This window comes from Poromitra crassiceps, assembly GCF_964638095.1.
Source record: "Poromitra crassiceps genome assembly, chromosome: 21".
NCBI lineage: Eukaryota > Metazoa > Chordata > Actinopteri > Beryciformes > Melamphaidae > Poromitra > Poromitra crassiceps.
This window is the reverse complement of record NC_139638.1, coordinates 25,430,314-25,502,197: the sequence shown is the minus strand read 5'-3', so window position 1 is coordinate 25,502,197 and position 71,884 is coordinate 25,430,314. Positions and strand designations below refer to the sequence as shown.

The 71,884-nt window shown below is 45.1% G+C and overlaps 1 protein-coding gene and 2 pseudogenes across 4 annotated transcripts; all 3 read right to left on the bottom strand.

The window, feature by feature from the left end:
• Positions 1-12,456: 12,456 nt before the first annotated feature.
• ass1 (argininosuccinate synthase 1) lies at positions 12,457-48,078 on the bottom strand. Of its 2 annotated transcripts, none has more exons than XM_083657604.1 (15): positions 47,961-48,078; positions 46,846-46,990; positions 43,364-43,432; positions 42,392-42,580; positions 41,635-41,691; positions 41,460-41,534; positions 40,622-40,692; positions 40,432-40,462; positions 32,274-32,364; positions 25,967-26,051; positions 24,777-24,841; positions 21,101-21,232; positions 17,910-18,066; positions 13,748-13,813; positions 12,457-12,907 (listed from the first exon to the last, which is right to left on the bottom strand). In XM_083657604.1, exons 2-15 carry the CDS (start codon positions 46,945-46,947, stop codon positions 12,844-12,846), a joined length of 1,254 nt encoding a protein of 417 aa, XP_083513730.1. In that variant the 5' UTR covers positions 46,948-46,990; positions 47,961-48,078; the 3' UTR covers positions 12,457-12,843. The 2 variants fall into 2 exon arrangements, with proteins under 2 accessions (XP_083513730.1, XP_083513731.1); XM_083657605.1 differs by having other exon boundaries at positions 46,846-46,985; positions 47,961-48,060.
• Positions 48,079-51,376: 3,298 nt separating this feature from the next.
• On the bottom strand, positions 51,377-51,948 carry LOC310795356 (gap junction beta-3 protein pseudogene; annotated as a pseudogene). The gene is made up of 2 exons: positions 51,847-51,948; positions 51,377-51,460 (listed from the first exon to the last, which is right to left on the bottom strand). The product of its transcript is annotated as a gap junction beta-3 protein pseudogene (transcript).
• A 12,661-nt stretch (positions 51,949-64,609) lies between these two features.
• On the bottom strand, positions 64,610-66,062 carry LOC310795355 (serine incorporator 1 pseudogene; annotated as a pseudogene). Its single transcript has one exon. The product of its transcript is annotated as a serine incorporator 1 pseudogene (transcript).
• Between the last annotated feature and the right edge of the window lie 5,822 nt (positions 66,063-71,884).

The window sequence follows — 71,884 nt, the reverse complement described above, 5'->3', positions numbered from 1 at the left end:
GTGGAATACATGCCCAGCTGGACCGGTCTTTCCTTTGGGCGAGCGTGGAGAAGTGGAACATCACTATTGGCACGCTTCTCTCCCTTTTAACTCCAGATTTCTTTTATATACCTCCTCCCGTCTCCCCTGGCTCCAAAGCACGGGCCACATGAAACTGTAATTGCTTCATAATTGGCCACGGTTCTGCTATGGACGCACATTTCTAAAGGCAGGATGCCCAACAGGGGATACGGTTTCATCCAGAGACCTCTTAGGTATCCGAGCCACGCAGCTTTCATTCGAAAACACAATTGTGTTTGTCTGTGGAGAGAGAGAGAGAGGCAGCGACTCAATGTTAGTGACACAAATACAGTGGAATCTGCTTATAGTGATCAGGGGTTATAGTGATCAACCGCTTAATATTGATCAAAAAGTTTGGTCCTGAATCATTCCTATACACATGCTGTTTAAATAATTCGCTTATAGTGATCAATACTATAATACAGTGATCATTTTTGGCCATGTCCCACTTGGGAACAATAAAAAAAAAAAAAAAAATGCACTATTTTTTTTCTTTTTTTTACTTACAAACTGCCAAAAATGAGCCGACGAGATACAGCAGCGATACTCGGTGCATGTCTGTCTGTATATGGAGAGATTGTGGCATTTCTGTCTGTGGAGAGATGGCAGTGTCTCTGTCTACACGAGAATGCTGTGTTTGAAACAGCTGGAGGCTTAACTTACTGTATGGATTTTTAAAGTCAACAACATTCCTTTACTTTATATGTACTGCATTCATGCAATACATATACAAATGTCAATTAGATGGTAATCTGCATGAGAAATAAAGAAAAAGAAAAAAAATCTGTTATAATGATCATCCGCTTATAGTGATCAATTTGACCCGTCGCAAGGTGAGAGGAGTGCACTGTATATTAGCCTGTTGTGTACTTCCAGATTGATCTAAATGTGTGTTTTTCTGTAAATCTGTCATTCAGAAAGGTAAATATCAAAAGTAAATGTGTAAATCAGCAGGTTGCTAACTTGGTTTGAAACCCTTTCTGTGAAATGAACACAAAGATAAAGATCCTTCTCCCAAGTATGATACAGAAGACTGAGGAAAAGGTAAAAAAAAAAAAAAAAAAAAAAAAAAACGTTGACTGCGATAAACAGTTTGACAGTTTGGAGATGCAGTAGTAGCATCATGGCAGGTGAAAGTTGACCATAAAGGACAAATAAATTTAAGAAAAAAAAATCTCAGACAGGTAGAATCCTGCCTTGAAACAGGAGGTTGACGGAGGAGAAAACAGACCAGCTTTGTGTAGGAGACACGTCTTGTTTTTTCTCCTCTCTTCACAGTTCCCTCCCTCCTCCTCCTCCATCAGAAGGCACTTTGCTTTGCCTCAGCTCTGTATCTGTATTTTAAATGACTCAATTACACGGGACCCCGCAGTGAAAATTACGGATGTTTTCCACTATTTCTCTCTACTGGGACACCATGACCCCTCCCTGGCTCCAATAACCCCCCCTCTCTTTCCCCCCTCCCTCCCCCCTTCCCCCTGGCCTCTCTCTCCCCACCTGTCCTCCTCTCCCACAGTCGCCCGGTGGGCTTGGCAAACGCTCGCTCTACAGTGTGTATCTGCGACTGAGAGGAAATAATAGCTAAATGGTTGTGTGTGTGTGTGAGCTGACAAAGAGTGTTTTTGCAGGTAATTCTTCAGCTGTCACTGCCGAACAAGCCATCGCAACAGTTCTTTTTTTAAATCACATGAGGCGCCGGGTCAAATCCAAACACCAGGTATGACAGAAATAAAAGCGTATCAGAACAAAGGCAGAGTTTTGGGAGATTATAGTCTGTTTTATTCATCCAAAGCAAACAGTGTTGTGGTTCCTTTTAAGCACTTTAGAGCCACAGCTTAGCGCGTACCATCTTTGATGGACTCACTCAGGCCATCCTCATGGTGCAAAATGGAAAGAAACGCTCAAGCCAAGATGGACCTTCTTTTGGTGTGACACTGAAAGTCACATGACGCAGAACAACATGGCTTCCTCACCTCTCTCTCTCTCACACACACACACACACACACACACACACACACACACACACACACACACACACACACACACACACACACACACACACACACACACACACACACACACACACACACACACACACACAGAGAGGAGGCCACAGATCTTCAATAGTGACACCAGACGCACTTCATTTATTGCCATCTAGTGGCTATTGGAATCCACACTGAAGGCACACATGGCACAAAACGACCGCTGAAATATATTTGACAGAATTAAGACTTGAGCTATGTCATTTTGTCAGTGTCTTTGGGTTAGATGTCTGACTGTCATTGATTGTGTTTCATGTTTGTTTCCTGTGCTCTTGACGAAATGTGATATTGCAAGTTGCTTTGGACAAAGGCGTCTGCTAAATCAGTGGTTCTCAAATGGGGGTCCGGGGACCCCCAGGGGTCCGTGGGACTTTGCAAGGGGGTCCGCGAAACCCTTTTTGTGTGTGCAAAAGCTTCATAAGGAAAATGTGTTATGCTTTAAATCTAAAATGGTTCATGGATTACATTCTAATCTAACAAACCTATCAATTTAAAAGTCAAGCACGTTACGGTGGAAACAATTAAGCTTAGCCCAAAATCACAAATCAGAATGAGGGGGTCCCCGGTATATTTTCCATCTTGTAAGGGGGCCTTGGCTGAAAAACATTTGAGAACCTCTGTGCTAAATGACACAATGTAATGTAAATGTAATGTATTTAATATTTTATACAAATGAAAGCAGAGGCAGAGCATATACTTGCTGCTAGGCCCTGTGATGCAGACCAAATAAACAAACCCAACCCAAAAGGCCTCTATCTAGGCTATACCCTCTGGTGCAGTTCACACATCAGTCGGGGAAAAAACCATATTATTGCATCACTATCCATCATAACACACAGCATAACGAGCAAATAACCAGCGCCATTAAACATTTAGACCATGGGAGGGATCCGTTAAGGGGCGAGGCAGACCGAGCTACCATGGAGAGCCACCTTGAGCCTGATGGGGCCCCTGGTCCATTCAGCACCACCATAGCAGAGCAACAGATCGAAGGACATAATGAGAGTGTGCCAGCAAACAGAGCCCACCAGTAGGCTCCTGGGAGAGCAGACAGGGGGGGGAGAAGGTTTGGAGGCTTGGCCGGGGCAAGAGCCAAGTCCCTGGCAACGAGAGAAGGAGATAAACCTATTGATTTGAGATAAACATGCTGCATTACTACTGCCCCCGGGGATCCGCGAAGTGGAGGAGGGTGTGACGGTGGAGGTGGTTTTGTGATGCAGCTGGTTATGGGAGAGACTGCGGAAGAAAAGAAGACTTCCTAAACAAAGGCATAAGAAATTGGACTTTGAGTAGGTCGAAAGGGCCTGTGATAATGTTTGCAAAACACATATACAGTATCCAGTGTTGGGGGTAACTCATTACAAAAGTAACATATTACATGTAATATATTACTTTTAGCAGTAACTCACTAATATAACTTATTACTTATAGGATTTCAGTAATATTATACCAGTTACTTTGTCAAGTAACTCAAGTTACAAATGGAGTTACATTTTATTCAATCAAAGCGCATATTAAAAAATCAATCAAATCCTAATCAAACTGTGTGTTTTTATACAAATAACCACTATAGATGACAATAACAAAGGAAAAGAATAACATTTAGAATTTTGGATTGTTTACACTGACTTCAAGAGGGTTGAAATTATTTTTCAGGATGGTTCCGGGGCAGCAATGTCATTCTGCTGCTGCTGTTGTTTTGGTGAAAGTAATGCAAAAGTAGTGTAATAAGTAACGAGTTACTCTACACAGACAGTAATATTGTAAAGTAACTTATTACTTTTAAATGAAAGTAACTAGTAATATGTAGTAAATTACATTTTGAAAGTAACTTGCCCAACACTGACAGTATCACAGAATAACTGGGATGTACAAGTGGGCTCCCCAGCATTGTATACTGAAGCAACTTGTATATCAGGCTCAACAGGTCAGAACAGCTGGGCCCAGAGAGTCAAGGATCTCTCCACAGACCAGACTGACATCCTTGTTTACTCAAGGCAACGTGGATCTGGCCTCACAAGTACCAGCAGCCATATATAGCTCACACAGGAACACTGCCGACTACGCCAAATGGCCCTGAAGCAGATTTGAGTAAATGTGGGTCTGGACTATGCGGTGAGTCTCTTGGTATCAAAGGATATCGATACCCCGTGGGAGAATTTATGGAGGATATGCGAGTAGAAAAGAAATAGAGAAACGGCTGAACTTCAGTTGAACCGATGGGCTGTTTGATGATGTGATGTAGCCTAGTAGAATATAAATGCAGTGAACTGTACAGCTTCACATACATTTCCTATAAGAAAACAGACCTAGATCCCACAAATGTACAGCAAATAATGATTTGAGTATCAGGATTGAGTCGAGATTTTACAATAAATATTTGTATCACAAATTTAACAACATATTTCCTATTTCACTAATGACCAAGACAAACACCAGAAAGGACCGACGTTTATACTTGTGTGATTTACAAAAGGTTCTTTTTAAATTTTAACGATGGAAAATATCAAAAAGTTAGCATTCAACTTTCAACCCAGTAATACTGTACTAATATTCTACCCAGGGATTAGATCAATGGTAATAGGTAACTTAATCTGGCATTGTAAAAGGTTATCGATTACCGTTAAACCCCACAGAGACGAGAGACTTGGGTCTAGTCAGTGTTAGTGCTAGTTGTTGAACTACATATTGCTGTAACCGGAGACAGGGAAGTCTTCACACTCATTAACCCTTTTAGATGCAGCAGGCAAAATATTTCTATTTTTCCATCAATATTTCATCACTGGCTCAGGCCAAACAAAGCTGGGGGCTTTGACCGTAATGGCCCCCCATCTGTCTATAGATCTTAAGGACATCACCGTATGGGTGTCCTTTGACACCAGAAAATAGGCTTCGACATCAAGGAGCAAATCTCACACAAACACACACAACACACACACACACACACACACACACACACACACACACGCAAAACACACACACACACACACACACACACACACACACACACACACACACACACACACACGCAAAACACACACACACACACACACACACACACACACACACTCCATGGATGTTAGCGAGCCTGGAAGGCAAAGTGTATTCCACTTGATTCTGATGGCTCCTCACAGATGGCCGTGTGATGCTCGAGCATCAAGTTTCAATGGAGTATGTATGGATGGTCATTTTATCTATAGAGAGCCAAAGTGAAACGTCACTTCCTGCTTCAGCACTGTACCAGAGATTTTCACCGTCCTACCGGTAATACATATAACTAGTACACTAAGGCGATCAGTATCTTGGCCAGTGGTAAATCTCTCACCGTCTCTCAGCTTTGAGAATGACCTCACCGTCTCTTCCAGGGTCCATTATCTTTCTGCACAAACCTCGGGGGACAGTTCCATTAACCCCTCACCGACTAAGTAAAGCAGCATTCACTGTAATCGGAAAGAACAAAGAAAAAGCAATCTTAATATTTTGCTGCATTGACAGTTTATTCCCATTTTTGCTAAGTGCTCCTCATACAGGCACAGCCACCTGGTGCTGCTGGTGCTAATGACAAAAACAGGAGAGCGAGTAAAAACTAAAAATCTTTTAATTCCCCTAGACAGAAATAGGAGCAAGTACGTGGACAGAGAGCATCCTCTGAGCTGAGGTGTTGATGTGTGAAGAGGCTCTGGGAACCTCTGGAGGTCAGACCTGGCTCTGTCCATGCAGCCCGCTGTGTAGAGTACCTGCTGCCCGGGGAACCGTGGAGACAGGTGAAGGCCAGGCCCGGCTCCCAGGGTGAGCACCAGACACAGGGGGGGGGACTGACGTTACAATAGGGCCTCCATACGGCTCCTTGGGCTTGGGTTACACACAAAATATAATGAAGGGGAACCACTTCGGCTTCTAATTGATGGTAATTGACTCCCCCCCCCCCCTCGCGGTCATTGTTCCTGTCTATTGTATGGCCACCCGTTTAAGAGAGGAGAGGTCAGCGAACACGGGACAGACAGGTAGACAAGGAGCAGGGATTGAATGACTGTGACATGTTCTGATGGGTCCGAGACAAGAGCCACTCTGATGCGCTTTGTTCCGTTATGTCCTTCTTTCCCAAATGAATATTGTGACGTCAAAGTCCAATTTTGGTGATTTTAACTTAATAGCCCCATATGTTCCGCTGTTCTCTGAGATCCACTCTGAATCAGCGTCACACAGCATTCCATGAGGAAATTGGGGGGGGGGTCGAGCGTTCAAAACGCTCTCCTACCCGTCTTGCTGACGTCCGATCGCAGATCCGAAGATATGATAATCTCCCTACGGAAGCCAGTAGTATAGGCGGGGGTGTTAAAATGGTATTCCTGCCTGAAACAACGGTTTAAAAGCAGTCTTTCGACAGCCTGTGCTGAATTTACAGCAGGGTGTGTTTGATCTTACTATCATGGTGCACCGCTTGCACGTGCCGAGCAAACAACATTGCAGAGTGATATGCACACAGATATGGCATCACAGTGATCAAATCCAGCGCACCTGGGAAGCAAAACATGTCATGAAATATGGAAACTCCCAAGGTTCCTGTCGGCACTGGGACGCTTCTCCTCTCCTAAATTCGGGCACAGGCTTGTTTCACGAAGGAATATCATTTTAACACCCCCGCCTATACTACTGGCTTCCATAGGGAGATTATTATATCTTTGGATCTGCGATCGGACGTCGGAGACGGGTAGGTGAGCGTTTTAAACGCTCCACCCCCCCAATTTCCTTATGGAATACTGTGTGATGCTGAATCAGGGTGGATCATCTCAGAGGAACAGAGAACAGCGGAACATATGGAGCTATTACTAGTGCAGTGCACTGTCAAACTAGATGACGGTTTTGAAGTCATTCATCTAGTTTGACAGTTATTGAGAGTTGATTTGAGTTAATGAGTTATTCATTTGAGTTAGTGTGGACCAGTGATGTCACTGGTCCACACTTTAACACTCAATAACTGTCAAATTAAATGACAGACTTCAAAACCGTTTACAGTTTTCTGATATACTACTGATGTTCTAATGATCCAAAGCTGGTTGAAAATGGGCGGAGTGTTCCTTTAATATTGACATGTCCAAAATGCACCGACACCAACAGTGCAGTGTGACTTTAAAGAAAGGATCCAATAATTTCTACTGGAAAGTTCTGAGTTCTGACCCAAAACTGCATGCAAACAGAAATTAAGGTTAAAATAAATTGATTTATTGTAAGCTAAAACACAAGTTAAACACAAGTTTACTCTAAAATGTGCAATTTTATCTAGAAAAAAAAATCATTTACTGGGCACTGAACTATAGATCTCACATGAGGCTATAGATATGCATTTTTTTTGAAGACCAGTCAGTATCTGGTGATAAAACTGCAAATTTTTAGTGTGGCCTTTTATTGTGAGCAGCCCAAGGCACACCTGTGCAATAATCAAGCTGTTTCATCAGCATCTTCATATGTCACCTGTGAGGTGGATGGATTATGTTGGGCAAAGGAGAAGTGCTCACTAACACGGATTTCAACACATTTGTGAACATTTGAGGGAAATAAGCATTTTGTGTGCATAGAAAGTCTTCTACCTTTGATCTCAACTCGTGAAAAATGGGAGCAAAATCAAAAGTGTTGCATTTATATTTTTGTTCAGTGTCTATTGAAAACGCATAAAACAAATGTTTGTCATTTTCTTGTTGAATTTAGAGAGACTATCGATATAAAGTGGTTGAGTAAAAGGAGAGAATACGTACGGCCTGAACCGTCTTAAACAAAGATCCACACCTTCAGAACCAGAACTTTCACTATTTCCCACATCATCATCAGTTTGGAGGCTTCTTGTCGCCAGCGGCCCTCGGCTCTCTGTCTCAAGAGGTCACAGCAGCCCTGAACAATAGCCTCCTTTGTGCGCGCGCTGTAAGAGAGTGACAAGGACTTGAAGGTTTCTTCCAACTGGGGCTCCCGAGCGAGGAGCACGGTCACACCGGAGCGTCCATTAGGGCTCCATCCTGTGACGCCGCTGACTTTCATGTAGCACTATTGTTACACTGCTCTCCCCAGAGAGGCGCACACAGAGTGGGTAATGAGGGGTAATTGGCGCGGGGTCGAGGATGATTAATTCCCTTGGTCAGGTGTCAGCCAGTTTTCATACCTGGCTGACTGGGTAGACAGGTAGGAGGGGGGCGGGGCGGAAGAGTGGCTGGAATATGAGATGCGTTTAGGTGAGCGGGGTGGAGGATGTGTATATCCAGGCGCGCGCGCACGCACACACACACACACACACACACACACACACACACACACTTTGATTGAAGAGGTCCGCATTTAAAGATCCCCTCCATGGTTTATATAAATAACTGTACTTTGAATAATAATTAAGTTTCTGATGTGTTTTTTCCAAACGAAAAGTCCAATTATCTTGTTCAAATCCTTGAAAGACAACTTTGAAAATGTTTTTCATCCTCACTAAAAATTTTGCCTAACTTTTGGAGTGTTATTTAGCCACCTTGCTGACAAGCTAGCTTGACATTGGTACCAATCGATGGTAGGTCGTAGGTCACCAGAAACTTCACTCTGGCTTTAAAACTGGGCCTCAGAAAGCCAATTTTCACAATTGTGATATTTACCGAATATTGCGATATTTCCGAAAAACGGCCCAAGCCAGAGCCTACTCCTCAGAGTTAATGTGTATTATGTAAAAACTGTTGTGTGTAAAAAAAAAAAGAGGAAGAAAAAAAGTGAATATTTTCTGGTTTCTTTACTCCTCTATGACAGTAAACTGAATATCTTTGGGTTGTGGTCCTGTAGACAAAACAAGGACGTCATCTTGGGCTTTGGGAAACACTGACCAACATCCATTTTCTAGACCAAACAACTAATCGATTAATCGCGAAAATAATCAACAGATTAATCGATAATGAAAATAATCGTTAGCTGCAGAACCTACCAGGATCACATCTGTCCAGAAAGCTGAGAGGTCACCTCAAGTGATCCTCCCCCCACCCACCAACCACTGAAGCTATATAGAGATTGATAGCTGTCTCCATCACCTCCTACCTCCCCTTCAGCTTGACTGACTCCTCTGAATACCTCTCCCTCCATCGCTTCATTCCAGCCGGGCAATTTTGGCCGCTGATTATCTTGCAACCTGTATGTGAACGGCAGCCGTAAATGCAGGGGGGCTGGCTGGTAATTGGCCGGGCAAAGACTGAGACGCCTGCCGCGTAATTGAGCGGGGGCCGAGGGGCTCTCGCAGGACTGAAAGGGTCTGAGGAGCCCTCAGTGCCCATTAGACCTGGCAGGGGGTCTCCTCTGCGCTCACGACGAAGCCCGTGGACTTCACCACCCAGCAGGGGGTCTCCTCCTGGGACCTCAGAGCGAGAGTGACACCTTTCAGTGGTGGAGGCAGGGGAGGGAGACGCACAGCAAGACACGGGGTGAGCTGCAGAGTCCTGCAGATTGTCAAAGGGTGACAGTGATATCGTTCAGAGCACGGGGGTGGGGGGGAGGGGACAAAATGGCTGAAACATCTCACAATATATGAATGTCAAGTGTACCTAAACCTCTCTCCTTTCAATTGAAATGCTGTTGTACAAATCCTGACGTCTGTAGTGGCATTTGGAGGAGGAGGAGGAGGAAAGCCGCAGTTTCTTTGAGGCCCGAAATGGTTTGAAATCGCATCAGACATCGCATGAAGGTTCGTCGTCGTTTAGATCTGGTCATTGACAACCTTTCGTTTCCTGTCTTCTTGGGGGACATTGTGATCTCAGATTGTGACTGTCCTGTAAGACGGCCTCATCTTCCTTTGGCGTCATTCAACCATGCAATGGAATCATCAGACCTACTGACTCTCACAAGATGGCTGCCCATACCATCACAGATCAGATCAGCATGTTTAACAGTTGGCAGTGGTCATTGGTCAAAGGAATCCATTGCTTTTCTCCAAATGTAAACCTAGGTGAACAATGACTCATCAGACGATTTGACTTTGTAGGGGTTCAGGTTTTGTGCTCCATACACCCAGAGGGGGTCCTAGGCATCTGGAGGCTCCAGGCCAAGCCACGAAGGAGGCCCCTACCGGTGGCGCCCCGAAGGGGCGCCGCCGGCGGGGTCCCTTCCGGCGGGGCCCGGGAAAAAATTTGACCTTTTTTGGACGTATTTTTGCCATATTTAGAGGCTGTTTGAAGTTACATCCCCCCACAGATTCAATGGGCATGACCCTCTGCATCCTCTCTCATTCTCTTTGTGAATCTTGTAATCTTTATATCTTTGTCACTTGTCATCTTTATATCTTTATCTTTGTCACTTGTAATCTTCATAATCATATCTTTATCTTTGTCATCTTTATATCTTTATCACTTGTAATCTTCATAATCATATCTTTATCTTTGTCACTTGTCATCTTTATACAGTAAACCAAATATAGATCACTCATTCAACTCAACATCAATCTACAAATAAACATCAATGTGTAAATAATAAGTAAACAATAAGGCACTCCCACAATACAAAGAAACATCAATAACTCAAATGAAGGCACTATCAGTGGACAGCGAACGGGCACTGCAATTTAGCATGAACAAGGAGCCACATGGCGGACGAATCCACCGCATGTAGAACACAGTATAAACGTCATTCCACACAGACAACAACAAATAATAACACTCACTTGTTCCTTGGACTAGAGATGTCAACGGTTAACCGTTAATCGATTAACCGTCGCTAACGTCGTTGTTCGGTTATTGCTGTCGGTCTATCAGTTAATATTTAAAAAAAAAAAAAAAAAAAAAAAAAATCTGCGAGGCCCTCTAGTGGACGGGGCTCCAGGCGGCTGCCTGTTCGGCCTGGTTCAAGGACCGCCTCTGCATACACCGGGTGATGCATCTGTGCTCATGAGCCGTTTGCAGCCCTGCAATAAATACCAGCTGTGTGGAGCTTGAGATGGTTTCACAGAGATGTTGGTTCAATTAAACGATTGTTTTTGGGCTTTAGTTTTGTGCTCAGTAACCATCCTGATGCTGTTAAATGTCTTGCAACTACTGTCCCTGTTGTCTGTGTGGTTTCTCTGCAGTTTGTTGCCCCCGTTGGTTGCCTTTGAAAAATCTCCCAAAAGTGGTTGTGATGGTCAGGCCTCTTTTAAAGCCGACACAGTTAGTGTCAGTTTAGTTAGCGGTAGTTCTGATATTAAATGTTAAAATTAAAATATTTATAAAACATGGATTTTCTTTTCCTCTATATTATTTAATGTAATGTAAAGCATTTAAGCATGAGGTGCTATATTTCTTTATATTACGTTCTTTTTGCCAATAAACTCTTAAAAAAAAGTGTAATAATGCACACAGCACATTTAGTCTTCGTCTCAAAATGCCTCTCCCTCCTCTCTCCATTCCTCCCACTCATGTCTCTCCCTCCATCCTCCTCTCTACATCCCTCCCCCTCATGTCTCTCCCTCCATCCTCCTCTCCATTCCTCCCCCTCATGTCTCTCCCTCCATCCTCCTCTCTCCATCCCTCCCCCTCATGTCTCTCCATCCCTCCCCCTCATGGCCCCATGTCGAGCAGGGGAATATACATACATATGTGTCCAATTGGCTTTCCTTCCACCTGACTTGTGCCATTTGAGCTCAGAAATAGCCTCATCACTTCTGCTCCGCTGGCTATCAGCGAGCTACCAGGTTGACTTTAGCCTGTGCCAAAGTCCTGCAATGCTCCCAGCTTCATCTACATAATTATTATAAATATGATACCATGCCCAAAGGGTTAAACAGCCAGGCATTAATAAATAGACAGGCTCTCGGTGCCAAAACGCGTCAACTATTAATCACCATCGCACTCAGATTCACAGATTAACGCGTGTTACGATAGAGACGCTGCATGAAATAGGCCACGGCCATCACGGGGGAAAGCTCTCCGTTGACTTCCACACACCAGCGTCATTTTCCTTGAATTAAACATAGCTAAAAGCTGTTGTGTGGTGGGGCTGCGCAGATGACAAATGTAAAAAAATCTCCAATTAATTTTTTTTTGTACTCCCGAGCAAAACAAGGAAGCCATTGAGAATTGGCGAGAAGAAGAATGTGGATCTAGCAGTCAAGGACGTAAGTTGGAGTGTTCATCTTCCGTATATATGATCTTTGTGTGCATCACGCAACCATGCACGCGACATGGGAGAACGCCAGGATTGGATTTGGGGGAGTTTGTTTCCCCCCGTTTTGGGCGTGCTTTCTGAATGACGACGCGCTCCGCAGTGTCTCTATGCTTTCTGCCTCATGTCCTTTCCCTATAATTAATTCTGTCAACAAATACAGTAAAAGAAAACAGCCGAGAAAGCAAAATACAATTTAGTATTTTATTATTATTATTCATTATTATTAACTAAAACATTTACCCATTATTGTTAAGTATTGAACTATTTATGCACATAGAGAAGCAGAAAAATCGTGGAATATAACAGACTTGGGGATACATACTCCTACGACGATGCCCATGCAAAACATATGTAAAGATCATCAGTACATCAAGTCGATTTTTGGTGAACCGTCATCTTGTTTGTCTTCAGGTTTCATATCTTTTGTCCTTGGTATCTCCTTGGCAGGAGTTGAAACGTTAAGGCCTTACAGCGGGAGTCTGGTACTAGTGTGTTTAGGTGCGTGAAACTAACCGAAGACGATAAGGCAAGAGGTAGACATTCAATAATGGGGGCTAGAGCTGCTGCTTGAGACGGGAGGGAGCGGAGAAGTTCACTTCAGCTCACTTCCCTTCTTGGTGCTGGATAACCCCTGCAGGCGGTGATGCTCTCGTAGCCTGTGGAGGAGAAACACGAGGGGGAGAAGAATCAAAGGAGGGAAGACATCAAAGATAGGTAAGTAACTTCATTTGGATCGTCTTGCCTACTGAGAGCATTTTGTAACATTTCTACAGCTTATTAGTTGACGTTCAACAATTCAACTGTTTAACACATGTTCAACAGATTATATAGAGTCTATGTGACAATTTGTGAACACACCAACCTACATATTACACTACAGTAGGTGCAGGTGTGTTGAACGAGAAGCAAACTGAATCGGTTTGTTGAATCTCAACTAATAAGCTGTTAAAACAATATCTTCAGACAAAGCCTAGTCTCGCTGGCCAGCCTCCCCTCCCGGCGCAGGTCTCCATTGTGGAATTGCGATGGGCGGCGCTTGGCGGCAGTGCCCTTGGAAAATAGTTTCCAACAATCCAACTTGCCGTTTTCAGCGTGTAGCAACGAGTTAGCGTGTAGGTTTCTGCCGTTAGCCTGCTAGCTAGTTAGCGTTGTTGTTTTCACTGAGGCGGCAGGGCACTATTTACAGCGACACACAGGGAGGAGGGAGCGGAAGCCGCTCTGATTGACATGGTCGGAGCCAATGACAGAGCTTGCGGACATCCGGCAGCGACTGAAACGGTCGCTCCGATGGGAGAGCGGCTGTAGAACAGGGGACGGCTTATCCCAGTTGCCTGTTTCCGTCCCGCCAGACTCCTCTCACGGTAGGGAGGGGAGGGGCATCTGGTGCACGCAGACACAGATGACTGTCAGCTGCAGCAGCGCACCACGGCAGAGTTGTAGGCACTAATTGTAATTGTAATGGTCAAGCACACAGTAAAGGTCTGAGCTCCACTGACCTGACGGCGTTGATCTTGATGAATCCAGATGCATCGCATGGATCATAGTCTCCTTGTACATCCATGCTGCAGCGAGAAAAGGAGGCAACAAAGAGGTATGAGGATCAACAGAAAGAGGTATGAGGATCAACAGAAAGAGATATGAGGATCAACAGAAAGCTCATCGCTCACGTTTCTGCTTCGATGAGAACAAACAGGAACAAAAGCAAAACTATTGCAGTGTTTCCCCGTAATACAATTATTGAGGCGTTTGGTATCAGTACAGTAAATACAAGAGACACGGATCCTCATCAACTACAGGGATAATCGTATCGTTTATTATATTCCGCTCTTTGGAAATAATGTTTCAATCAATTTCTCTCTGAACGCTCTTCTTAGCAGCACCGTTTGTCCCTGAATAAGAGAGAATCAATAAACAGAGAATCAAAACACACCTGCGCACACACACACAACAGACACACAACACCACAAATAACCCATTTCAAAACAACCCAATCGTATCAACTCCAAGCTAAGTGGACGAAGAAGGATGACTTTGTAACCTGGTGTGTTTCGGTCTTCTCCTTTCAACCCCTTCTCAAAAGTAGTCGATCTATATCTCGCGCTGGTGCGCGCTCTCTCTCCATTGTGTACAACAGGCTGCTTGTGGAGCAGTCATCTCCACTCCCCTGTTCCCCCAATGTGTTTGAGGGGTCTGTGTAATTACAGCAGTTTCTACCTGCAGTGCTCCATACACTCCCTCCCTCCTCCCTCTCTACACCGCCGGCACCCGAATGCAAAAGGTCTGCACTCGTCCCTCAAAAGCACTTAGCAAACGCAGGAAATTGCCGACAAATGATAGAATAAACACTATGAAAAGAACTAAATCATCAACTCTCAATACGAGGCTCCCCTACCTGCCACCTCAACGCCATTATTATGAGTGAGTGGGCTTCAAAGAATGTCGCCGTGTGAGTCTGCGTGTGTGTGTTTGTGTGTGTGAGTCTGCGTCTGTGTGTGTGTGTGTGTGTGTGTGTGTCTGCGTGTGAGTCTGTGTGTGTGTGTGTGTGTGTGTGAGTCTGCGTGTGTGTGTGTGTGTGTGTGTGTGTGTGTGTGTGAGTCTGCGTGTGTGTGTGTTTGTGAGTCTGCGTGTGAGTCTGTGTGTGTGTGTGTGTGTGTGTGTCGTGTGTGTGAGTCTGCGTGTGAGTGTGCGTGTGTGTGAGTCTGCGTGTGAGTCTGCGTGTGTGTGAGTCTGCATGTGTGTGTGTGTGAGTCTGCGTGTGTGTGTGTGTGTGTGTGTGTGTGAGTCTGCGTGTGTGTGAGTCTGTGTGTGTGTGTGTGTGTGTGTGAGTCTGCGCGTGAGTCTGTGTGTGTGTGTGTGTGTGTGTGTGTGTGTGTGTGTGTGTGTGTGTGTGCAAGCATGTGATGTTTGGTGTGTGTGTGTGCACGTGTCGTGTAGGAGTGTATTTGCGTAGGAGAAGCCATGCCGTGTAATTGAGAGCAGAAGTGGCGGATAGCGAGTTGGGTGACATTTCTGTCTCAGGTGGGTGCGGTGACGCGCCACTGTGTTAATGACACCGTTTACTGGAGCCCAGGGAGAGGCCACGGGACGCCTGCAGAGGGGTTCACTTTCACTCCCACATCGGGGAGTGTGTGTGTGTGTGTGTGTGTGTCTGTGACTGTGGCAGCTCTTCTCAGGTGCGAGTATGAATGTGTATATATATTCTTTGAGACCGCTGCTTCTAGGTCGTCAGGTACAATGTGTACATCTACGCATGTACTGCGTATAACGGAATCGTGTTTGAGTGACACAAATCTCGCCAGAAATGGCTTTGGCTTGCTAGAATATAATCAACAATTTAAAAATATCATTGTTAACGTTCAAATAATATAAATAAATGCACAAGTAATATCATTTGGATGGAGAGCTTGTGAAAATGTGATGATCAAAACATCAAATTGGTAATACGGTAACTATATCCTACAATCAAAAATAAAATGGAGCCGATAGTACTTGGGATTTCAGAATATTGTGAATGCGAATGCGACAGATTAGTGATGGTTTGTTTGGGGGTTGATGCTGGACTTCTTTATGGGGGAACACTGGACCCATCTGTCTGTGGGCCCGAGGACTTTATGATGTAGCAACCAGAGATGGTGACAGTGACTTGAGACTTTGACTTGAGACTCCTCCTCAAAAGACTTGAGACCTGACTTGGACTCGAGATATTGGGACAATCTTTATTTTATTTTTTATTTTATTTTTTGGTGCATTAACATTAAGGAAATGTCTGATGAGCTGAATGTCATTCCCTCCCTGATGATCATGCGTAACCTTGCATCTGGTGCGTGTGGACACAGATGACTGTCAGCTGCAGCAGCACACCATGGCAGCACACCTGCAGATGATGTGCCATGTGTTACCTTTGGCTATAATGACTTCACACAACTTAAGGCCCAAACAAAAGAATCGTTAAATGCAACGTCTGTGGTATCAAAATAAAGGATGCTGGAGCCACCACATCAAATTTGATCAGGCACCTGAAAATGCACCTGGATAGTTCAGTCACTTGGTAATGTGAAAGTTATGTAAAAATGGCCGGGTAACTTAATCGTCTATCAGAAGATAGAACACTCATCCATAAGAGACGTGAGACTTGACCTCATGACCAAAGACTCGAGACTTGATTTGGATTCTAGCTCAAAGACTCGAGACTTGACTTGGACTTCTAAGTACTGTGTACAGAATATACAGTCAGCCAGATGATGTATTTTCTGTCTTTATTGCTTGACAAACTCGACTAGAGAGCTGAATGGCTGAATAACTGTGTTCCCTCGTCTCCCTCGTTCTGACCTGCTAACTAGCATGACGCCCTGTCGCTTTTAAAGCACAGAGAAATCACCTCTCTCCTCTGGCTGAAGACGCCATTAGCTCTCTGACTCGAGGGTACAAGCGGAGTGTGTGTGTGTGTGTGTGTGAGTGTGTGTGTGTGTGTGTGTGTGAGAGAGTGAGTGTGTGTGTGTGTGTGTGTGTGTGTGTGTGAGAGTGAGTGAGTGAGTGTGAGTGTGTGACTGAATGGGAGATGGAAGGGGAGATGGGGAGACATATGGGGCTTTAGTTTGGTCAGTGCTGAGCTTGCCCAGGGGGCACCAGGGGTCAAGCCTCCTGAACAAACCCACTGTTCCACAGCTAAGAGGCCATGATGGAGAGTGTGTGTGTGTGTGCGTGCGTGTGTGTGTGTGTGTGTGTGTGGGGGGGGGGGTTCCTGGAGGTTGCCCTCCAGGAACCGAGCTTGACACTTCTCTGATGTCTTTGTGAGGCAGGCTGGGTTTTAGTATGTCGGCGTGGAGGTCAGAAGAGGAGAGAGAGAGAGAGAGCAACAGAGCGACTGGCGAACATGAGGGATAGCTGGACTGCGCCCAGGGGCAGTCAAACGCTCGCACAGCTGTCGAGAAAAAACAAGCACAACCTCTGTCACACCAATACAGAGGCAGTAGTCTCGCTTGGCAGACTTCCCTCCCTTTCCGGGAGAGAGTCTGGCAGCGTAGATCTCCACTCTGGACTTGCGGGGGGGGGGGAATGCTCTGTTTGGCCAGGCTCCCTCCCTACAACAGGGGGGATCCAATCGTTTTCAGCGTCATTTCAGTGGGTGGAAGTAGCCAGTCACTCAGCCAATCAGCATTGGATCCAGTCAAATCCAAATCCACTCTGAAGAACGGCGAAAACATATTTTCCGCCGAGAAACCCTGCTGTTGCATACTCCTGTTCTTGTTCAATTGTTGTTATAGAGTCTGTTTCTGCAATAACTGCCCTTTTGACTGTTTAAACTCGATGAACCAGCGGCATTCCTGATTGGCCGGTTACGATGTCAACTACGAGGGAGGTCCCTGATTGGACCGTCCGCGTTATGGCAGCTGAAGGAGCCCACATCGGGGCAGAGGCCAGGCGGTCTTGCAGAATTACACAGAATGTGAGTTCACCTGACCGGATGGTTTACCAGGCTACCTGTCAGGGACCTGCCAAGGACCTGTCATGGACCTGCCATGGCCAAGGTGCCAATTGACGATTGCTGTATGTGTACATGCTAGTTTCTCACTCTCAAGTACACCCGCGCTTTTGCGCACACACATTAGCACGTACACACACACACACGTTTTATTCCCTCCACCTTGGTCTGCTTACCTGACCAGCTCCTCGTTGTAAAGGGACTTGGGAGACTCGCGTCCCAGGATGTAGACCTGGCCCTTGAAGACCGACAGCTGCACCTTGCCCTCCACATGCTCCTGGGAGTGGGCTATGCAGTGCCGCACAAAATCACACTCCGGACTGTACCAGAAACCTGCGGCGAGCGAGGAAGTGGGGAAGATATTAACTTGATACAAAGAGACAGTTTTTAGGTTTTACTTTATGTGCACAAAACATAACAAACGCAAATACAACCTACATCACTACTGGAAAAAATAGTACAGATTTTTTAAATTTATATTCTGAATGTAAAGGCTTTGTAACATTTTTTAAACTGCTATACAAATAGCTTAAAATGTGTTCATTGTACAATGGCGAACCATATAGGATGGGACAAGTGGAGCAAAATACACACTCCCCCTCCCCTAAATCCTCCATTAGGGGCGGGGTTCTAAATGGTAGGTGTGACGCCCACGCTCCTCCCCCTACCAGCACCCAAAACTCTCTCATCGCCCTGCTCTCCTTTCTGCTCCAGGTGAAGCTCAGACACCCCTTTCTCTTGTCCCGTTCGGGCGACCTGGCCTGTCACGTCTTTTGAGACAGATGGGCTAGGGTGTGTGTGTGTGTGTGTGTGTGTGTGTGTGTGTGTGTTAGGGGGTCAGGCACGCCCCACTCAGCAGGGGTCCGCTCCTCATCAATGGCTGACCTCCACCTCATCGTCTGGCCATGTTCAAAGACACAGTCCCTTCTTTCATTTGCCTCTCAATTGGCATAAGCGCGTCTCTGTACATTGTAGCTTTGTGTATCCACATTGTGGGTGTAGCGGTTGCTAATTTAATGTGCAATTTTAAGATGTGCACTTTTAAAATGTGCACTTTTAAAACGTGCACTTTTAAAATGTGCACTGTGACTGCGTTATCCTCTAGTTACTCCACCGGACATTCTATGGCACTAATGCGAGACCAGTGCAGGAGAGATGGGCTTCTAACATACACCACGCTGCTAGCTGTCTGTATTACACAGGTTTGTTGGCAGCTATCTGAAGAGCTTTTAATGATTTAAATCCACGATGAGTTTTAATCACCACCCCCCTCGTGAAGCCAGCGCCCCTGAGTGTGTATGTGTTTGTGTGTGTGTGTGTGTGTGTTTGCTTTCTCTTCTGTCTCTGTCTCTCTCTCTCTCTCTCTCCAACTCTTTCTTTCTCTGGAGGGTATAATTGAAGTGGCCTAGTAATCAGTCTCTAATGGCACTGATCCTATTATGTGGATGAAGGTGCAGCGGGACTGGAGACAGCAGGCGGGATTAAGACACCTGAGCCAGGGGGAGGCTCACACACATACATTACCAGTGTTGGGCAAGTTACTTTCAAAATGTAATATACTACATATTACTACCGGTAATTACTTTCACTTGAAAGTAATAAGTTGCTTTACAACATTACTGTCTGTGTAGAGTAGCTCATTATTTATTACACTACTTTTGCCAAAACAACAGCACTTAGCAGAATAACATCACCGCCCCGGAACCATCCCGAAAATTAATTTAAACCGTCTTGAAGTCAGTGTAAACCATCCAAAATTCTAAATGTTATCCTTTTCCTTTGTTATTGTAATCTATAGTGGCTATTTGCAAAAAACACAATTTGATTGGGAAATGATTGTATCTTTATTTAGATATGTGCTTTGATTTAAAAAAGTAACTCAATGTGTAACTTGTGTTATTTGACAAAGTAACTGGTATAATAATACTGAAATCCTATTAGTAATAAGTTATATTACTGAGTTACTGCTAAAAGTAATATATTACATATATCATTTTTGTGATGAGTTACCCCCAACACTGTACATTACACACACATGCACGCACGCGCGCACGGGCACAGGCGCACGCACAAGTACACACACACACACACCACGATGACGCATATAGCATGGTCACTGCTCACTTCTTTGTACATCTACATGGCGATGATGATTTTTGTGTCTTAAGTTAGACCGTGAGCACGATCACGGCCGTCGCAATTGATATGAGCTTTGTATGCAAATGTACTATTCCAGCATGTAATGTAAGTCAGCATAATAATAAGCAATAACCTGAAACACAAAGAGAAACGATCTACTAAAAATAATGCTTCTCTTAAGCTCCTCGGTAGCTTTGCAGCCCATACTGTATATTTGAAGGAAAACAAACTGAATTGATAATGTGCAGGGGACCGGACATTATCGAGAGGTGGTTTTTCACTCCCTCTCTCAAAAACTAATGCAAGGCAACATATGTACAGAATGAAAATATGGAATGCTTTGCCATCAGTCATTACATATTTACTAGTAAAATGTGTGTTTGTTTTTTATAAAGAGTTTAAAGAAATATCTAATGGTACAGAACACCAGCCTCTCTCCAAATAGAACATGTCTTGCTACATAATATCTGACTGTATGCTCATTCATTCATTCATGTGGAATTTTCTTGTCAATTTTTACGTTTTTGTTGTTCGTGGTATTATCATCACTACTGAGCTGTATCAACGGTTTGATTGACTTTTAGATTTAGCGTGGGTACTTTTTGTCATTGTTGTTTCATAGTTTTATTGTTGCAGTTTTTTTCTTTTCTTCTCTAGACTTGGATTTTAATATTGAATAAGATTTTTGTATTGTTTTGCATATGATGTAATGTTTACGTGTGGACCCCAGGAAGAGTAGTCACTACCTTGGTAGTGGCTAATGGGGAGCCAAATAAACAAATAAATTATGCACATATAAACACAAAACTGTTTTGCTTGCTATATCTAAATCTTGCTTAATATTTTGTTGGAGAAAATATTTTCTACATGCACTTAACTCTAAACTGAATTTGTTTATTGTGTGTTGCATCTATTTTATCTGCTCTGTTACACATGATATGTAAATGAGATGTATCTCAAGACACCCTCTGATCCAAACATGGATCAGAGGGTCTAATGCGACTATTTGGTCTGAATTGCTCATTGGACCAATCTGAAGGTGAGTTTTAGGTTTAGTTTATTTGCATAATCAATGATAAGGGCAGAGAAATACATATAGGAGACGTATAGGAAATGTCAATTCCAATGTCACTCATGTTTACGTTCTCAAGGATTGTCTTTTGATATGCATTTGAATAAGTGGAGTCACTCATTTAGATTTCATCCAGGTGTTTTATTTGAGCCTTACCATTGTAGAGGAGTTCAGAGAACTTGATACCCAGGCCCTGTTTGATCCTGCGTAGCTCTTTGTCCATGGTGAAGGCCTCGATGTCGAGATGGGCCTGGAACAGGATGGTGCCTCCTGGAGTCTCGTAGATCCCTGAGCAACAAACAAATGAACGAACATACACAAACAGAAACACACAGGAAACAGTGCGCTTTAGACACATTTCATGCACATGACATTGTCATATGTTCAAGTGAAACAAAGTTGTTAAGATTCCATAAAACCGACCACATAGAAAACTAAATCTGGTAACTGAAACCTCCAAAAGTGATGGTGACTTCAATATAGGGGGGGGGGGGTTCTTTATGAACAAGATTTATTTTGGTGTCTATTAATGCATTAATGCATGAAAATCGTCTTGCACAATATAATACATTTATGTTAATATTTTGTAGAAAGTTAAGGATGTAAGCTATCGTTAGGTTTGATGGAGGTGAAGATACTGCTCCTCCACCTGCCTGAATAACCTGTCAATTAAACAGGATAGGTTTGATATTTTGCATAGAAACTGATTAATAAATCGGTCAGGCGATGCAGGCACCTTCACTAGCCTGTATGTTTTCCACCATCTCAAATACATTTTATTCTAGCAGAGCTACAACAGATCTCATAAGTCTACCGCCTCTCGGAAATCCATTGACGGAAAAATTGAGTCCTTCAAGTCCTTGTAGAATATTTGGCAAAAATATGGCAGTAGCATAAATCGTCACCAACAAAAACCTTTCAAACTAGTCTTCCATAAAACCCTCAAATTGACCACCACCAACCAGTAGCACTGTCATCATCAGTGGCAATCCATTCAAACTAACCACCACAACCAGACAGATCTATTAGCCAGCAGCCATCCTCCACCTCCACACGGCCTGTCAGACAGGCCTTCACTGTGCTCACCCTCCCCACACATGGATGAGCCTATCCTGGGTAAATGACAGGGTAGGAGGCCCCTGCCAGCCTGCAGCCTGGACCAGGGCTCTGCCTACCCTGCAATTTACCCCCTCTGGACCTGGAGGGGAGGGGAGCGGGGACAAGATGAGGTAGATGACATGAGAAATGAAGCTGTCATTCAACTGTCAGCTGGAACAAAGGCAGGAGGAGGAGGGGGGGCATGCTGGAAGACAGATTAAAGAACAGAAATGGGAGCTTTGTCAATGGCATCCATTTTTGTGAGAGGTGGGTGACATTTTTCTTTCTTCCCCCCCAAGATGTGGATGCAGTTCACCCACCTTCAGTCAGCAGACGCTTCCTCACATCTAAAAATGTCACTGAAATGACAGTCAACCTTTTTGATTCATGCCATGCTACCAAATTGAACATCGATTGCACTTTTGATGGCCAAATTTCTCAAAGTGCTGTTCTCCCCTCCCCTCCCACCCCCTCCAGCGATTTAACAGACGAATGCTATTCAACCTCCTCCACTCTGGTAGGAACTGAGCTCAAATCAGTGAGACCCCCAAATAATCCTGCAAGGGTCCTGATCTGAAAAAGGAGAAGCACTTACTTGACCTGTGCTGGCTGGCCAAAACAGAGCTTAGCATTTTCTGCTAATCGTCTAAAGCCTCAAAAGGTGGCAACCTGAGCTAGTGAGGCTTGTGGCTCTTAGATGATCCAGGGCCACAGAGGGCACGGAGGGACATTTCCGCTGGCTCTATCAGATGAATCAGTTAAAACTGCCCTCCAACCCAATTCGGCTTAAGTGCACCAAAAGAGAGCTAGCTTAGCAGAGACAAGTGAACAATAAAAAGCTATCCGAGTAAGCTAAAACAGCGGCGGTTTAGTTAAGCTTAGAGATGCAACACCCCCAGTGGTTTGGAGGTATTAAATCACATCGGCTAGCTGTGCTAGAGGCCTGCAGCGGTTAAGCACAGGAATTAATTCTTCTTGAGCTGATCCCCCTCTGCCCCTCTGGGCGTTTTGTTACTTCCAATGCATGCAGGTAAAACGCAGGTAAATCAACTAAATAAACCCAAATAAACATCTGAAGGAGGAAGGTAAAATCAGCATAAATGTGATCGAGCATAAGACATTCAGTTTGTAATTCTTCGGTTTAACTGGGACTGTAAATTCATGTAAATTCCCTGCACATTTAATGCCTATTTAACTTAGCCTGTAAATTTCATGTACATTCAATGTAAACTCTTATTTAACTCCGACTGTAAATTCATGTAAATCCACTGCCTATTTAACGTCTATTTAACTCAGTCTGTAAATCTCATGTAAATCCAACGTAAATTCATATTTATCATCCACAGAACACTTCACCACTCATGTACATATTGTATATATTTACTCGATTTGATTGCAACTTTGCGATTGTCTTTAGTTATCTTCCTACTTCTTATCTCTGTATATTGATGTGACCGCTACGCCGCATACAGACACTAACACAAATTCCTCGTACTGTATGTAACTTGCATACTGTGACAATAAAAGTGATTCTGATTCTGACTGATTGTCAACATAAGTGGAAATTGATAGTGATTTAAGTTGAAGTTCAAATCTATGAAGTCCTGGAGTTTGCTGCGAGGGACCGACGACGAGGCTATTCTTCATAAAAGGATACAGCAATTTCCTATGGCCTTTGCTAAGTACACCTTAGCCAACGCCATCAGTGGTGGTCAGGTCAGAGGGCTGACGGAGCTGTGACAGGTGGGAAACGTCACTCGGGGGGCTGCTCAATGTTTTCTAGCACGTTGACAACAACATTCTCCAGAAACCATTTCCACCCAACGCCGCCTCCCTGACCCAACACACATAAATATGGCCCACCACCGACGCAAACAAAATATGACATGTCCCCAATCAGGCCCTCCCATCATCTATTGTGCTGACACTAACTGCCACTCCAAAGGAGACAAACACAAAACACACTCAATGGTAGTTAGTCAACCGCTTGGACACCGTGTGCTCCTCCTCTTCCTCCGGCTCCGGCAGAGAGAAAAAGCTCTGATCTTTTGTTCAGCCGACGGGAGAGGAAAGTGGTCTTCCCATTTTCCAATTTCTACCTGCCAAGTCGTGCCACAGCCACAGCCTGTTGGGCCACTCAATTTGCCAGTCAGTCATAGCACTATAAGGAGGTGTCATGGTGGGGGGGAGAAAGAAGTGTGTGTGACCAACACTAACAGGAGAGGACCATCCTGAGGAGTGTCTGAGTGCATGTGCGCGTACGTGAATTACTCTGTGTGTTCTGTATGCGTGTGCGGCGCTTGCATAAGTGGATGGAAGTAACTTTTATGCCTAAGCTGCCAGGTGAAGCACAGGAAAAACACCACCTTTGAGCAGGAGGCAGAAAAACACATCATGTTGTGTTTTTGTGCATGAACAATCTTTTGCCTTCCAGCCCACTTTTATGCAAGCGGGGGGGGGGAGAGCGCTGGGTACACTTAAAGCACTCATCCCAAATAACTGCAATTGCCTGAAAAACCTGCGATGCTGAAAGGAAGGCTTTTTTGAATGGATGTGAAATTAAAATATTGGGAGTTATTTCAGGGGAAGCACAAATATGTCGATCTCACTGCATTTATACATGCTTGTTTGGGGTTTGAGTACGGTAAGTCTGTCTGCATCGTTTAGAGTGAACGGGACTAAAATAAATACTATGTTTGTCACACTCGGGTTTCTCAACAAGTCGGTTCCTTACCTCTGGACTTCATGCCGATGAAACGGTTCTCCACAATGTCAATGCGGCCCACTCCGTGCTTTCCACTACGAGGAGAGGAGAGAGGCACACATTCATACAACAGTTTCACTGTTAACTAGTGTAGTCTGTATCAGAGGCCTCTGAGGTGTTACGGCACAACAACACACGTCACCGCATGTCCCCTCATGACCTTTTAGCACCACTGCTAAAGTCAGCATCAGTATCTGTGGTAAGTTCAGCCTTTCTTATCTCCTCTTCTCTTTTGCATGATCTTCGATAGGAAAGCTGAAAAACTATTTCATTTCACAAAGAAAGGACATTTCTTTAACTAGATCACCCCCCCCCCTTCTATCAGTTGGTCATGGCCAATTTTCCTCCTGTCTAAGCCGTCCTGGTCACTGCTTCACCCCCTCTGCCGATCTGAGGAGGGTGTAGACCAGTGATACTCAACTTGCGGCCCGTCTTTTTCTTTTTTTTACAGTGCACCTGAACGCAACATGCAAGATACCCGCTGAATAAGTGTCCAAATGTTCATGTCATTCTGGCCAATACTCCACTTCTGTTATAGCATTTCAGTCTGGAATATGGAATATCTTTCAATAATCTATGATTTAGCTGCTAAATTGTCAAATATGTATGTACTTAACCTAACTAACTATCCGGTGTGCACAACATTGTCAGACTAAACTCCGGCTGACACCCCAAAAACCTACAATCCACCACAGAAAATTGTATATTGTTTGTTTATTAACTGGCCCCTGGCCTTCTATCATTTCACGAAAGTGGCCCCCCGGGCAAAGCAAGTTGAGTATCCCTGGTGTAGACTGTGACATGCCTCCTCTGATACATGTGCAGCGCAGTCGCCAGCTGCTTCTTTTCACCTTACAGCGAGGAGTTTCACCGGCAGGAGGAACACGTTATTCCCCCCAAATTCCGGTCCACGCTGAACAGGTTGGTTGCAAGTAGTTGCAAGTTGCAACTAGTCTCGTCATGAATTTTTGGTCTAAACGGGGCTTGTAGCCCCGTTTACACCAAAGATTCACACTCTACTGATTCAGAACAGTTTCCGTACGGGGCCCGATATCGGGACATCGTTTACTGAGTGCAAAGCGGTATGTCCAATAAACGCAACAATACCGGCGTTAGCTGATCAACAGGTATCAGGACGAACCAGACAAAACTTAGCTTACCCTATCTCATTGAGGTATGAGAAGATCTCCAGTGGTGTGTCCTTGGAGGTGCCTTCCTTCAGATGGGCCACCTTGACAGGCACTCCTAAAGGGGAGGAGAGGCACAGTCAGTCGATCAGACTGCGACGATTCTAAGGCTTAGTTCACACCGGGGACCCAAGCCTTGCCTATGCCTTGCCTTTACCCACGCTTTTAAATAGGCGTCCGTTTTAGTCAACGAGGCTGTGTACACCGGCCGCCTGAGCGTGAACCCTGCGTGTACCCACGCCTTGCCTGTGCCTTGCCGATTTTATCGTTTAGGTGTGAGTTCTATTTTCAAGCCGACTAGGCAAGGAGGCTTCTTCTGTCAAGCCATGAAAGAAAAACGCGACAATATCCGTGGGAAATGGCAAAGTCAACTGAATTACTTGTTACTACACTACAACAGTGTTGAGCAGAGAGAGAGAGATTGACGGGTGGCTATCACGTGGGGCTTTCTCCCCGTCTGCAAACAAATATTCAGGAGAGAGAATAGCGACCGAAGAAGCAAGATGGACAATGTTGTTGTGCCAGCACATATTCTTGCAAGATTACCTCTCTAAAAAGTCCGACTATAGTCAGACCTGGTTATACATATCCAGCATCAATAGAACATTAAATATATCAGATTTATTTTACCCATGATAATTCGGGACCACACGTGAAAAAATACAGTCGGGAGAGAGGAGAGGCGCTTGTGACTCGGCTCCAGGTTCAGCGTGCAAAGGCGTGCGGTGTGATCGGTTCACGCCCAGCTCAAGGTCTGCAGGCGTAGGCGTGGGTTGAGGCAAGGCAAGGCGTAGGTTCTCTGTGTCTGTGTGAACGTAGCGTAACCTAGAAGGCAAATTACACGAGAGCGCAATCGTCTGCCAACAGCTAAACAATTCTCAAACCTGCCAAGCTGCAGCCTCTGTTATGGTTCATGTTTGTTTACCGATGGTCGTCCGGGTTTGATCTTCTGACAAAATAGCATGAGCAATGTCGCTTAAGCAGCGACTTTGGAAGTGCCAGATGTCAGACTTTGCCCACCAGCACACAAACGCACCATGAAAAATGATAATCTTCTAATGGCAGAAATACCTGCTCCATGGGTCAAGGGGTTATCTGTGGGTTAGAAAGTTAGGTTGCAAGCACACTCGAAAATATTTAAAAACTCACTGGGTGCAGGGCAAGCACGAGAATTGAAAAAGAGAAAAAGCCAGCACTCCAATTGTCTTTCTTGTTGATTTATTCACCTCATACACCTGGGCAGCAGCAACGAACGTTTCAGTCAAAGACCTTCCTCAGCGTTGTCAACGCTGAGGAAGGTCTTTGACTGAAACGTTCGTTGCTGCTGCCCAGGTGTATGAGGTGAATAAATCAACAAGAAAGACAATTGGAGTGCTGGCTTTTTCTCTTTTTCAGTTATCTGTGGGTTAGCATGCTAACAATCAGACTGACAGGAGTGAAACAATATCACACAGATGCTAGCACTTGGGACAAAACATAGATCCGGCACTTCTGAAATTGTACCAATAGTAGCCTATGCCCTCTAAATATGTTTTAAGACATATCCTCCATGGTTATTTGTGTCCTTTTAACCGTATTATGTTTTAGGACTTTTTGACTGTTTTATGTTTTTGTATGTTTTTAAATGTCAATTTTGATATGCTGCAAAATGAATTCAGCCCCAGTGGGGATGAATAAATATTACTCTACTCTACAACTACAGACCCCAATTTAAAATTCATTTAGTCTGTTATCCCAATCAACACTGTCTGTTTGCCCCTCTGATAACTAAAAACTGAATAAACATTAAAATTTTCTTTTTTAAATTTAGTCTGTGCCGATGCCCGACTACTTTGTCAAACGCCAGCTACAGCTGATCAGATCGGCTGACAGCCGCTTATTATCTCTGTCAGCCAAATCAATGGCGGTCAGCTAAAAGCGAACGACGTTTCCAACGGGACGCGGTGACAAGTGCTAATAAATTCAAAGGCTCGGCTCGTTTGAAGGCTGTGAAATTGTGGGCCGGCCCTTTTCTAATTGAATTACACACGCGGCTTTGCGTTAGCCGCACCCTTGCTAGCTTTCTACTGAGCTGTTTTTTTCAGTGTGTGTGTGTGTGCACGCGCTTGTGTTAGAGACACTAGTAGATACACCCATCTCTCCATCACCCTCTCTCTGACACCCACACACACTCACACACACGACGTATAAAAAACAAAAACACCCACGCTCACTCTGCACACTTCCTCTTCTAAAGCCACTTGAACCTAGTCCATATCAATCACTGTCATGGCCCTTGCTTATTCATGGCCTGAAATGAGCCACACGGGCCAAAGGTGGAGGAGAGGGAACAAACAGAGACGTGGTTGAAAAGGAGTGTGTGCGTTTGTGCGTGTGTGTGTGTGTGTGTGTGTTGGGGAGGCAATATAAACCTTTTGAAGACTAGACAAGGAGAGGAAACGAGAGGGAAAAAGATCTGCTGATAGTCACTCCTCCATCCATGCAGCATTCAACACCATTCAGCATACTTGCAGTTGGCCGGTCAAACGGCTTTGAGCAGAAAAGCGCCACCTCTGGACGCCTTTTCAGCCGCCACAAAAGCCGTTTGGAATGACACGTGAAGGAACTTGACAAATTTTTTCAGACAAGCGCTTTTGTCGCCCGCCCCCGTTCCCATATCGCGGGAATCTCACCCATGCGGATGGATGGCGCGCTATTAAAACGTGCGACCCCGGACCCCCCCCCCCCCCCCTCCCCCAAATACTTAATAATTAGATTAAAAGTTCAAATAAATTAAGTGCGTTTCTGAACGTGGGAGTGTAGGGGGGCCGGCTCTCTCTTTCTCTCGCTCTCTCCATCACGCGGGTTCCATCATTCACCGGGGGCTCTTTCTCTCCCCCGTGATCCCTCTTTCTTTCTTCAGTTTTCTCCTCCGCAGCCCTCGACAGTGCAGACAATAGGAGCGCAGACACAGTTGTAGGAAAAATTACTGCTTGAAATTTTTCCTCTCTGTGTCTTTTTCCTCTGGCCTTCTTTGGCGTGAAAGGAGGGAGGGATGAAATTAAAAAGAGGGGAGAGATGGGGGAACGGAGCGTTTGACGGGGGAAAAGGTTCCTGTCGTTAAATATTCTTTTTTAATCAGTGAGAAAAACGTCGGTGAGAAAAGGGCGGGCGATGAAAAGCCGGGGAGAGGGGAGTTTGAAATGAAACATTCTTGTGGAGCTGATCTTGCGCTGAGAGAGGGGAGGAGGAGTAGGCTCGGCCCTTTGTGTGGACAACTAAAACAGCTTTTGTCATCGGGCGGCGCTCAATAAAAGGCACAGAAAATATGTGTGAAAACGGAGCGCGGGCCTCGCGAAAAGAACCCGCCAAACTAGAACCCGGGCTTTACGACTGCATCAGTTGTTTTACAAAGGGCAGATCTCATCACCAGTCGTCAAGCCCACATCAACCTACGTGTTTTATAGTTAAAACATTTTCCTTGGGAAACTGGTAAAGCCACATCCGAAAAGGCATTCGAAAACAGATCTAGATTGACTACTGAATGGTATGTTATTTTAAAAAGGTACATTCAGCGATGTTTTTGTGTTAAAATAAGTGTTAAATGGCTCTATATTCTGACAGCGATCACTGAAATAGAGAGTTTGGTCAGTGACTTGAAACCCCCAACACATCTCTCTCCTGTAGTCCTGCAGGCAGGGCGGACGTATCTCCACAACCGTAACTCGTAGAGACTCAGGGATGGCGGCGTTGGATTCGGGGTGAAATAATACATAGTTCTTTATAGGATCTGGGCCCAGTTGCACAAAGCACCTTAGGTTAAGATTTCCCTTAGGATTTCCTAAGATGTTTCCTTAAGATGTCCATCAAATAGAATCGGCTGCACAAAAACACCCTTAAATCTTGTGCTTATGGTTTCCTTAAAATGTTTAACCTTATGGAGAAGATTTAAGGCTGTTTTGTGCAGCCGATTCTATTTTATGGACACCTTAACTCTGACCCTAAGGGATAATCTTAACCTAAGGTGCTTTGTGCAACTGGGCCCTGAACCTTCCGTTTCGCAGAAAATGTCAACTTCTCTCTGATTGGATAGTTTGAGCTCGGCGCCAATTTTTATTGAAATAAAAACAACATTCGTCCGCTTTAGCATTAGCATTAGCACACATACATTCCCATATCTTCTGCCAACCTTCTGTTAGCATTAGCATTAGCACACATACATTCCCATGATATCTTCTTCTGCCAAACCTTCTGAACTTCTTTGAAGTCACTATTCTGACTCATAAAGCCGTCAGTCAAGCCCCATGTGTGATCAGAGAGGCCAGTGTCTCTGTCACGCCATTGATGTTGGCCATCAGCCTCCACCAGCGAGCGGGAGCTGACATGGGACATCTGTGCCGTTTGCCCCGAGGCCTGGATGTTTCTCCACATTTTCTCTCTGTGCAAACATGTGACACTTGCCACCGTTTAGCCCGGCCCCTGTGGCAATATATCTAATGAGCGTATCTCTGCTCTGCCCCCCCCAACCCCAACCCCATCCCAGGGCTCGGTGTATTAGCTGGACTTAAAGCTTCCGGCCTGTGTGCGCGGCCCCAGGCCAAACATGGCCGCTTCGGACCCAGTGACGGTGCGAGGGGCTGTAAGTCTGGGTGGTCAGGGACCGGTGATAAAAGGGAGCAGAGAGCTGCTGCAGCCCCGGGGGCAAATGACCAGCAATGTTAAGTCTGATGAAGAGGCATGGCTGGTTGAGTGATGGGTGTCATTTCGAACCCTTACTGATGTATAGTTGCCATATTTTTCGGGGCAAATTGTACACAATATGTTACATGAGGGATTTTAATTTCAGTAAACCTGTTGCTGAGAATAAACAAACATAAACAAACACACTAGGGGTGGGAAGTTTCATCACGATACGATATATATATATATATATATATATATATATATATATTCTTTGGACAACGATACAATATTTGCTGATAACGTCTGCCACGATACGATTTTGATTAGATTCAATTCAATTGAGGGGCCTGCGATCGATAGGAGACAATAACATCATGCTCATTTAACACAATAATGCCTACCCCACACTACAGGATAATTTGCAAGATTATGGCCAAGATTCCCCCCTCCCGATTTTCTCGGGGGTGCTCCCGATTTGAAGCGCGTCGGGCAGATAATCTTCCCAAATGATCCTGTAGTGTGTGGGGTTCAAAGATTCACAATCGGGAAGACTGCCTCTTCCCGATTGTGAATCGGGCATATCTAACATGTTAGATATTTACAACCCGACAGGCGATTGCATCTTGAGCAGAGAGCCAGTAGTAGCTGCGTTTCCATTACAGTTTTTCGCAAAATAATCTGGTCCGCGTCCGCTCGCAGCCCCGCACAGAAACAAAGAACGAGGAAATTGTCATCGAGGTGAAATACCCGTGCGTCTTTGAACGGGACGGAAAACTAAATGCTATACTGCAAAGCATGTAGCCTACAACAAGCGCTTAGGTCTCAGCTTCCCGCATCGGCGAGTGTCCGCACGGAAAAGTGAGTCAAATCAGCAGACGCGCCCCTCCACAAGACACCTGTGCAGACGGTTTTCGCCTGGCCGTGCACAGTAGACCTACACCCCGAATGGACGCGGCTGTCCGCGCAAATATTAGTTAAACAAATCCTTTCAGTGCAAATGCATTATAAAAACAAAAAATAAAATTTGTTTAGAAAACGAAATGACACTACTACACCCGGTGCGCACACTGAATAGGCATTTTAAAAGTTAACGTCGAGCCCTGCTTCCAAGGTGAATCTTCGGCATAATCTTCTAGTGTGTGGGGTTGCGTTTGAACAGACGCGATTGTGTGTGTGTCCCAAGATTGAAATGTTAAAAAATCGGCTCTCTCTGTCCTGTAGTGTGTGGGCTCTCAAGATTTTTATAATCTTCAAGGATTTGAAAATCCTGTAGTGTGGGGTAGGCATAAGCTACATTTATATGATCAACTCACAAAAAGCAACTCAAATGAGTTGACTATTTCATTTCTGAGCTCTTCCAGACATTTAGATGAATAACAATCTATTCCTTTTGATAAAAAATAATGCTTGGACAAAAATGGTGACACAGACGTGCCATGACAATTTCAAAATAAAAGCCTATCTTTAAGATGACGACATGTGTCAATATTTTCCACTTTGCATCAATATTGGATCGTTGATCATTGAATCGATTGATCGATCTAAACACACGCATCGCCACACACCGAAAACACAGATGCAGATCGATGGAATCAAGCGTTGCAAGCGTGTCACACACCTTTCTTGAACTCGATCTCCAGTACATCGGGGGTGTTGGGAGCCTCTGCTGGGTTCTTGGTCATCAGGTACAGGTCAGCCGGAGCGTGGGTCTGAAAAAAAAAAAACACACACACAATCACAAGCCGCTCACGCCCTCCATTCCAAACACTTTATTGGCCCTGATGAATAAGCGGGACCCAGCCGAGACCTCATCAAAGAGCGGCGCGGCGAGATAACAGAGCGTGTTGTCTGAGGTGATTACAGACGACTCCCGACGCGACGGGCCCAAAGAAAAGAGAGGATGATGCGTGAAAAGAAGAAGGCTGAGAAAAAGCCATCAGGAGTTGAACCAAGACAAAAATCAATCTAGCATTTTTCTCCTCTATTTGGCTTCGTTTTCGCGGCGTGGCGCTGCCTGCACAGCAGGGGGCGGCGGGGAGAAGCGGGGGGGGGGGGGGGGGGAGAGCGAGAAAGGGCACGAGAAAGAAAATGGCTCACCTCCCTATGAATAGAGACCACTGGACAAGTCGAAACACACCTGATACGGTGACACAACCTATAGGACGAATCAGCGTGACGTCACTTGCCACCCAGAAATGCGGAACCCCGCGGCAGTTCATAGTATGAGTTGTGCCAAACAAACGTTAATATCTCAAAAACTATACATCACATCGCTTATATTTTGACATTCTGAGTGAGAGCAGAAGTAGCTCAAGAGTTTGTCGTATAATATTAGGCATGTCGTGTTAAAGTTGCGTGAACTGTCGCAGTTTTTAAAATGTAAACAGAGTTAGCCGGCGAGAGTCAGACACTCACGCCTCGCGCCACTTGGGCTCCATAGGGTTCCATTGCCTTTGCCACCCAGTGGCGCGGTTTGTTTTACCAAAATGCTGCTCGGCTGATCCCTCGTATAGGAGCTACTGGAAGTACTCAGTCATATTCTTTCCGACTATAAAAATCTCAGGGCTACCATTTCTAGCATGTGTCTTGGGTTTTCAAATGAAGAATTTTGCTTAATGGGCATCACACACAACAACAAAGACCCACAAAGCTGTCCACACCCAAAATCTACTGAAAGCTATATCCACTCCTCAGATCTACTGAGGTTGTCCTGGATGTCAGATATCTGTCGTTTCTTCCAGTTGGTGGGAGCCGGGAGCCATTTCAGTAAGTCATGGACGGGACATACAATAATGACAGCATCAGGACAAGACGATGAGCGGAGGCAAATTGCAGGGCGACTACGCAAAATAAATAACTACTGTGTGCATTTAAATGGAAAGCTTTACCAGACGCTAAATCACCAGACAATAACTAATCGCCGTCCGCCTCGCGCAATCGCCTTCCTTCCTTTTAACTAAACACTCAAATTGACTGGGAAGATGAATCTCTCTCTCTCTCTCTCAGTTTCTGCCTCAGTGACCCCCTAAAAGGCCTTCTGATGCATACTCTTCAAGGGGGAGGAAGATGGCCTGAATTTTAAGTACTAGAGATTATGAAAAAGGCTATGCGGTGTTGTTTTTCTGGTTATGAACCCATGGCTGTGTTGGGTTCACTCCAAATAAACTATACCAAATAAGCGGCAATGGCCATAATGTTATATGTTTATGTTATATTATCATCATCATCATTTTATTATTACGGTTTTTAACTGCCGTCTGACAAAAATGCATGTCAGTAAAATGCATTTTATCAAATGATAGTTGAAGGGAAAATTTGATCTTTTACCAAGGATTTCTTGGTAATAGCTTTCACTCTCTCATGTTATCTCCCCACCTACATTAAACAGTGGTTCTCAAATGGGGGCCCAGGGGTCCGTGGCACTTTGCCAGGGGGTCCGCGAAAAGGTTTCAGGAAAATAAAAATAAAAACGTTTTGGTTTTGTTTTGCAAAAGCTTCATAGTTCAATGAAAAAAATGTATGCTTTAAATCTAAAATGGTTCGTGGATTACATTCTAATCAAGTCAAGCACGTTACTGTGGAAACGATTAAGCTTAGCCCAAAATCACAAATCAGAACGAGGGAGTCCCCGGTATATTTTCTATCGTGTAAGAGGTGCTTGACTGAAAAACATTTGAGAACCTCTGTTATAGTATACTACTTGTGCTGTTCACGTCAGCTGTGTCGAGCCACATTTTCGGGGAGCAGGCTCGCCGACCGCGGCGCAGCCCTACGGCGCCTACTGCGAGGGGCTTTGACGCTCGACCATGAGTTCCGCTTTCGATTAAAAAAAAGGAAAGGGGGGAAAGTAAGAGAATAGGCTTGATTCCAGTGCTGCACGAGATCAATGCATTTCAATTGTAACCCCCCGCAGGTGGACCTGTCCCAAAGCCGTGGCCCTGAAAGAGAGGGGGGAAAGGTAGAGAGCAGGTGGGGGGGGGGGCGCGCATTGGTGGGAAATGGGGCGTGAAGCACACCCTCGTGTAGCACAGAGCCGCTCCTTTGGCAGTCTTTGCTCCGGCCATATTGTTGTGCTAAATGTGGCCCGCAGAGCGGAGAAGAGGGGCTAAGACATGAACTTAAAGAGAGTACATTTCTATCTTTCCACATATTAGACGCCTCATTGGCTCTCAATCGAGGCCAATAGAGGGGCCAAGATGGGGGCCAAAAGAGAGGCAGGGTGGCAGGAGCGAGGGAGAGAAAGGGAGAGGAGAGAAGAGAAGAGAAGAGAAGAGAAGAGAAGAGAAGAGAAAAGAAAAGAAGAGAAGAGGAGAGAAGAGAAGAGAAGAGAAGAGGGTGGTAAAAAAAAAGAAACTTTGGCCCACTGGGTTGGAAATTACACTTAAAAAATTATTTTGGCGCTTTTCAATCAGCTCTCGATCTATCCGAAATCTGGATCTGGTGTGGAAAAATATATATTTTTAATGCTCTTTCTGTCTCTGGGGCAGCAGCCAGCTTCAGGATCTGCTCGACTTCCTCGATCCAGTGATGTCACTGGTTGGAGGAACGGCGCAGATCTTGAATGAGCCATACCAGCTGGTCGGGGGGCGAAGTTTGTGCCGGTAGACGAACTGGGAGCTCTCGGTGCAGAAAGCATGGAGTGAAGGTAAACATAGTTAATCTCCTGCATATTACTATCAACTTTGTAATGATACAAAGCTGGTTGAAAAGCGGGAATGTTTTCCTTGAAGTCAGTACGTTTCAAGTCTGTCCTCTTTATAATGGTAATATAATGGTAAATTGCGACAAGAATAAAACAATATAAGCGATATGTGAGGGACAACTATTCATATTGTTAACAACACCCAGGTTCTTTTGTCTTAAAGTCGAGCTGAACCCAAAAATGACTTATTTTCTTTTAGTTCAAATACCTGGGTATGCAGTGCACCTATTTAATAATGTATGCAAAAACAAAATCCCAAAAATCTAATTTCTTTAGTTTTTCACATTTTTTCACATCAAAAGTTCATTCTTCAAGAAATGTAATTGGCTCGTTAAAACACGCATTCCAGGGATATCGCATTTACAGAAATAGCGTAAAAGGCGCACGCTTGAGAGCGTGATTGTCAGGGGTCGCCCGTCGGAGATTCCAGGCGGGCGGGCAGCACCCATGCATCGGATTGTCCGCTCGCTCCGCACGAAGCAGCTGGCTGCCTGGCACTCCGCGGATCCCACTCGCGTAGCACGACAACACGCTGAATCCCACTCGATTTGGCGGTGGAACACGCCATGATTGACCAATGCCAAAGCCAGTCGACAGAATTGTCAAATCAAATCATCGACATGATACTATGACCCGCCTCTCAACTTGTCATCTCAGACAAACTATGTTTTCAGTCTGAAACGGACTGCGACGCACGTGACCAACGGGTTCAGTTCGACTTTAAATGTATATGAACGACTCACTGCACTGACATGTATGGAAGCGGAGCTAACGGGGGGGCAGGTGACACTGAGATGGAGAGCCCCATCGCTAAGTATGACAGGTCGCTCCAATCAGACCTTGGGGGCAGGCGAGGCACATGATCAACGCTGACCTCTCTGTCTTCAAAGGAGACATGCGCGCACGCACACACATCCACCTACAAGCCCACTTCCTTCCCCTACAGGCTGGTCTCCTGTCCCTCCATCTAGCGGGCCAGCCATGCGAGCAGCAGAGAAAACATGTTTTCATTTCCTCTTAGGTGAGGAGAGGCTGGCGTCGCGCTCCTTTGCTCCCGGTCAACACAAGCAGCAGCAGCGCTCCATCAGCTCCCTGATCAGAGGAAGCCCCGCTGACAGAGCCTATAATTAAGACTGAGCTGATGTTTTAATGACCCGGGACAAGTGTCGCGCTGCCCCAGGCTGGTCCCCCCCGACTGCTCATGTGGAGAGAGAGTGAGAGAGAGAGACAGAGAGAGAGAGAGAGAGAGGGAGAGAGAGAGAGAGAGAGACAGAGAGAGAGAGACAGACAGAGAGAGAGAGCGAGAGCGAGTGTGAGAGAGAGAGAGAGACAGAGAGAGAGAGACGGAGAGAGTGAGTGAGAGAGAGAGAGACAGAGAGAGACAGACAGAGAGAAAGAGAGAGAGAGAGAGACAGAGAGAGGGGGAGAGAGAGAGAGAGAGAGAGACAGAGAGAGACAGAGAGAGAGAGAGGGCTGGAAGGTGTGGAGACATCTGGTTAAGTGGGCGCCTGGGTGGTTATTGTTTTTCTGGTGGGGAAATGCCACAACATCAGAGATGTGACCAAAATTAGTTTATTTGAAATACCAAATAATAGATAATGTAATATGTAGCCAGTTAATAATAATGACACCAGGATCTAGAGAGGGGGCATGACCAGAGCAATCTAGTAAGAGAGTGGCGTCAAAATGATAGTGTACAATTTGATTCTTTAAACGTCGGACCCTTTCAAAGTACATCACAAACTGTCAAATTTGCTGCAATTCGACAGCGCTGCTTAATCCAGAACCTTACTTCCGGGATCTTTTGTGAGGTAAAAAAAAACTGGTCCATTGGAGTGAATGGAGATGTCGCAACGCTTGATGTACAAGCGAGGCTGACCTGTGTATGCGAGCTGCAGGGCGGGCGAGCCCGTGCAGCGGGCGAGCCTGGCAATCGAGCGGGCGCATTGCGCGAGATGCCTAGTATATCACAATAAAATAATGGGACAATAGGTATTGTGGGACAGAATGAATTGTGATTAGCTCAGTTTCTGCTGCAATAATCACTAATCACTAATGAGACAGCTTGTTAATCACAATTTCACAAGCTCTCAAATTGTAATTTTTGCACTCTAACATTTAATCATTACATTGTACATTCTAGCAAGCCAATGCCATTTAATGGCAATTTTTTTAGTAATGCTATAAAAATGTGTGGCTCAGAAACAAACATATTTCTGCATACCTTGTTGTCACTGAACTTTAATTTATGACATTGTATCGAACCGTGAATCCCATATCGCATATATTGTATTGTATGGTGATTCGTGAGATAATCACATTGTCCCGTCCGCAACAGGTCAGGTACACATGCTAACAGTGTTAAATGTGAGTGAATAAACACAATATAGGTTAGCTAAAGTTGCCCCGGGCGCATGACTTCACACGAGTTAAAGCCAGATGGGGGCGAGCAAATACAAAGTCGCAGTGTTGCTACAGGCTAGCTGGAGGTTATCAGGAAGGATACAATGGTAATCGCAGAGTAACCCGAACTCTTAGGACTAGACTCTTATCTGGCGGGGGAACATATGAGCGACCATTTGGACGTTTCCTAATCGGACGGTGTCGAGCAGAGTGGGGCCATTGTAGCGCAGGTGGGGGAGTCAGGGGCCTGAATAGCGGAGGTCGGCCCCCTGAGCCTGGAGGGCTGTAACTGGAGCAGAGAGAGAGGGAGATACCGGGAGGAGATAGACGCAAACAAGATGACTCTCCAGATGACCCGCGAGATGGATAAGACTCTTATCTTGCTGGATTGAGTTATTTGGATGGGAACTTTTGGGGCATTTTGGTATTGCTGCTCTATGGTTTAGTACTGGCATTCATTTTGTCTTTACCTAACATTTTTTAATCGGTCTTCATGAGCAATCTAGAAATCATCTTACCACTCTTTGGAATCGCATTTAAATTGTTTACTTATTAGTGCCTAATCAACAAACACAGCACAGCTTTTTTCCCCAACTACGAGAGAGGAAAGAAGCTTTTCTCCATATATGCAAATTGTTGAATTGGTGCCGGCCCCGTTCAAAAGTCCAAAATATCATACCAGGGCCCGGCTAATGTATTCAAATCTCTTCACCACTTTAGATCCCCGCACCATAAATATTTCATTGTATTTAATGCCGTTGATCGATTCACTATTTGGGTAAATGGGCCAAAACAAAAACCTACTGCCATCAATACATCGCTATGCTACTGAATTGGTTTTTCTCATTCTTTTCACAACATTTCTCAACAGTCCGATCGCTAAAGAGAGGGAGGGGGGTGGGAGAGACTGCGAAAGAGAGAGAGAGAGACAGAGAGAGAGAGCGAGAGAGAGACAGAGAGAGAGAGAGAGAGAGAGAGAGAGCGAGAGAGAGGCCTTGCGAGTTACAGTGGCTCTGCCTCCTGCCCCTCTACCCCAGAAGCGCGGGACCCCCTCGCCTCCCCGTGACACGCCGACCATCGGGGGGAACTCATCTGTCTGGCCCCGCTCGTCTTTGTACTTTACTGTTACTGGTGACATTTCGGTGTCACGGTGTCACGATGAAATGGCTCCCCTCCCACGTCGCAGCCCGCGGCGGCGCAAACCAGGGGGGGGGGGGGACAATGGAGGGTCCCGGGGAGTTTGGGGGCTGGAACCCCCGGAGGCCCCAGCTGGGCGCAACGCCCTAACCCTTCCCCCTCCTCTCTCCGGCGGGGCTCCCGTGAAATCGGGAATTAGGCGAAGCGTTGCTGACGACAAGTCAGTGTCTGTGTGTCCCCGGCTCTTCCCAGGGCCCCGGCGAGGACCCGGGGGTGAGGAGAGAGACCCAGACACAGACAGAGGGCCAAGACAGAGGGGACCGAGGAGATGGCCGCTTCGGAGGTCGTCGGGGGCAACCCGCGTGCACTGCTTCTGACCCCCCGTGACCCCCGGCAGAGATCTAACCCCGTCTCGTCCGTGGCGTTGTGTGGGAGAGTGGAGCTCGTGTGTGGTGGTGGGGCTGGCATGGGTCACCGGGAGGGACTGTCGGCTTACAGCTGTGTTATTTTTATGGGGGCTAAGTGGCTAATGCTAACACACACATACACATAGAGACACTGCATGAAATAGCTCACGCCCATCACGGGGGAAAAGCTCCGTTCATTTCCACACACCAGCATCATTTTCCTTGAATTAAACATAGCTAAAAGCTGTTGTGTGGGCTGTGCACACAACAAATGTTAAAAATCGCCAGTTAAAGTTGTTTTGTACTCCTGAGCAAAACAAGGAAGCCATTGAGAATTGGCGAGAAGAAAAATGTGGATCTAGATGTCAAGGAAGTAAGTTGGAGTGTTCATCTTCCGTATATACGATCTTTTGGTGCAACGCGCAACCATGCAGGCGACATAGGAGAACGCCAGCATTGGAGGGGGGGGTTTCTGTTTTCCCCCGTTTTGGGCGTGGCTTCTGAATGATGACGCGTTACGCAGTGTCTCTATAGCAGCGATACAGTAGGCTCCTCGATGCATTTCTACGGCACGAGGAGAAATATCCGATCTTTCGTCTGTCTGCTGGCGTGGAATTGAGAGTGGACTGTGTGCGAGTGAGCGCAGGACCAAACTGTACGGTATACTGTACCAAATCAAATCTATGCATCAACAGGCGTCCTGGAGGAAAAATCAACTGTCTGCGGGATTACGTTAAAATAACCGTCATTCACTCAGAACTCTTCAGAGGCTAGGCTTGTCTTTACCACGTGTAAACGTGGTATGTGTCATTCTGGAGGGGGGGGGGGGGGGGGAACTGCGAGTAATGTTTTTTTCTCTAGCTTCTAGATATTGACCTCACTGTATTTACAAAAACCGGGTTAGGGTTAACCCCAACAACAACAACAAAGTAACAAGTACTGTAGCTATTGTCCCAATTTTGATGGGAAGTCATATTCACTGCCAGCAGATGACATATGGATATAAATACAACCATGAAGCCATGTATGAACCATGTATGAAGCAGGGTTTAAGGTTCACAAGGAGGACAAACACCAGGGAAGAAGTCAGAAGTGGGTCAAGTGGTTCCTATTTGAACGGGCCTTACCTTGGGGTTCTCCAGGATTCCAGACTCGTAGCTGTTTAGAAACAGAATTTAGAGAATGACATCCTAAATTGTTACATGCTGTTGTCTATATATATATATATATATATATATATATATATATATATATATACGGTATATATATACATACATACTCTCATTGAAGAGGGTGCATCATGCCAGTGCTACACACCTTATATGCATGAGGTTGGCGTCCATGCTCCACGGTGCCTGAGGAGTGACAGGCACAGGGATGCCATGTTTCTGGAGGTTGAGAGAGAATATGTTGCGTTAAATATGTTTGTGTAAGCACGCAATACACTAACACTACACACGATACACTAACACTACACACAATACACTAACACTACACACTATACACTACACACAATACACTAACACTACACACAATACACTAACAATACACACAATACACTAACACTACACACAATACACAATCACACGATCGGATACACTATCCAAAAAGTTGGAAATACATTGAACCAAGCAAATGGTTTCCAGCGGTTAGTTCGTGATATTTTGTGTGACCATTATAAGACATCTATCTCTCCAAACTGCTTTTGTCTTTCAGATTCAATGGAAAAGAAAAAAGAAAAAGAAAATAAATGCATGGGGGATCTTTGGTATATTCAAAGGAGTCAACAATTCACAGGGTTTTAACGGACGGACGGATTTGTCTGTCTAGTTCTTCTTCTTCTTCTACTGTGGGTTTGCACACACGATCCTCAAGGAATACAAGCGACTGGTATTCACTTAAACATCATGACCACCCTCTAGTGGGAAAACCCAGGCTAGACCACCACATAATGGGACTCCTCTGGGGACCAAGCAAACACACAGCCTTGAGTGTGTGTGTGTGTGTGTGTGTGCGTGCGTGCGTGTGTGCACGTGCGTGTGTGTGCCTTTGTCTCTTTGAGTGCACGTGAGATGCGTCTGACTGACTCTTAACTGTGTGCAAAGGTGCGAGTGTGTAAGTAAGGGGAAGAAGACACAGGTAGAGAAGGTGTTACCTCTGCGTACTCCATCAGGTCCAGTCTCCCACGGAAGCGGGTGTAGAACTCAGGGATCCTCCACGGTGCGATGATCTAAAATCAGACAAACGCAGAAAGAGTCTGTTTGTTGCCTCCGCTGCAGCAACATCATATGAACGGACAGACGCTGTACGTAGTCGAACAGGAAACTCACCTTAACTTCGGGGTAAAGGGCATAGCACGTGAGCTCGAAGCGGATCTGGTCATTGCCCTGAAAAACAAAGCAAAATCCCTCAGCTACACAATGATTTTCAGGCCTGATCTGTGTCAAACAATGTTCATCTGTAATTGGTTTGACAATTTAAAATCAACAAAAACAGAAAGTGCGCAGAAGTCGTTGTGTGGTTAAGTCCCCCCGCCTCTCATGTGGCCCCTTCGGCCCGGGGTCAAATTCCAACAGAGCTTTCTCTCCTGTGTCTCGCCTGCTTTGTCTGCTCTACTATGAAATTGTCTAAATAAATAAAAAATACTAAAAAGGGGAGTGGCCTGCCCTGTCTTTGTTTTACAAAGAAATAAAGTAAAAAAAACTAAGTCATATAGAAAGCAGATCAAATGGTGAAGCCCACCAAGGAAGGCATCATGTCCATATTGTTACAAACATGTTCCAAACAAGTTGCAGTTGTTTCTCTAACTTCATTAAGCAGTATCTGTCTCCATCTAGAGGCAAAAGATGGACACTGCATATCAAACAATGAAGGACGAGAGTTGGGATCAGCATTGTATTGAGATCATCCTAGAACTGAGCATAATAGTTTTGGCTTTAAAAAATAAAATACAAAAATAAAATTTCAAAAGATGATACAGATGATAAAGTATTTTCCACACAGGTTCAGTCTCTCATTTCAGCCCTGGGATTCACAGTCATACAGCTTTCTGAATCTCCTCCTCTCCTCTCCTCTCCTTTGGTTTACCTTTCCAGTGGCACCATGGGAGACGTACTGGGCGCCCTCCTTGCGTGCGATCTCCACCTGCCGCCGGGCGATGCAGGGCCGTGCTACCGAGGTGCCGAGCAGGTAGCGGTCCTCATAGACGGCGTTGGCCTGAACCGTGGGCCAGATGAACTCCTCCACAAACTCCGCTCGCAGGTCCTCAATGAACATCTGCACAGGGAGCGGATGAAAGCACACAGCTGAAACGTGGGTGGTGTGACGTCTTTAATCAATAGTCGGGTTTCCATCCACCTGTTTTTATGCGAAATTTCAATTTGCGCATAAAAAAACGCTGGCTAATTCGCAAAAACCTCCAAATATCACAAAAAGGTTTTCACACTTAAGGGAAGCGGAAAAGTCGGGTGTATCGATAAAAGGAAAATGCAAAACGTGCGGTGGAAACAGATTAAGCGATAATCCGTTGTCTCTCCATTCAAAAAAGACTGGGATATTAACTTTAAGGCGACTCACTTCTAGAATTGAATGAAATTGTATTCACTTACTATCTGCTCCGTGGATTATAACGTTATGCTTGCCGAGTCGCACCCGGTAATCCAGAAATGGCGTTATGGTACCTTTGTCTACTTGTAGATCATCAAGAAACTTTAAATTAATAACGTTAGATGTGTTTAACAGAGCTGTATATCGGGTCTAGCAGCTGATCAGCAGCTCAGACAGCCTCAAACACGAGGTGATTGACAGCTGTATAATTCGCAAAATAGCAGTGGATGGAAACGCGCATTATTTCGCATTTTCTCTTGCCGACTTTAAATATAAAACCATTATAACATCCAGCTCTGTCATTTTACCCAGTACACCAGAACATAATGGGAACAAAACTTGTACATGGAACAGAAAAGTATTTTCTAGTTGGATAAGTCTAATTAATCTGTTGCTTGTCTTGCAACACTGCAACTTTTTGACAATCGTCCCATGTCTGATTCTGATTCTCACCTTCTTTGCACCCAGGGTTTCTGCCTTCTGCCGAGCGGCTTCAAAGTCATCCTCTTGTCCAATATTGGCCTGGGAAGAAACAAGAATTGTAAGAATATTTTCACGAACGTTAAACCATAAATAAGATCAAAACAAACTGGAACCAAGAACTGTGCAATGGCTGTGCTTTGTGGCTCTTGTGAAATACAATGCAAGCTCTACAGAGACACGCATGTATACTCTTGTCTCAGCTCTTAAAGGGATACTCCACTTTTTCGGGAGTTTAGCTCATTCCCCCCCAAAAATACATGTTGTGCATTGGGTACTCACCACGTGATGAAATATTAATCCAAAATGCACATAATCAGTCTTTTTGGAAGGAAAAGAGGTCGGCGGCCATGTTTGTAAAGTAGTGCCGGCTACCTCTTTTCCTTCAATATATAACACATCACCTGTAAACGGAGCTTTAGCGCAGGTTCAGTCAGGAAGACTATCTGTTTGCTTGCTTAGGCAATAGGCAGCATGTAGTTTTACTTCTCATCCCATATCTCACTCTCACGCATGCTCACTCATCATTTCCTTGTAGTCATCTCCTAGGGTGCCAACTGATATCAGGTGTTCACATGAGCTATTCACATCTATCAATAGCACAGAGACACACCTCCATTGTTAGCCTATCATCTTCCTGCTCTCTTTTTAAATGTGTCTCTCCCTCCACTTTAGTCCATTCATGCTGCGGTTAAGCGCAAAACAAGATGAACATGTTTATTGTGCTTTGATGCACACATTTTCAAGGTAATGTTTCCCAACACATTATGAAGGGCACAAGGGAATGGTACCATACCAACCTAGAAAAGAAATCAACTTATCCTCAATGAGCTATGCAATTCATATAAAATACTCAAAATGTTTTGTATGGTTCTGATATTTCAGTACATTCGTGTCAGTTGAGCACATGGTTTAGCATCACTGAACCTACTTTGACTCACATAGAGAGGCAAAGTGACCGCCTACTTCCTGCTTCAGCACTGTACCAGAGATTTTCATCCGCCATTTATTTTCCCATATGCATTTCGTAAAATGCGTATAAAAATAGTTTTACTGGTTCAAACCAAACGGTTCAGCTAACGCTATAATCGGGAGAGACCATAGGACATTTCACTGGGACCAAAACGTTAAAAAAAAGCGGGTTTAAAGAAAATATTTTTTCAATGTTGTTTTTTTAAGTTTTGGTCCGAGTGAAATGTTCTATGGTCTCTCCCGATTATAGTGTTAGCTGAGCTGTTTGGTTCGACGAAGTAAAACTATTTTATAAGCATTTCACGAAATGTCTATGTTAAAATAAATGGCAGATGAAAATCTCTGGTACAATGCTGAAGCAGGAAGTGACGTTTCACTTTGCCTCTCTATATGAGTCAGACTACGTTTATGAGACCACACTTCCTGTGACTCATAAACCTAGTCTGACACTGTGGGCCTGCCCACAGACAAAGCTTGATAAAAGGAGCCCCTCCCTCACTCAATTCCTGGATGCATCTGGGATCATGATTACTAGGGATGCACCGATCGATCGGCACGTGACCGGAAATGGCCGATTTTCACGTGATCGGCCTCGATCGGTGATCTGTTCCGGTCACTCTAAATAGCCGATTCTGTGAGCCGATTTTCACATGACGTGCGCGCACCCCAAAGCACCGAGACAGGCACCCAGCCACCACACCACACACGCCAGCATACCTTCCTCGTTGTGGATTTTTTTCACCGTCAGTGAAGTAGACAAAGCTCGCAGTTTGTCACACATGCAAGTCGAAAATAAGCCGTGGAGACAGAGATGCGGCCGAGTCCCGCTCGGCTGGAGTCCAGTCAGAGCGGCTCGCTTCACCTCACTGGTCCCTCTCTCTCTGCTCTCTCTCCCCGGGAAGCGGTGCTCCAGCAACCCGCCACCGCGCACAGCCGGCTTGGCGAGGTGAACGCGAGCATTGTGTCCAGTATGATAACCATTCCCCGACCTGCTTTTCCATTCCACATCAGCGCTGCTGCCTCAGCCTGTCAAGTCATGTTGTAACGTGACGTGGATACAGGAGAGACTATTTGTTTCGTATTGCAAATAGAACGACATGAGAACGACGGACATAATAATAAAAATGCATCGGACTCACAAGTGTGCAACGTTTTCTGTGCGTGACGATATTTTTTCGGATGGCAGATAAAAATACGCATACCAAACTTCGGACTGTGTGTAAACTCCGCCTGATATTCAGACTGAAGATCGTTACTGTAACTCATAAACTCATTTCCCCTCTACTCAAGAGGACTGGTCTGGAGCCAGTCTATAAACTCCTTGTCCATGGATCATTTTGATGTTCTGTTGCACCTGTTTTCTTTTGGAAAAGTAAATGCATGATAGATGTGGGATATAGGCTATTGGATTTAATTTAATTTTTGTATTCATTGTATTTGCACAAAAAAGCTCTGTCCAGTAGCCTAACCTGGAACACTTTTATTTTGAGATGTGTTTGAGTGAGAAGGTCCTACTTCATGCAAATGATAAGAATTGTTTATTTGTTTATTTGGATCCCCATTAGATGTAAGAATTGTTCTATGAATCTTAATTTTTAAACAAAGTTACAAAAACGTTTGTGTAAGCTGTCAATTGTTGTTTTTAGAAAAAAAAATCGGAATCGGCAAAAATCGGTATCGGCAAGTCAGACTATTCAAAAATCGGAAATCGGAATCGGCCAAGAAAATGGCAATCGGTGCATCCCTAATGATTACCGTATGTTATTTGATCTCAGAGAAACTCAATTGAGCAAAGATAGCCTGCCTGATGTTGCGTTTGACGTACTTCAGACTACACCAAATACACCAAATATACCTTCAAACGGTATACCGCTGCATCCCTAGTCAATACACATCTAACTTGATTATTACTTGGTGATGTTCTCTTTGACAAGTTCACACAAGAACATACTTTCCTCATTGCAACATAAACAAGTTAGCCATTGCCTGCTGCTATTCTTCTTCTACTCACGTCTGTGGAAAGCTAAAGGCAACAAGACGCGTGCCACAGTGGTGAACTATGGACTGTGCACCCCCCCCCCCAAGCCCCCGCGCCCCCAAACCACTGAAAGAGAAGTTAGACAAGAGGAAAATCTGCATGCTGTGCAGTTCTGAACTGCCTAAGGGCAGAAAGTTAATCCAGCTAGCTTTCACTGCTATTATGCGAGGAAATCCTTTGGTTGGAGTTAACTGGTGGCTCTGATGGGTCTTTTGGGACTATCTTTTGCACTTATTGGCTGTACTGTATAGAACTAGTATCCAGAGTTACACTGACATGGTTATGGGTGGGCCTGTTTGACTAGTAATGTAGACAACAGGACAACTGTACGAAGATTTAAAAAAATTTAAATGCTCAAGGATATACAATGACCAAGGATAACTGGTTTGCAACAAACACAGGAGAGCTGTTAATGACCACACACACACTGTCCCCTAAAGCTTACCAAGTATGCAATGACGTCGTAGCCCTGTTCCTTGAGCCACACCAGGATACAGGAGGTGTCCAGTCCCCCACTGTAGGCCAGAACCACTGTGCCTTTGGACATGATGAGAGGCGCTCAGTCTGTCAGTCCAGGTATGGCCGCTGTGCTGTGGAGAAGAGAGCAGGAGCCAGCAGTCAGTCATCATAATCACAGTCAGTCACTACCCTCATTTCTGCATGTTAATGAGGTGAAAACAAGAATCCTGTAATAACCCTGGTTGGGGAGTGGTACGCTAACACTAACCGTCTTTATCAAACAAATGATATTTGTCACGTTAACTGTGGGGAAATCTATGCCCACGTTGTAAGCCATAAACGGTTGTATTGTTCATTTTAAAAGTAGCGTGACTGAGTCAGATGCTGTTCGCTGTGATTCCAGACTAGAGGATGTTGCGAGAGCAGGATGATGACATCTTGATACCACGTGTCATACAGACCAGACTACTGCTTTACTCTTGCTTATTTACCTCCACCATAACACACACTGCGAGCGGGAAGACGTTTTATAGGGGAAACTATTAAGGACGAACCATTTCTTTATGATGTGAAAAAAGTGCCCTGGTATAACCCTGGTCGGGGAGTACTAGTACCGATCCTCTTTAAAATAACGACATTTGACATGGAAACTGTGTGGGGAAATAATATGCCCACGTTATAAGGCAGAATCGGCTAAAAAGCAGGGGGACTGCTGTGATGGTGGTCCTTGTTGTGACTCCAGATGAGGATGTGCGTACGCAGCGTGCGTGGCAGCTACCGGCTAGAGAGGGCTGATGACATCCTGATCTGAAATTTCATCCAGACCAGAGTCTGTTCCTTTAACGTTACCATTGCTCAGTTTACCCGCAACACAACACACACCGCGAGGGGAACACGTTTGGTTTGACACAGGAAACAAATGTTGGGGAACCGCTGAGAAGTGAACAGTTCGCACCTGTTCTCAGCAAAGATCCTGGCTAAAAATTGACATCATTGACAGCAGCATGCTCGACCAGATCAACGGCTTTTTAGCCACTGGTAATTTAATACAATGTTCATTGAAACATGAAAACACAAAAGGCAATATAGTACTTAACTTACGTAACCGTTAATTTGTTTGTAGAGAGATTGGGAAAGGTTGTAGCCTATGTTGGCGTTGTTGAAGTCGTCAAGCCAGCGAAGCAGCAGCGTGAATGGGATTCACTCCAAGGCACTGACTACACGCTGGACGCATGCGATTCCGCGGCGCGCGCACCACTCCTGCCCAGCCCACAAACCACAACACGCGTCATCATGCATATAATTATCTCGGATCTCCTGCCTCCATTCATTGTTAGATGTATTTTAGATGCGTTCTTTAGTTTTTTTTATAAGATTTATTTTGTTTTGTATGTGGCTCTGTGTAAAGTAGGCTTATGGATAGATAGATAGATAGACAGATAGATAGATAGATAGATAGATAGATAGATAGATAGATAGATAGATAGATAGATATAGTGAGAGTACTTTATTCATCCCCGAGGGGAAATTCTGGCATTACAGCAGCAGTAGCATCAATGACAGCAACAAGAGCATCAATGACATTAAACAATTAAACAATAAAAAAAAAAAGTTACACAAAATAAAAAAAGTTACTACTTCCGTAGGTAAGGTGCAGAAACAGCAGTATTAAAATATTGCAATAAGAAAAGAAACAAACCAATACGCGAAAATATACAATATACAATATATATGCATTGAGTCCCCCCCCCCAGCAGTGTCTCACATTAAACAATCAGTAATAGCAGCCTAAACAACCAAATCTGTTAATTTCATAAAGATATGTCAATTCATTTGTTGTAGCCTATGTCTGCCAAAAACATGTTTCTGTCAAATGTTCAAATCTCTTCTAAAGTCCACGTACGGGTAGCTGAATTTTTCCTAAACAAACTCCAGTCTCTGTGTGAGACACTGAGACTGTATTCTCAATCTTTTTGAAAGTGTTGTCCGACAATGCCTCCTAGGATATGCCAAGAGCCTAGGACTCTATTAAAAGGCTACACAGGTTCGTACACCAGGGTTGAGCAGAATTAAAATACTAAAACCAAGGTAGAAAAAGTGACAATGTTTATTAATAGAAATGTGCCCCAAACCCAGCCCAAAGTCCATCCACGTCCTTGTGTCCACCGGTCTGAGGTAGTCCTGTAGTCCACCGCTTTCCTTAGGGGGACCAGAACACAGGAGTCAACCACCAATGCCCAGAGCACTCAGGCCCGGAGTCAAAAGTCAAAACTGCCAGGGCCCGTAGGCCTACAACTTGAAAGTAACGTCAGGAACCCGTAGGTATTAAGCTTTCATGCAATTCACTGCACTCGGTTTAGGTTAGGGAGTATACTAGGGCACATAGCACTCAAGGGACACACAGTGGCCTGAGTGGTTGGCAGGCAGGGCCGCCCATAAGGGGGGGTAAAGGGGTAAGCTTCCAGGGGCATTGTCACTAGGGGGGCATTGGAGCCAGGCAAAAAATAAAAAAAATGTAACACTAAAATATATCTCCCATCCTGAAAATGCGGCAACAAATTTATTTTTTTGCAAGGAGTCGAACAAATACACAAAACACAGCAGCAGTAACAAGGCATGCTTGGGCAGGAGTGCTCCTGTGGAAAATAGTGCCATTCTGGCTTGGGGCGGACCATTTTGCTTGGGGCAGCAGCAGCTAGAGGGACCATTTATGGTGTAACACACAACACAGACAGGTGATAGCAAACAAAACAAGACCGGTGACAGCAAAATGCCACGAGCAAAACAAAAGTCAGGATGCCAAAATCGCAAGGTAAAAAAAAAGCGGGAGCAGGCAAGGGCTTTAGACCCAAATAATAATCTGTTAACAAAAAAAAGATTAAAGAGCTAAAAAAAAAAGCTGTTAAAGAGCTCTCTGTGGTGTTGGCCTCGGCTGGAATCAGCCCCACACTGCTGGGCCGTCAGCGTCCGCCTCGCCCGGCCTCACCTCGTCTAGTGGGACATGGAAACAAGCACCACTCCCCCACAAACATTGATGTTGTCGAGTTCCACGGAGTGAAGGCCTCCCCCGCAGGACTCCCAAAATTTTTTGGTGAACAGGTAGCAGACCTCGAACACAGTAATGATGATGCACAACAAACTGGTGACCAGCATGTAGATGGTGAACCACTTCTTCTCTGTAGACCTGAGGAGAACACATGGACAGAGGTCATAATATATCAACTATTACTTATTAATCATTTATGATTTGTTTGCTAATTTCATGATTTGTTAGAAGTTTATACATTACTTTTTAATCATCTAAATGTACATTCATGTTTTGTAGAAATGATTAGTTCATCATTAACCACTTATGACTGAACATTATTACGAAGCGTTACCCCTTGACCTTGATTTAGTGTCTTGTTCAAGAACTCATGTTTGATAGGAAACACAGATACAAAATATCTTCTGGAGGCTAAAACTTGGAAGTTAGCCTTACCTTGCAATGTAGCAGTCCACTGTATTGAGACACATGTTGCATTTCATCAGTGGCTGGAAGAAGGTGTTCTCATTGAAGTAGAAGATCAGAAAGTTGAACATGACCTCCAGCGCTATCTGCAACAGCAGGCCGAAGAAGTAGGTCCACCAAAGGCCCCCGTGCTTCTTGCCCGTGTTGCCGTAGATGGGTGCACAGTTCTCGCCGCACTTCAGCCGGTTCTTGCATTCACGCTTGTCCCGGTATTCCACATGGACTATCACGAGCAGTCGTGGGCTGATGATGAACAAGAGATGCATGAACCATAAGCCGTTTTCCCACATGCGTACTGGAAAATTACCTGTAAGTCAATATCGGACATTTCTCTTCACACTTCGGCTCGCGCATGTGGGAATCTATCAGCGAATTTGCCTGTATGTTGGGGGGCGGGGCGGCACTACAGAGTGGGTGGGGAGTGACGTGTCGGCAAAACTCCGAATGGTGAAATAAGTTTGCTTGTTTATCCGTTCACCTGCGTCGCGTTGAAGCACTTTTTACAGACTGGCTTCGTTTGATGTGTCCGGGCTTGCCTTCGCTGTCGGCAACGTAAGCAAAATACTTCCACATTTCGCTTCGTGCATTTGCTTCGTCTGACTGTGTCCCTGTCGGGCTGTGACTGAAGGAGGAGGAGGACTGTGGCCACAGAGAGCGAGCAGGCAGCAGAGAGGAGAGGAGAGAGGGGAAAATCAGCACGCCCACACATTATTATCACAAGATAATTTCGCCAGTTTGCTTTAATGTGCGCGAATGATTAGATTATGCCCGCTGGAACATTAAGCAACATGTGTACACCTCGCCCATGAGAGTGTCGCGGGAAATGACTGGACCCGTTCTACACTTAAGTCCGCTATCGCGCATACCGCTCTTCTGACTGCCTCGAAACTGGTGAAATCTCCGCGATGACAGGCTCGCGCTTATACCGGCACGACGACTTTCTCACATGCAGGCATTAGACCACGTTCCGGTCATTTAGCGGTACAAAGCGCATGTGGGAAAAGGGCTATAGGTAGTTGTAGGTGATTGGATAGAAGTGGTCATAGCATAAACTGAGACATCCGGGCTGGCTGGTGTTGCACTCAAAGTCCTTCGCGTTGCCCCATACCGGTGTCATGCCGAGTTTTGCACCCCCGCCGAGAATTGCATCCCCACCTTCCGGGAGCATATTGTAATGATTTATACGGAAACTTAACTGTTCAAAAATGATATAATTATCTGGGTAGACGTGATCTCCAAGCCAGGGGTCTGTCCTGCCTCAGGAGACCGACTTTGATGCATTAGATCCGCGTGGAGGTGACTTCCATGCTTGGGGCTCTCTTCTGCCTCATGGAAGCCGACTTTGGTGCTTAAAAGTTTGTACCTGCCGAGATTTGCATCCCTGTTTTTAAGTTAAAACAGCCCCCAAATATGGTGCAATTCTCGGCGGGGGTGCAAAACTCGGCATGACACCGGCTGGGCAACCACATTGCAGACCATGAGCCTGAAGATAAAGACCACAGAAAGCCAGATTTTTCCGAAGGCAGTGGAGTAGTTGTTCACTCTGCTAAGCAGACCTCGGAGAGAATTCCAATCCATCCGTTCAGCTCAGGCTTTCCTTCACGGCTTTTGACCTTGGTTGGAACAAGTCTTTCTTCAGAGCTTTGAGCAAGAACCAGAGAGCTATAGAACAAGATAGGGAGACAAAGCATACATTTTGAGATCTTTGTTGTTGGCTCATTTGTATTTTATTTTATTTTGTTTAGGCTTCAGTACAAGGTTATCTTTGTACAAATTGCACTATGTTGGGATGCGCGGCAGGGAGCAGAACCTTGCGGGGTTAAATGTAACAGACTTTTTAGGTTGCTGTGATAGCATCGAACATACATTTTGATTTTTTTGTTACTGCGTGTTAAAAATCCCAAGCTGGTATCCTGGACTCAGTTTACCATAATCCACCACTCCCTCAACTCTGTTCCTCTTGCACCCCACGCAGCTACCCACAATCACTCTTAATTACCTGATTACCTGCACACTCCTTTTAAAACCCCAGTCAGTTCACAAAAAGTTTTAGAGCTGGCTGGTAGGCCTTTGATTTGCTGCATTATACCTGTGTGTGTTAAGTGATGTATTTAGACTAATTTCAATAATGAAGACCTCAGCCAATGCCCGGTCCAGGTTATATTTTGCATCATCCCATTCATTGATATGCATGCCCCTTTTCATTCATCTCTCTCTCCCCTCTGCAGCCAAGCCCTGTTCAGGTTATATCACTCAGTCATTGATATGCACCTCCCTTCATTCATGCTTCTCTCCTTGTCCAATCACAGTCTCCCATGCTCTCCCTCTGGCCAATATCCAATCAGCTCAAGCCACTCCATTTCCCTCGCTGGCCATTCTCCTAACCCGAGTAGTATATCAGAGTCCAGGTTTTCTACTATGTCGTAACTTACCTATCTGTGCTGTTACCCCTCAGTTGCTGATCATCGCACAATGAATTGAAAATGGGGGACCCTGATGTAAACAAGACAAACGTCTTTCTGTGGTCTGCATCCCCTTAACAATTGTGTGTAATGAGCCGTACTGTATTGTACCCATTCTGCAATCTGTTAAATAAAGTTTTCATTCATTCATTCATTCATCGGCAAAGCAGTTGTTTCGCCCCACCTCCTCCCCTGACCACCGCCAATGTCATGACTCCTGAAGAATTCCCTATGGGGGAATTCTCTATCCTATCATTGACGTCCTCATGTCTCAGGAGGAGCGTCATCATATCATGGAGTCATACGCCAAATCTAATTTGTTTATTGTATCATTAAAGTTTATTTGTACCTTCTTTCTAGTCTTTCATTATTCAAGAAAAAGTAGTGCTTTAACCTTTGTACTGTAGTAATTTACCTCTTTGATTGTATTAAGCTTACCTGTTAATATAGCCTGAGTTATATTAATTTACCTGTATAAATGGTTGTTTTGTGGCAGCTAAAGTAGCTTACTGCTAGCAGTTATTTGGTGTTGTGGGCAGCATGATTTTGAGTGCATTTCCTTTCTTTCTTTTTCAGAACCACACACAACCAACTAGTGGATTTTCCTTTATACCTAACATACATGTACATGTGTTACCATAGATACACTGCATGTAATACGCCACGGCCATCACGGGGGAAGAGCTCCGTTCATTTCCACACACAGCGTCATTTTCCTTGAATTAAACATAGCTAAAAGCTGTTGTGTGGTGGGCTGCGCAGACAACAAATGTAAAAAATTGGCACTTAAAGTTCTTTTGTACTCCTGAGCAAAACAAGTAAGGCATTGAGAATTGGGGAGAAGAAAAATGTGGATCTAGCTGTCAAGAAGTAAGTTGGAGTGTTCATCTTCCGTATATACGATATTTTGGTGCAACACGCAACCATGCACGTGACATAGGAGAACGCCAGGATTGGACAGGAGTTTGTGTTTTCCCCCGTCTTGGGCATGGTTTCTGAATGATGACGCGTTACGCAGTGTCTCTATCCCCTGCAAACCATCCAACATTCTTGTCTGAATAAATGGTTAAATGGCCCTTGGATCCTCCTTGTGTTTAAATGTGCACACCGGTCAGAGGCTCTATGATCCATACATTTCCATAACCCATAACATACTTTGAGACAGTCAATTATTCTATTCAACATAGGGCCCTATCGTCATACAGGTGATATCGTTTGCGCAGCAGTTTGATAGAAACAATAACAATAAATTAGATAAAGTAAGATAGATATAACATCCGTCATCCATTATATGGGTTATATTGGACTCCAATATAATTTCATGTTCTCAAGGTAATATTGAAATGCATTTATCTATTATTAAAAAAATATATATAAGAGGAGTTGGGGGGGGAAAAATCATTCTAGGTTCACAAGGACACCTATGCAAAAAATTTCTGTGTTTGTTTTGTTTTATTTCATCTTCTGTTGAAGATGGTCTGAAGAGTAGAACCTCTGATTTTGTAAATAGTATAAATAGAAACAACTTTGACACTGACTAACAGGAACGGGAGGGAGCTATTACAACTCTGCAGAAGCCTCAGTCTGTACATTGTCAACAGTCGGGTAAGAGGGGGCTGTTTGGGAAAATGCACTTATTGTTCAGCTCTTGGCAACAGCACTGTAGATTATATGATCACAGACATGGATCCCTTCTCTTTCAGTGCATTCACAGTCAAGCCCCAAACCCCCTTATCTCAGACCACAACCAAATCACCCTCTTAGAGAGAGAAATATGGTCCATTTTGTAATTCCAGAAACCCAACAGTGTGTAGGCTGTTTCAGCAACAGACGCAAAGGTAAAGTTAGGTAAGCAAAGGTAAAGTTAGGCTAGGTAAATTAAACGCACCTTGTCCTCCAGTCCGATGTCCCTTGCTAATGGTATGGCTCCCAGAGAGATACTGAGAGCGCAAGACAGGAGAGAGCACTACACACACCAAGACACACACTGCGAGAGACACACACCAAAGTATGATTTTGGATCATGAGTAGGCTTTTTGCCAATTCCTACATCAAAGCAGGGTTTTGGATAATGAGTAGGCTTTTTGCCAATTCCTATGACCCTATGACACCAAAGTAGGATTTTGGATCTTACACACCAAAGTAGCCTTTTTGCTCCCAATTACACACACACAGTTTGGTTCCATTTTCATGCCATTTTATCTCCTCAGGATAGGAATTTCCCTGTAGGTTAGAAAGATCATGTCTGGAGAGTTTAAAAGCTTAGTCTGAGGTAGTCTGCTAAATTGAAATATATGAAAACATGCACATCCATGAACCGAGACTTCGGGTAGGTGCTGAGACGAAAACTGTAACAGTGAAATAAATGCAAAAAACGCTCGCACACTAGCAGGACTCCTTTTTGAATGCTTTATTGCACCAAGTGATAACGTTTCGAGCCAAAGCAGCTCTTCGTCAGAGCAGGTCTGACATGATTTCGAGCCAAAGCAGCTCTTCGTCAGACCAGGTCTGACGAAGAGCTGCTTTGGCTCGAAACGTTATCACTTGGTGCAATAAAGCATTCAAAAAGGAGTCCTGCTAGTGTGCGAGCGTTTTTTGCATTTATTAGTCTGCTAAATTGTCCAATAAGTGTCCTCATCAAACTATAGGAGATAATGCAATTTTTGGCTACAAAACACTTATGCTGTGTGAATTATTCTGCACAAGTCGGTTGGAGAGATCGGATGGATATTTTATGCTTTTTTTTTTTAGCTGTAAAAAAAAATTGCCATGGCCTTCAATAGTTTGGGAGAAGGGCTGACATGGAACTATGGGGGTAACTTTATTAATAAATGTATCACTTTTCAAAAATAAAGTCGGAGGGCGGTGCGGTTGGCTGACACTCACGGAGAAGAAGTTAGAGTCAAAGTGCAGCAGAGTCATGAACCATGAACATACTGCCGGCACTCACGGATAAGAAGTTGGAGTCACAGTGCAGCAGCGTCATGAACATGAGTAATGCCGGCCTCCCAGCTGCCTTGCATTCCATTCATGCAACTGTCACGTGGCCCAAGATAACCAATTTGGACTGTATTCTCAATCTTTTTGAAAGTGTTGTCCGACAATGCCACCTAGGATATGCCAAGAGCCTAGGACTCTATTAAAAGGCTACACAGGTTCATACACCAGGGTTGAGCAGAATTAAAATACTAAAACCAAGGTAGAAAAAGTGACAATGTTTATTAATAGAAATGTGCCCCAAACCCAGCCCAAAGTCCATGCATGTCCTTGTGTCCACCGGTCTGAGGTAGTCCCGTTTGCCACTCGGTCCACCGCTTTCCTTAGGGGGACCAGAACACAGGAGTCAACCACCAATGCCCAGAGCACTCAGGCCTGGAGTCAGAAGTCAAACTGCCAGGGCCCGTAGGCCTACAACTTGAAAGTAACAACTTCACTATGCCACAGCACACTGTCACTGCAAACTGTATATGCACTCAGGAACCCGTAGGTATTAAGCTTTCATGCAATTCATTCGGTTTAGGTTAGGGAGTATACTAGGGCACATAGCACTCAAGGGACACACAGTGGCCTGAGTGGTTGGCAGGTAATCAAAAATAGGACTAAAACTAGATGGTAAAAAGTGGCTGGACTAATAGAATAAAAATGGGCTTAATAGTAAAAGGGAATCAAATGTCTGGGGCAATTAATTAAAAGCCAAGTTAAAAGCAGACAATGGCAGCCCCCATAAAAACAAACGGAGCAAGGGATGAGCGGGTACTTAACTGAAAGAGGGGTGAGTCGTGACGTCACCGCTGTGCCGCGGTTGAATAGCTCTGTGGTGTTGGCCTCGGCTGGAATCAGCCCCACACTGCTGGGCCGTCAGTGTCCGCCCGGCCTCGCCCGGTGGGACACGGAAACAAGCGCCAGTCCTCTGTACAAAAAGCACCAATCCCATCCCGTTACCCACCCAGGCTGGAGTTGCAGAGCAGAACGGACACAAGCTGCTGCGCTTCAGGTTTAGGTGCCGACTGGCCCAGTCTCCGGGTGTGCTGTGCTGGCTGGCTCCTCGCTGTCTCCGGATGATTGTCTGTTGGCCTCACGTTGGGTCCATTCGCTCTTCCTCTCATCTGGAGGAGGAACGGCATCTGTAAGAGACTGGGGAGCCCCACCCCGCCTGTGGCTCCCAGTTCCGGGCCTTCCCCCTCTCTCTTTCTCCCCCATGAATCCACCATGGTGCGCCCATAAGTACGCGCAGGAGAGAGGGGTACTCAGCGGCCATCCCAGCTGAAGCCGCTCACACCTGCATCTCACCCAAGCCGCAGGCAGGGCTTGAAACGCTGCTCCCCATCTCAGCCGCGCCTCCTCTGGACTCCTGCTGTCAGCCAGCCATCTCCATTCTCCTCTGGTCTCTCCCATTGTCTGTGGCTCCTTCTCCTTATATACCAGCACCTGTGCTGCCTGCACAGGTGAGGGTACTTGCTGTGATTAGGCCACAGCTGTGGCCTTCAGGGACAGTCAGACAGCAGTTCCCAGTAAAACTGAACAGATAAAATAAATATAAAACTGGCCCCATCACACAAACAATCAGACTGCAATCTGTAGACGGTCTCTTCAAAGCCAGCCATCTGTACCAAGCCCCAAGGACCATGGGTGGACCACAGACGATGAGGGGCAGCTTGAAATCCAGTAGATGCACAGTTCCTCTGGAACTGGATGCCGTTTTGCAGTTGCTCTCCTGCAAATGTGCGAGGTCGTGCAAACCACCAGAGTGCACAGGTCTCAATAATGGTCTGAACTTGAAGTGCACAAACCTGTGCAAACTACAAACATGTGCCAACCAGCAGACTCAGATGTGAATGCGATAATGGTGTTGCCCTCATGGGTGGCATGGTGTCTCAGGACGGGTAGTTTGTCCTAATATTGTCCTGAAAGACTGGAAACATTTTGAATGTAGCTGTTCATGTAACACAAATAAAACTATTTTTGACAGAAACGTGACAATTTACTCTGTTTTGACTGAGAAATGTGCCAATTTAGTAGACAAGTATAGTATATCTAGTATAGTATAGTATAGTATAGTATAGTATAGTATAGTATGTACAATATCATAGGATAGTATGCCTATATCTATGTAATATTAGCAGTCAGTAGTCCAGACACACCCTAGGCAACGGATAATGAAAGAATGACGATTTCCAGGGAACGCACTTTCCTGGTTTTGAATGACAGCAGTCATTTAAGAGAGCAAGCACTAATAAGCTACCAGTCATCAAGGTCTATCATATAAAAACATAATCTAGGGATGTATATGAATTTAAAAAATCACAAGTAGAATATGCCCACCTGGCTGGTACCGATATGTAAAATTTTGGGTTCTGGTCCATTTCCCTCGAGAAGTCATTCTTCTACCTTAAGGGCCAAATTCACCCATCACGATGGGATAGTATGGATACATTATACCTTTTCTGAATCCTTATAGTCCTATGAGTATTCCAGTGTTTGTTGTTTGTGTCTGTGATGTTCCTAGATGCCACAGTGCTGAAATAAAGACTATACTTTAGGCGAACATTGTGGAAAAATGAATGTCACTGACAATTTGAAGAGCCCATGTGACCTCTTTATTTGTCAGACAGACTCACAACTGAGCTTAAATGAAAGCTAAGAAGCTACCCTTTAAAATGCTGTCAAACATGTTCTCACAGAACATGAGTAAAGGTCCTGAAAATGAGCCTAGCATAGGGTATGCATCAGCGCCTAGAATCCAATTTATTGTAAGGGCTGACTAACTTCATGAGCTGATAACTGACAAAGCTGCCATTCTGCAAAGGCTATCATACTAAAATATAAAATATCATCTATGGATATATACAGTACATGTTCAACAATCATGATTAGAATTTGCCCACTTGAGTGGTACCGATATGTGAAATTTTGGGGTTTGGCCCATGGACTATCTGGGTGCATGATGATGGAAGGAATAAAAATCACAGAGCATCAAACAACTCACGCGTCCGGCGAATTAGCTTACAAACAGGTGAAAAGGGGTTGAAGAGTTGTCATGCAGTAGCCAGTTAAAACAAGATAAAACAGAGTTAAATAAAAGAACCTCGTGTGTCTGTGCTGTGTCAAGCCTTGAACAGCCTGGTTTCTTCTCCTTTGCCATGAGCAACCACCTGGGGCAAGGTAATCAGGCTGAGCATAAAAAGAAAATGTGTTTTTATGCATTTACAGTAGGCCAGATTTATACTCTTTATTCTTTCTCACTCTCTTCCATGGTTACACATGCACGCAGTAGTAGAAAACTATAGGCGATTGTGCACTGCGCATGCTAATAGAGCAGGCGAGGCCACACCGGGTAGTCTCTCCCCCCAGACTCAAATATTACGTTGAATCGCTGCGCTCCACATACTACATAAGTGAGTCTGTGCCACTTCACAGCCACTGCTGGTTTTTGAAGGCGGGTTGAAATTGAATGAGTGACAGGTCGTAGCACCGATGAGAGAGCGGTTCGAAAAATGGGCTGCGCCTCCCGTGTCGTCTGATCGCAAAGTCGTTACTCATTGGAGAGGACTGAAGCCATCACTGGCATATCACCGGCCAAGTGAACGGTTCCCTCCCATAACCAGCTGGCTGAGGGAAAGTGTCCCAGACCCAGAGAGAGATCTGCAGCATGCTGTAACGTAGTGTATCAGACCCAGAGAGAGATCTGCAGCATGCAGTAACGTAGTGTATCCAGGCCTGTAGCCAGGGTTAGAGGAATACCGAGGTCATTTTAGCGCGGCGTGGGGTGCCCAGGGGGGGCTGTGCCCCCCCTGATAATTTTTTTTGTCCATTTTAAAGTAAAATGCTTCAATCTAGTGCACTTTGAGAGCAAAATGAAGAGGCTAGATCTATAAAGAACTACATACATCATGTTAGATTAATATCCTCTTTACTGTGCTGTTGCTTTAAAATGATCCAGAAAATAAATGTCTCCCCATATGATATAATTTATATTCTGCATACAGGTCACATGGCAGAATACTGCTCAATTAAATACAATGGCCCATCTACACAAACATCACTTACAGGGGAGTTACTTACCCATTCACTTCAATAGAACTGTCCCCAAAGTCTAGCCCCAATCTAGCCTCAATGCAAAATCTGAATGTTGTGAGTTATCTCTCTTCCTTCTATAGCACACAAGAGAGGAAGCAAATTGTTGCATTTCCGATCAACTGTCGCATTAAAACATCAATGACAGATTAATAGATCTGGGGACCGGGGCTATTTTTCAAAAAAAAATAAAAAAAATCTTTTTTTTTTTTTTTTGTGTGGAAAATACCGAGGTCATGACCTCGGTGTCCTCAATGGTAGCTACGGGCCTGAGTGTATCAGACCCAGAGAGAGATCTGCAGCATGCAGTAACGTAGTGTATCAGACCCAGAGAGAGATCTGCAGCATGCAGTAACGTAGTGTATCAGACCCAGAGAGAGATCTGCAGCATGCAGTAACGTAGTGTATCAGACCCAGAGAGAGATCTGCAGCATGCAGTAACGTAGTGTATCAGACCCAGAGAGAGATCTGCAGCATGCAGTAACGTAGTGTATCAGCAAGAACTCTCATGGGTCTGTCGTTGAGACTACACACCGGGCCACACAGCAGCCGAGCTGTGGGCGAGCCTACGGTTTCGAAGTGGTTTCCGGCCCGAAGGGGCGGATACCTTACTAGAGTTCAAATTTGACAGTTGTCTTGTCCCACATTGTGCCATAACACTATAAAATTACATGTTTGCATTTATAAGAGAAAAATAAAGTAACACAAAAGTTAGCTACTTTCCCTAGTAACTAATTATTTATTATGGAGTGATTTGTAAAGTCATTCAGATACTTTTGGAGAGAACCAGCTGTAAATAATTACTCATTTTCAGTAAGTTCCCCAACACTGCTGGTGCAGCACCGTTGGTAAGTTAGCCTATTTTTGTGACAATTTATTTTTCAGCAAAAAATACCACTGACTGACTGAGAACAGACGGACAAGTACACAAACATTGCTTAAATATATTCAGGCATGACAACAACCAAAAGCCCAATTACAGCACGAGACAAGTGATCCCTCTGTAGATGCTGCAGCCTGCATGCTGTCCTGCAACGTGATACTCATGAAATGAGAACTGAACTTGTACCACAATAGACCATTAGAGGTCGGGCTTCCCTCACAAGTCTCTTACCGTACACCAAACCACTGTTACTGTAGTCTGTCCGTCTCCAACAGCTGTCAAACAAAATACATATAAATGATTTCCAAAATATCATCTGATTTTTCACTGAGAACCCCCCCCCCCCCCATTTTATTCATCCTCTTTCTTGGTTGGTACTTAGTTACAATTTGATTATTTGATTATCCAGTCTCCTTGCAATATAAGAGCTGAAAATCTTGACTGAGACAGTGACTTTTTTTTTGCATTTTTATTTCTTCGCCATGAACTTCCAAAATCAAAATAACAAATGATCAAAAATACAATATAAACTTCTGAAAAGTTTGTTATTTGTTATTTTCTTACACAAGGCAAGAACAAAGACAAAGTCCAGCTGGCTAGTGACTCTGCTTGTCTGTTTGACAACTGCACCATGGCCTCTACTGAGAGGATTAGAGAAGCATGGCAGGAGGAACTTGGTACTGATTCATCTGACATTATATGGGAAAGGAGTCTGTCGGTTGTACAACTCTGCTCAGTAGCAGACACCAGCTGATCCAATTTAATGTTGCTCACCGTCTCCACTACTCCAAGCAGAAATTACACCAGATCTATTCTACTGTATCACCACTGTGTGACAGGTGTCAAGTGACGGAGGGCACACTATCTCATGCCTTTTGGTTCTGCCCTTCACTAACGGGATTCTGGGCCAAAATATTTGACTGGTACACTAAGGCCTACAAAGTAACCCTTCAGCCGGAGGCAGAACTCGCCATCTTCGGCTGCTCAGAGTCTTCTCTGAACTTCTCTACAGCTGTGCAACAGTCTCTGACACAAGGGACAACCGTTGCCAAGAAACTAATTTTCAGTATTTTTCAGTATTTCCCTGTTTGGCATAGGGATGAAGTTTATTCAGTTTACACAGAAATGTATCCCTATGCCAAACATGAAGCCTTACCCCCCAAGATCAATGCCTAACACCAGGTAATTCCAGGGATTTGAGCAAACTAGAACGGATATATGCCTCTGCCAACAAGTGAGCAGTCGACATGCATGTCTGTTCAGACTTTGATGTTTGAGCCAAATGTGAAGAAATTTTGTCAAGGCGTTGCTGAGATATCACATCAATGAGCATGAAATGAGCGGTCGTGATGTGACAGTAAGCTTGAACTTTGACCACCAAAATCTATTCAGTTCATCCTTGAGTCCAAGTCGACGTTTGAGCCAAATTGGAAGAAATTACGTCAAGGCGTTCCTGAGATGTCGCGTTAAAGAGCTTGGAAATGGGGTTCGTGAGGTCACAGTGACCTTGAACTTTGACGACCAAAATCTAATCATTTCATCCTCGAGTCCAAGTGGATGTTTGAGGCAAATTCGAAGGAATTCCATGAAGGCATTCCTGAGATATCGCGTTAACGAGCTTGAAAATTGAGTTTGAGAGGTCACAGTGACCTTGACCTTTGATCACCAAAATCTAATCAGTTCATCCTTGCATCCAAGTCGACGTTTGAGGCAAATTTTATGACGTTCCGTCAAGGCGTTCCTCAGATATCGCATTAACGAACATCGGACGGACAGACAACCCGAATCCATAATGCCTCCGGCCTGGCTATCGCCGGCGGAGGCATAAAAATAACTGGAAGTCCAAAAATGACACTTTTTCTCTTCTTCCAGAGAACAACTTTATTGGTTATATCAAAATATCCAATAAGCGGCTATACATGGAAACCAGAAAGTCATATGAAGAAAGACAAGCAAAGGTATAACAAAGTGTGCAAATTGTATAAAGGCACTTGTACAAGTTTATTATAAAAATGGGAGAATGGAAAGTCCCTGTGCAACAACGGTGTGTAAGACAAGAAAAGCAAGTTTAATATCAAAAGAATATGAATATAATCTATGTTGAGGAAAAAGACCAAAAATGACAGAAACTCCCCACAGAGTGAATTTGACCTTCTTGATATCTTGTCGCTCTAATAATTCTTTAAAAAAAATGATGTGAGGTGAAAATGGAGTTAAAGCTTCTTCAACAGAACAATCCTATGTCTCTGCAAAAGCCATACAATCAACATTGTCTTCTGTGTACCCTGAGGCAAAGAGCACTACCAACAACAACATATCACCAATTCCATTTCTAATTTACAAAATAGAATTATAATCCAATCTAAAAAGAACCAACGGCCTACCAACACGAGGGTCGCAGGTTCGCTCCCTCATGTTCCGGCTTGGTCGGGCGTCCATACGGGCACGATTGGCTATGTCTGCGGGTGGGAAGCAGGATTAGGGGTATCCGTCCTCAGCGTCCTGGTCTCTGCACTAGCGCCTCCTCTGGTCGTCGGGGCGCCTGTTTGGGGCGGAAAGCAACTGGTGGGAATAACGTGATCCTTTAACGTGCTACATCCTGCCAGTGCAGCTCCCCGCTCTCAGGTGAAAAGAAGCGGCTGGCAACTGTGCATGTGTACTTTACTTTATTTGAGAGGGACAGCATATATGAATGAACAAAAGCTTAGGATGCAGTGTAAATATATCAGAGTTAGCAAGAATGCAAATTTACCTGAGTCCCCGACATGCAACGATAAAACAAATACCACAGTAAAACCAATACGCTGACATGTTCAAGTAAATTAATTGCTTGATGACTGTGTCTCTTTGTTTTCCCAGGACGGCGAATGTCAAACAACTTGGTTATCTTCAGGCAATTAAAACAACTTTGTTATGACTTTGTTATCTTCAGGCAAGTAAAACAACTTGGTTATGTTTAGACAAGTAAAACAACTTTGGTTATGTTTAAGCAAATAAAACAACTTTGGTAATGTTTAGGCAAATAAACAACTTGGTTCTGTTCAGACATGTAAAACAACTTGGTTATGTTTAAGCAAATAAAACAACTTTGGTAATGTTTAGGCAAATAAACAACTTGGTTCTGTTCAGACATGTAAAACAACTTGGTTATGTTTAAGCAAATAAAACAACTTTGGTAATGTTTAGGCAAATAAACAACTTGGTTCTGTTCAGACATGTAAAACAACTTGGTTATGTTTAAGCAAATAAAACAACTTTGGTAATGTTTAGGCAAATAAACAACTTGGTTCTGTTCAGACATGTAAAACAACTTGGTTATGTTTAAGCAAATGAAACAACTTTGGTAATGTTTAGAAAAGTAAAACAACTTGGTTATTGGGGCAAAATGGCAAAAAAATTGTCCGCAACGCTTGTGGATCAATGTTGCTATGTTACAATTTCATCTCCGAAATTGTAAAATGGTAACATACGTTTCTACAGGGGTGGGCGTGGTTTATGGAGATTTTCTGTTTCTAACCCCTCCCCCTACCCTAAGATCTCAGAACGTTACCATTTTACAATTTTCTAGCCGAAATTGTAACATAGCAATGTTGGTCCAAAACGTTGCTATTTTACAATTTTCTGTGAGACTGTGTTGCAAAACCCCATGTGCCGCAGAACTGAACACAGATTGTGGTTCTAGTCATATGAGTGCATCTGCCCTGCCTATGAGATCTTTGAGCAACTGTTAAATCCTTACTGTATTCGTGTACATCTGTCATACTGTATTCGTGTACATCTGTCATGATGCAGTCTATGCAAATGGGTTTATTTTGCAAAGATATGTGTATGGCTAAATACATTTTGTAAGACGACTTCTCTTGACTCCTGACTCAATTATTTTGATCTCATGTGGTTTTACCTCAAGTTGTTGCTGTCACACTGTAGCTCAGTTGAGGTGCTGGATGAGCGGGAGAAGAATGTATTGATTCATTCAAATCTATAACAAAGGGATCTAGCTGAACTCTCAGTCGGGCAGGGCGGGTTCTAGCTGAAATCTTGGTGGACCAGGAGGACAGGGTCCAGAGATACAGGGCGAGACCCAGCCAACTGGAGAAGATCTTCACCCAGACGGCAGTCATGCTGCTCTGCATGTCTATGTCCGGCTTGTACCAGTTGGTGATGGTCATCATGATGTAGAGAGAGGCCAGGAAGAGCCTGAAATGGAAGAAGGAGACTCCGTCCTCCTTGTTGTCCATGGCACGGCGCACGCCATCCTGGACGGCCACCTCCTCGTTGGCCGCTCTCAGCTCCAGGCCCTCCTCCGTCTGCATCGGCGTGTTCACCTGGCTGTTGTTGGACAACGGGAAGCAGGCACAGAGAGTGCAGAAGAAGATCATGACCAATCCCACAATGCCCTGTGTATCCCACCACCGAATCACTGCTGGAGTGGGACCGCTGCCGACCAAACCCAACACGCTGGGGTTACACTGACGGTTGGGGTTGTTGGTCATGGCGGACCAGGTGACGTACATGGTGTAGAGGGAGATGAGGGAGGCCTGGAGCAGTCTGGATCTGGGCTGAGCCTCCTGGACTTTAGCCACGATGGAGACAACGATGCAGAGGATGAGGTTGAGGCTGATTAAGAACTTGTGCTCGGTGCAGTCATTAGGCTGGGTGTAGATCACGTAGAAAACTATCACAGCAACAATGGCCACGGCATAGTGCATGAAGGTGAAAACGTGCAGTAAAGTTGCAAACGCGCACTTTGAGTTCCCCTCCTTGGCCTTCTTCAGCCAGGACTGGTTCCAGGAGTGGGCGAAGTCCATCAGGGTGATGAGATGGATGACGATAAAGACGAAAGAGCCCACGATGCCAAAGTAGTACCACACTGTAGTAAAGGTCGGATCTGGAATGAAGCAGGCTGCAAAAGTTATACCAACCAGTATAAGCACCTTGAAGAACCAGAAGCCATGTTGGATGGAGGAGCGGAGGTCCTTGCTGCTGCGCATTCTGATCATGATGATGGAGAAGAGGAAGAAGAAGCAGGCCATGGCAAAACACATGCGGTACACTGCCTTGTAGCCCAACATGTCGTCACACTTCACCTTGTTGTTCAAGCCGGGGATGTACATGTAGGTCCCACCCATACAGAGGCCTGGAATCCGTTTGAGGCGACTCTCCATGTCTGGGATCATCACTACCACAGACAGCACCGTGCCCAGCAGCAGCAGGAGGAAGAAGAGCAGCCGGCTGATGGTAGAGTTGTAGGTGGAGGGGCGCCAGCACAGACACAGGCAGCAGCACCGACACAGGCGGCAGCAGCATCGACACGGCCCACACGGTGACTTGCACTTTTTACACTTCTGACGTGGAGTCCGACGTGGAGTCCGACGAGGACGAGTTGGCTTACCGGTATTTGGAGTTGGCTTACCGGTATTTGGAGTTGGCTTACCGGTATTTGGAGTTGAAGTAGTAGTAGTTGGCTTACCGGTATTTGGAATTGAAGGTGTAGGAGTCACCCCACCTACAGCGGCCCCCCCACCTACAGTGGCCCCCCCACCTACAGTGGCCCCCCCACCTACAGGAATGGGAATTGGAGCAGGAATGGGAATTGGAATAGGAATGGGGATGCAACAGTATCTTGTTTTGTTGCGTGTCTTGGATGTGGTGTCACCTACAGTGCCCCCCCCACCTACAGCGGCCCCCCCATCTACAGCGGCCACCCCACCTACAGCGGCCCCCCCACCTACAGCGGCCACCCCACCTACAGCGGCCCCCCCACCTACAGCGGCCACCCCACCTACAGCGGCCCCCCCACCTACAGCAGCCCCCCCACCTACAGCGGCCATCCCACCTACAGCAGCCCCCCCACCTACAGCGGCCCCCCCACCTACAGCGGCCACCCCACCTACAGCGGCCCCCCCACCTACAGCGGCCCCCCCACCTACAGCGGCCACCCCACCTACAGCGGCCCCAGCGGCCACCCCACCTACAGCGGCCACCCCACCTACAGCGGCCACCCCACCTACAGCGGCCACCCCACCTACAGCGGCCCCCCCACCTACAGCGGCCACCCCACCTACAGCGGCCCCCCCACCTACAGCGGCCACCCCACCTACAGCGGCCCCCCCACCTACAGCGCCCCCCCCACCTACAGCGGCCCCCCCACCTACAGCGGCCCCCCCACCTACAGCGGCCCCCCCACCTACAGCGGCCACCCCACCTACAGCGGCCCCCCCACCTACAGCGGCCACCCCACCTACAGCGGCCCCAGCGGCCACCCCACCTACAGCGGCCCCCCCACCTACAGCGGCCACCCCACCTACAGCGGCCACCCCACCTACAGCGGCCACCCCACCTACAGCGGCCCCCCCACCTACAGCGGCCCCCCCACCTACAGCGGCCACCCCACCTACAGCGGCCCCCCCACCTACAGCGGCCACCCCACCTACAGCGGCCCCCCCACCTACAGCGGCCCCCCCACCTACAGCGGCCCCAGCGGCCACCCCACCTACAGCGGCCCCCCCACCTTCAGCGGCCACCCCACCTACAGCGGCCCCCCCACCTACAGCGGCCACCCCACCTACAGTGGCCGCCCCACCTACAGCGGCCACCCCACCTACAGCGGCCCCCCCACCTACAGCGGCCCCCCCACCTACAGCGGCCCCCCCACCTACAGCGGCCACCCCGTCTAGTGCCATTGCTTCCAACACAAAAGGGTCCGTCTGACATCCATCTTCGCTGGTGGCTTCCTGCATGTGACAGTGACACTGGCACTTCTTGTCACATTGGCTCGCCATCTCTCTTGTGGTACAAAGGGACTCACCCCTCTCTGTCCTGGCAAACGAAAATAAAACATGGCTGTTTACCAATTTACAGTAATACTGTATAGCCCAATAATTCTACACATTTGATCTTGCATTTACAGACTGACATGGTCATGGGTGGGCCTATTTGACTAGTGATGTAGACAACAGGACAACGGTCCGAAAAAAGTAAATTTTAAATGCTCAAGGATATACAATGACCAAGGGTAATTGGTTTGTCACAAACACAGCAGAGCTGTTATAATGACCACACACACACTGTCCCCCAATCTTACCAAGTACGCAATGACGTTATAGCCCTGTTCCTTGAGCCACACCAGGATAAAGGAGGTGTCTAGTCCCCCACTGTAGGCCAGAACCACTGTGCCTTTGGAAATGAGAACCCCTCTGTCTGTCCAGGTATGGCTGCTGTGGAGAAGAGAGCAGGAGCCAGCAGTCAGTCATAATCACAGTCAGTCACACTACCCTGAGGAGGACAAACCACTTCTGCATGTTAATGAGGTGAAAACAAGAGAACCCTGGTTGGAGAGTAGTAAGTAAAAACAAATGATTTTTGTCACGGAAACTGGGGAAATCTATGCCCACGTTGTAAGCCATAAACGGTTGTATTGTTCATTTTAAAAGTAGCGTGACTGAGTCAGATGCTGTTCTCGCTGTGATTCCAGACTAGAGGATGTTGCTGACACGCAGCTACCTACCTGCGAGAGCAGGATGATGACATCTTGATACCACATTTCATACAGACCAGACTGCTGCTTTCGCTTATTTACCTCCACCATAACACAAACTGCGAGGGGGAACACGTTTTGGCAACGCTTTAGAATACAGCCTGCAAATAAGCATGTAACTAGAGGGTAACAAGATCTGTGCTTATAGGCTAATTATGGGGTACCACACTGTACTTATAGTGCAACTACGGGGTACAAGGAGTGAATTTAGCCTGTAACTAGAGGGTAACAAGATCTGTACTTATAGGCTAATTACGGGGTACCACACTGTACTTATAGTGTAACTACGGGGTACAAGGAGTGACTTTAGAATGTAACTAGAGGGTAACAAGATTTGTACTTATAGTATAACTACGGGGTAACAAGACTGTACTTATAGTATAACTACGGGGTAACAAGACTGTACTTATAGTATAACTATGGGGTATAACTACAGTCTTATACCCCGTAGTTATACTATAACTACAGTCTTATACCCCGTAGTTATACTATAATAGTATAACTATGGGGTAACAAGACTGTAGTTATAGTATAACTACGGGGTATAAGACTGTAGTTATAGTATAACTACGGGGTAACAAGACTGTAGTTATAGTATACAGTAACTACGGGGTATAAGACTGTAGTTATAGTATAACTATGGGGTATAAGACTGTAGTTATAGTATAACTATGGGGTATAAGACTGTAGTTATAGTAACTATAACTACAGTCTTATACCCCGTAGTTATACTATAACTACAGTGAAAGGGGGCTTGAGCCCCTGCCTTTTTTTCAGTCTGTAAAAAGTGCCTTTTTTTTTATTTTATATAATACATTTTTCATTTTCATTCCAACAACACATAAACAAAACAAACAGCTCAGACACATGAAAAAATAAAATAAAAAGTGCCCTTTCCTGACCATGAATGCATTTCTAATGATGCTTTGTATGGAAATTGCCCTTTCCATGCCATCACTGAAGGCAGCATTCAAAGAGAAATGCCTTTTCCGAGCTCTCTTGGTCTTGAATGCACCATTTGTATTGTAATAGGCCTCTGCATGGAGCAGTGTTTTTCTAAACCGCCCCTGAAGGCACCAACCCAAAAACGCACGTGGCCCGTCCCCACCCACTCCAGCAGTGCGCACTCCACTCAGCCAGAGCAACCATGCAGACGGACAGCAGCAGCACAGGCGCACACAGTCTGACAGATATATCAGTCAGTCAACGTGAATCAGGTATGTATGTTTGTCAAAGTCTCATCCTAAAATGAGATATTCCTCTAAATCTGGTTAAAATCGGAATATTTAAAATGAGTTATACCCCTAAATTGGCCTTCAAATTGCCTCAAATTTCCGCCGCCACCGTCAGGACGGTGGCTGTAGTGCCCTTTTATGAATTTGAGCCCCTGCCCCTCTAATGTTTTCTGCACGTCCCTGCTCTCTATCATCAAAGTTGCCCATCGCTGGGTTACGGCATGACAATATTTGTTCGGCCCCCAGCAACAATCTGGGTTTCTCATGTGGCCCTCCATGAAAAATAATTGCCCACCTGTTATAGCACCTGTTAAGCAAAGATCCTGACTAAAATCTTACATTCGGCAGCATGCTTGACAAGACCAACGGCTTTTACCCACTGGTAATTTAATACAATGTTAATTGAAACATGACAACACAAAAGGCAATAGTAGCTACTTACGTAACCCTTAATTTGTTTGTAGAGAGATTGGGAAAGGTTGTAGCCTATGTTGGCGTTGTTGAAGTCATCAAGCAGCAGCGTGAATGGGATAACTGATTCACGATGGCACATTGGCACTGATTTATTATCGGAGGCATCCGATTCCGCGTGCTCCACTCATGCCCAGCCCACAACACGGGTCATGTATCGACATGTAATGATGATTTAGTGTAGGCCTATATGGGATCAGCTCATTCCATGGAAAGGAATTGCTTCAAAATTCCCCCATTCTCTGGGTGCATGATGATGGAAGGAATAAAAATCACAGAGCCTCAAACAACTCACGCCGTCCAGCGAATTAGCTTACAAACAGGTGAAAAGGGGTTGAAGAGTTGTCATGCAGTAGCCGGTTAAAACAAGATAAAACAGAGTTAAACAAAATAACCTCGTTGTCTGTCTGTGCCGTGTCAAGCCTTGAACAGCCTGGGGCAAGGTAATCACTCACTCAAGCAGCCAATCAATCACAGCAAATCAAAAAGGAAAAACAACAACTCTATATTAAAGTATAAGACAGTTAAAGCATGCAAATAACTGAAATCACACCAAAGCACAAAATAATCCAAACCAAAAATAACACTACTGAGGGGGCGGACGGCGGTTACACAAACATTATCTCAGATCTTCTGCGCCATCCAGTGTTAGATAGCCTATGTATTTTAGATGCGTTCTATATTTCTTTTATGATTTATTTTTGTTTTGTATGTGGCTCTGTGTAAAGTAGGCTTATGCATTGAGTCCCCCCCCCCCCAGCAGTGTTTCACAAAACAATCAGTCAGCAGCCTAAACAACAAAATCATTTTCATATTGTCAATTTGTTGTCATCACAATTGTAAAATTGTGTTAGGTAGCCTATGTCTGTCAAAAACGTGTTTCTGTCAAATGTTCACATCTCTTCTAAAGTCCACATTCCACATACGGTAGCTGAATTTTTCCTAAACAAAATCCAGTCTCTGTGTGAGAGATATGGGAGGAAGCAACTGTTGATTTGAAGTTCATGGTATCGGTTTTGTTTGGTAGATGGTGCCTGGTTTCTGATAAAGGCGGTTCCTAATAACTTCCTGGTAAGCAGTGTTTGGGAGTAACTAGTTAGCCTATAGCCGTTAGTAGGTTAATGCATTACCATAATCCCACTACGTTTTGCGGTAACTATAGGCTAATCAAACTTTTTGAAGGAGGTATTAGCAAAAATAAGTTTATACAAGTGTACAATTAGTAGGCTATAGGCTACTTCTTTTAAACTTAAAATGAGAGTATAATTTCAGTTTACTTTCCTACTTATCAAATATATACTTATCAAAATTGTAGCCTACTTAAGTAGGCTATACTTACACTTGAGTAGGCCTATAGGCTACTTAAGTGTAGGCCTATACTTACACAGTATTTCAGCCCGACCCCCACGCGACCCGACCCAGCCCGACAGGCTCGGGCCGGGCTGACAATAATTTATGCTAATGGTTCGGGCGGGTCGGGCTCAGGCTGAGCATAAAAAGAAAATGTGTTTTTATGCATTTACAGTAGGCCAGATTTATACTCTTTATTCTTTCTCACTCTCTTCCATGGTTACACATGCACACAGTAGTAGATTGTGCACTGCGCATGCCAATAGAGCAGGCGAGGCCACACAGCAGCCGAGCTGTGGGCGAGCCTACGGTTTCAAGGTTTCTGCCCCGAAGGGGCGGATAGAGACAGTCCGCATGTCTGGGAACGCCCACAAAATGTTAAACGGCTGGCGCGCGAGTGGGGTAAAACCGCCGATATATCTCATGGGCTGACTCACCAAAAGACGGTGCTGCGGCTCTAATTAGGTTTGGGGGTTCTAGAGCAGAACACAAGACATCTGCT

What these genes read in the sequence shown, in the direction of transcription:
- ass1 (XM_083657604.1), bottom strand. Translation starts at nt 46,947, where the DNA reads ATGTCCAAAGGCACAGTGGTTCTGGCCTACAGTGGGGGACTGGACACC. An exon ending in ACCTGATGGAGTACGCAGAG is followed by an intron (nt 40,693 to 41,459) that starts GTAACACCTTCT and finishes CTCAACCTCCAG; the next exon opens with AAACATGGCATCCCTGTGCC. An exon ending in CATCGGCATGAAGTCCAGAG is followed by an intron (nt 21,233 to 24,776) that starts GTAAGGAACCGA and finishes TTTGTTGCTCAG; the next exon opens with GGATCTACGAGACTCCAGGA.